This window comes from Bidens hawaiensis, unplaced genomic scaffold, assembly GCF_021521415.1.
Source record: "Bidens hawaiensis isolate Kalapana, Puna unplaced genomic scaffold, B.hawaiensis_p1.1 tig00000820_1, whole genome shotgun sequence".
In the NCBI taxonomy this organism is placed as follows: domain Eukaryota; kingdom Viridiplantae; phylum Streptophyta; class Magnoliopsida; order Asterales; family Asteraceae; genus Bidens; species Bidens hawaiensis.
The window spans coordinates 2,827,377-2,899,093 of NW_027491048.1; the positions used below are offsets into that span (position 1 = coordinate 2,827,377).

The 71,717-nt window shown below is 38.7% G+C and overlaps 5 protein-coding genes and 3 pseudogenes across 5 annotated transcripts; 5 read left to right on the plus strand and 3 right to left on the minus strand.

The window, feature by feature from the left end:
- Window positions 1-1,125: 1,125 nt before the first annotated feature.
- On the minus strand, window positions 1,126-2,014 carry LOC143540061 (protein TIFY 9-like). Its single transcript, XM_077033222.1, has 3 exons — window positions 1,906-2,014; window positions 1,498-1,827; window positions 1,126-1,416 (listed from the first exon to the last, which is right to left on the minus strand). The coding sequence occupies exons 1-3, from the start codon at window positions 1,973-1,975 to the stop codon at window positions 1,340-1,342; spliced, it is 477 nt and encodes a 158-aa protein (XP_076889337.1). The 5' UTR covers window positions 1,976-2,014; the 3' UTR covers window positions 1,126-1,339.
- A 6,789-nt stretch (window positions 2,015-8,803) lies between these two features.
- On the minus strand, window positions 8,804-10,705 carry LOC143540073 (uncharacterized; annotated as a pseudogene).
- A 6,350-nt stretch (window positions 10,706-17,055) lies between these two features.
- Window positions 17,056-19,514, plus strand: LOC143540084 (GSH-induced LITAF domain protein-like). The gene is made up of 3 exons (XM_077033237.1): window positions 17,056-17,360; window positions 18,963-19,089; window positions 19,174-19,514. Exons 1-3 carry the CDS (start codon window positions 17,083-17,085, stop codon window positions 19,255-19,257), a joined length of 489 nt encoding a protein of 162 aa, XP_076889352.1. The 5' UTR covers window positions 17,056-17,082; the 3' UTR covers window positions 19,258-19,514.
- A 1,189-nt stretch (window positions 19,515-20,703) lies between these two features.
- Window positions 20,704-23,808, plus strand: LOC143540091 (tubulin-folding cofactor A-like). Its single transcript, XM_077033245.1, has 4 exons — window positions 20,704-20,791; window positions 22,369-22,547; window positions 22,713-22,799; window positions 23,524-23,808. The coding sequence occupies exons 2-4, from the start codon at window positions 22,395-22,397 to the stop codon at window positions 23,623-23,625; spliced, it is 342 nt and encodes a 113-aa protein (XP_076889360.1). The 5' UTR covers window positions 20,704-20,791; window positions 22,369-22,394; the 3' UTR covers window positions 23,626-23,808.
- A 16,077-nt stretch (window positions 23,809-39,885) lies between these two features.
- On the plus strand, window positions 39,886-42,477 carry LOC143540099 (ubiquitin-conjugating enzyme E2 27-like). Its single transcript, XM_077033250.1, has 4 exons — window positions 39,886-40,116; window positions 41,927-41,975; window positions 42,065-42,224; window positions 42,310-42,477. Exons 1-4 carry the CDS (start codon window positions 39,939-39,941, stop codon window positions 42,418-42,420), a joined length of 498 nt encoding a protein of 165 aa, XP_076889365.1. The 5' UTR covers window positions 39,886-39,938; the 3' UTR covers window positions 42,421-42,477.
- Window positions 42,478-44,505: 2,028 nt separating this feature from the next.
- On the plus strand, window positions 44,506-47,188 carry LOC143540109 (subtilisin-like protease pseudogene; annotated as a pseudogene).
- Window positions 47,189-51,685: 4,497 nt separating this feature from the next.
- On the plus strand, window positions 51,686-54,060 carry LOC143542595 (subtilisin-like protease pseudogene; annotated as a pseudogene).
- Window positions 54,061-54,556: 496 nt separating this feature from the next.
- LOC143542605 (photosynthetic NDH subunit of lumenal location 5, chloroplastic-like) lies at window positions 54,557-57,888 on the minus strand. The gene is made up of 7 exons (XM_077035163.1): window positions 57,719-57,888; window positions 57,444-57,629; window positions 56,104-56,254; window positions 55,918-56,006; window positions 55,589-55,643; window positions 55,063-55,148; window positions 54,557-54,972 (listed from the first exon to the last, which is right to left on the minus strand). The coding sequence occupies exons 1-7, from the start codon at window positions 57,740-57,742 to the stop codon at window positions 54,820-54,822; spliced, it is 744 nt and encodes a 247-aa protein (XP_076891278.1). The 5' UTR covers window positions 57,743-57,888; the 3' UTR covers window positions 54,557-54,819.
- Window positions 57,889-71,717: the final 13,829 nt, after the last annotated feature.

Here is a 71,717-nt window from a genome sequence, read left to right on the forward strand (position 1 = left end):
ATTTTAGAAATACGTAACAAAAATACACTTCATTTGTAAATGGAAAAAAAACATTGCTAAGTATCGTTCTTTCCCATGTGTCTTCGTTTTCGTATTTTAAAACGATCTATTAGATCTTTGACCGAAACATTCGCAAAGAAATCTTTTTTCAGTTGACATGACCGTTAATCAAATATGTTTATTTAGTTACATTTTTTTTATTAGAATGATAGGAAGAGATCAGTTTCCGTATGAATGATTTCATGTATACAGTTTGATCTTTGAATGCGGAATCAAATTTTGGTAGTTTTCTTTTTATAAATCGTTAGTAATCCATAATGTTCAACTTATAACAATATATTTCAGGAAGTTTTAATAATGAAATTCAAGAACAACTAAATCTTCAATAAAGTACAGTTAAGTTATCAAGAACAACTACATATCTAAACTCACTAAAGTTTCACAACTAATCTCAAGCTTCTTCATGGACATGCTTAATGGCTCGAACCTAAAGAATGCACCAATATCACGTTACTCGACTATAACCATTGCACAACTCATACTTGACGAGCATGCATGTTTATTGGGTTTCATGGATCGACTCGATGATCCATCCAGAATGTTAGTTTCGTTTATAGCATTAGATGGCATGCTTTGTGCAATTATTGTACAGTTTAGATAACTTGAGGTGGTATTAACTATTAAATAAAAATTAATTAAGTTTATAAATACACTTATAAGTTTGACTATACATCTATATTAAAACTACAAAGAGAGATCATATTTATGCAAAATACTATATGGTCAGAGTTTGTATAATTATTCATCCTAAAAATAAATATTAACACCAAAAAAAATGTTTACAGCTAAGCATACACTAAAAATAAATATAAATTAGTCAAATTAGGTCACCTTTTGAATAATAAACAAAACAATTTGGTCATAGGTCGACCAACTATAATATAAAACAAAAAATAATTTCTGTATCATGCCTAACTCCACCAATAACAAAACAAAATCAAAAGTAAAATAAAAACATGTCTTTAGATCAAAGCATTGACTACATTAGTATCTTCTTCTAGTTCCACTTTTATGTCTCAACTTTTCTTCAATGTGAAGATGTGCTTCCTTGTGCCTGCCAAAATATATAAATTATTATTAATTTTAATAAAATATTTTAAATACTTTTTCCCAAATATAGTAAAAAAAAATGTTTCTTAAAGGGTTAAAAAGTTAAAACCATATTTTCTATATTTTAACTGTTTATTACAAAAGCGCGTTTTTAACAAAACAGTAAATAACTACAAGAACCGCAATAAATACTTGTACGTGTTTAAAACAATATGAATGAAATTTGGATTTAGTTATCGAATACTGACCTTTCTTTACGCTTCTCCAAAAACCTCCTCAACGATTTCTTCCTCGACAATGGTAGATCTGAGCAAAACGAACGAATAAACATTAACAATCGGTATAACTATTAAAAATGAAAGTGTTTCCGCATATTGTACCACGTACCATTGCCAAGAACTCGACCGATGCCTTGGTTGTGATTGCTTTCAGACTTCACAAGTAATGTTGATTCACCACTTTTAGAACCCGAGTTCACCCTCTCAGCAAGTTTGATAATACTCTTTGCCTGGTCAGGCGTCACGTCAAAAACAGAAACTGAACCGTTATAGAAAATAGTCATTGGAGCAACAGTTGCAACCGTGTTAACTGCTGGTGTTTGAAGTTGGAGAGAAGACGAAAACGAGTTATCCGAAACGAAACTCGTGTTAGCTGACGCTGAAGCGATCGCAGTTTTCAGAAGCTCCGGGTTTATCTTCGATATCACCCCTTGAATATCTACATAAAGGTTACATAAATATTATTATCACATACAAAACAACGTAACAAATTAACAAATTGATCAAATAAACGAACCTCGACGATCCGAAAGCTTTCGGTCTTGGAGACGAAAGAAATCGATTTCGACAGTGGATGATTCCGACATGATTATTCGAATAATATGATATATGAAGATCTTGATTTGATATAGAGAGAATATGAAAATAATATTGTTGTTATGATGTTTGTGACTTGTGAGGATATTTGATGTGTTAATAGGTTATTAATAAAGTATATTATTATGCACGCGTTAAATGTGGGTGTTGTTGCCGTGAGTGTTTGTTTCAAGCTGCCTACTTTACACACTTTCAAACACGCATTCTTTTAATTATTTTGTAATAATAATAATAATAATAAATTAAAAAAAAAAGGAAAAGTTAAAGAAAGAGTAGAACACGTGTTTGATTCGGTCTGAATAATGGGATTGGTTTGCAAGTAATTCAAAATAAGATATATGCACATGGTGATATAATTTAAGGATATTATTAAATGTTAGGTGTAGGGACAAACAGCCAATATTGTTTTATTTTATTTTATTTTAAAAAATTATTTATCTGTCGCTATACATGAACTGGATCTGGATCAAAGTACGTTTTTTTTTGTCAAGTTAGGAATATGTAAATGTTACGTAAGTGGAGTTTTATATCAGTCTCATTAGGCTTTGTGTAGTGGAGGGGCTACAATTGAGGGCGAATTGTGACATATGACATCCAATCAGCAAAGGGGACGAATTTGTTTTTGGAGTGTAATGGTGTAGGGGCTACAAGTTGGACCCACGGTATCTTTTTTTATTATTTTCTTTTTATAAGTAAACTAATCAAATAAAAACCAATTTTTTCAAATAATTAAATAAAAATGCATTAAAATTAAAAAGAAATACAAAAAAAATACATAACTAAAAATATAAAAAAACATATAGCTCGGTTGGCGTACATGTTTAGGTTCGGGTCGAGAAATTGAAACGGATAGCTTGGTTGAGGTTCATTGGGTTTCATTGTAAGTTCACGTTCGGTTGGTTTTGGGTTGTTTCTAAGATTCATTTTGCATATACATATATATATACACACAACATATATACATATACATATACAACATATATACATATATATATATATATCACACACAACATATATACATATACATATATATATACATAAAACATATATACATATACATATATACACACACACAACATATATATATCACACAACATATATACATATACATATACATATATATACACACACAACATATATACATATACATATACATATATATACATACACAACATATAATATAACATTATTATTTCCCTCTCTCGCCGGCGATAAATAAACCCCGCCCCCGCCCCAAATCGCCCACATATCGCTTGGGGGGGGCGGTGTTTGCGCCCTTCCTCGCCCAATTTCGCCCCAAACCCACGCCCATTACACATAGCCTTAGGGTAACGTATAGAGGATGACATCATGTTATGTTCAAGGAATTTAAAAAGAAGTAGAATCTAAATCATCTTCTTGTTTTTATAGAATCTGTTTTTTGTTATCGTAGTATTAGAATTGTGAGCTCGATGCAAACACAACAGATTCGCAATGATCATTTGTTCTCAGTGTCTCAGCATTTAACGTATTCCATGTGTGACGTAATCAATAATAGGATAAGACATGAAATACTCTTTCATAGAACGACGTATTTTTTTCTAGTGATAATTCGAAGTATTAATTCGATGATTTTTAGACCAAATGATCCAATATAGGTATTGAGCCATCAGATGATTAGAATAGTGAGGAGAAATGTCATAATATTACATAAATGGTTATGCTGGTTGGAGTGTAACAAATGCAGTTACATTAGTATGAAAGTGTCTCGGAAGCTCAATCTGGTAGCAAACTTAGTAGCTGTAGAAGTTCTAAGTTCATATTGGATTACAAGTTACTAGTGTATATTAAAGATGTTGCAAATATCTAATATAGCTTAATTACTACTGAACTTCAAAGTTACTATTGAACGTCAATAACCAAATTGCTACCAAGTAGTAGCATTTTGCTACTTAAGTCCAGTAACTTTCAAATATCATTTTCATACAATTTTTAGGCATCCATACAAATGAAAAGTGTTCTAAATGAAGCATCTTTAAAAATGCAAACTTTTGGCCAACCTTCGTGGCAACCACGGGCAAGGGTGTTGCTCCTCTGACCTCTCAAGGGGTTATCACATTTCCTGTCAGGGCACTGCTCTTGACCTACTATCGGGTGATGCTCAGGGGAACCACTTTTAAATACACCGAACCCATAATAATATTGAACAAACATGTATTCCACTCCTCCCAACTTGATTCAAAATTAACTATGGTTTCTCATTTGATCTTCAAGTAAATTGTATTTATCAAACTACTCCAATGACAGTAAAATCACCAATACTAAGATGACCAATTGGCCATGTGTTAAGTGTCTAGTGTTAGGTTGTTGGAGCATGAGGTAATTAAGTAGACGTGGTAACAATAAAACTGCCATGATTAGGAAACTATCAAGTATCCATTAGCAAAGTTCAAAGTTGTCTCATGTGATGGAATACAAACTCCATTTGATTTTACACCCTTGCCACTATAACTTGTGGTTAGACACTTAGACCCTATGTGCCATATTATTATAAACAACATACTAATTCTAGGTACACAAACTACATATGGTGTGCTAGTGATTAGTCACAAGTTGCAAGTAAACATAGGTACACAAAGTACATATGGTGTGAAAGTGTTTGCCTGTTAAAAGTACAATTAATATATAAGTGTGTTATTTGGCTCTAAAATAATTAAAAAATAGCTCGTGGCACTTAAATCACCCTCACACATCCACAACTTGTCGTCTGCTCCGACACCACATATTATGAGATAACGACCGACACCAAATTAAAAAGAAATAAAAAACATAAAATATTGAATGAAAGTCAAATGAAAATCTCCATCGTTTATTCGTTTGCCACTTGTTGCCCATCGGTCACTGTTGCCGACTTCCGCCGCTATACAGGGAGCAGCTCGTTTACAAAGAGAAAAACATGATTTATTTTATTAATTAACTAGCTTTTGAACCCGTGAATTACACGGGATTTGTAAAATAATAAAGATAAAAAGATCCATTATCTCAAAGAATGAACAAAATTATAGATAAAAAGAAGATAAAATATATAGTGCAAACAATAAGAAGTATAAAATCTCAAATTTACAAATTCGATTTTTTTATATACAACATTTGCAACAATTGTTTTTACCAATTACCCGTGGATAACTATGATAATGAGATGAGAGATTAAAAAATTAGAAGAGAAATTATAACCTATTTCTCAAAATTGTGTTGTCCCATGACCCATGGGTATGTTAAAAAATAAGATGAGAAATTAGAGAATTAGGAATTAAATTATAGCCCATAACCCATTAGGCAAAATTATTTTGACTCATGACCAATGGATAGTTAGGATGAATGAGATGAAAGATTAGAGAATTAGAAATGAAATTATAACCCATTTGCCAATATGGTTTGCTCCATAACCCATGGATAGGTAGGATGAATGAGAAGAGAGATTAGACCAAGAATGAATGTAGAGTTGTCACATCATCCTCATTATTTTCTTTTATTAGTATAGTTAGATTAATCATTAACAATTAGATGTTATAAACTTACAAAAATGAGTTAATTTCATTCGTTACCTACACAATTTTTTTAAATGCGAATATAACTCTGAATAAATAATCGACCCGACATGTAACACCGTGTTCTGTAAGACCTTGTGAATTTGAAGGGGCACACCTGCCACCTAAGTCTTTAATCATGCTCCAAACAACAATACATGTGCCACTCCCCGTCATCTGTCGTCAATATGCTTGAAACGATGAGGTCCATCTCCATTTCAGCTAATCACATTTTTTTAATAACTAAACAAAGTGTACGCCTTTGTTAAAGGATTATAATTAGTTAAAGACTTAAAAGTTAGTGTCTGCATGATAATAAAGTAATGTTTTAACTAACCAAATCACAAAACATAGTCTAACACACTAACAACATATTAATCGTAAATTCTTATGGGTTTTTTACTTATTAGTTGTATAATTCATTCATCATTCTCCTATTATACTTTCTGTTCTTACTTGTTCTATTAACAATTTAAAATTGTACCCGCGTATCATGTAGTTTGTTTAATTGATAGCTTGAACCGATGGTTTAACATAATTAAAATAAATTGCATACATTAATATGCATTATATTTACATAAACTCTATAAGATAATAAAAAGTAGTGTGAACGTGAGAAAGAAAACTATATGAAATTTCATTGAAATGTAAATCTTTGGATTTCTTTTAGGGACTATATAAAAACAATCAACGCCGTATTTTCTAGAATTGTTTAGTCTAATATTATAAACGACTCGTGGTATATATTCTATTTCACCTCATAAATTATAACTTTATAAAAGGCTCATTTTGAAAAAAGAATTTTAAGATCCTCTGACATGGAAGAATTAACTAGGTTGGTAAATGATTCAAACGCCAGATGTGATGAATTGTTTGTGAATCGTTCAGCGGAAAATTAGTTTATGTTCATTTATTTAATAAACGAACAAGCGTGAACATAAACTTTGTGTTTATTTAATAATTAAACAAACGAACATGAATATATGTTTCGTACATTCATTTTTGTTCGGTCTTTGTTTAATGTTTTCATGTGTTCATTTATGTTAGTTTATGTTTATTTGTGTTTGTTTATTTACGTTTGTTCATATATATTTCATTTATAAATGCTTATAATTATTCATATATGCTTGTGAACAGTTTCTTTTAGATTTTAAACAAACGAACATAAACGAACCATAACATGCTCATTTTTTAAACAAACAAACATGAACACAAATATTTGTTTGATTTTGTGTTCGTTTAAAGTTAAATGAATGGAAACAAACATGCCCTTATTCGGTTCTTTCAGTTTGTTTACATGCCTATTGTAACACCCTTGACAAACACAACATCGTCCCACTCTTAGGCTATCCCACATCGGCCGTGGACAAGAGAGATCATTGGTTTATAAGTAAATGTCATGCCTCTTCAATCACCAACGCGTTTTGGGCAACCAAAAACAAATCCGTGAGCTCTTCGTGGACAGAGCGGACAATATTGGTGATTTGTTTTCGGTTGCCCAAAACGCGTTGGTGATTGAAGAGGCATGACATTTACTTATGAACCAAGGATCTCTTGTCCACGGCCGATGTGGGATAGCCTAAGAGTAAGACAATGTTGTGTTTGTCAAGGGTGTTACACCTATAAGTAATGTATGTATTAATCATCCAAATGTTCAAAAATTATCATTTAGTCACCCAAACAAAAAACTTTAAGACCACCATGATATCATTTCGAGTGTTCTGTTCCATATGAAGATCATAATTATATAACAAACAACTTTTATCACGTAAAAGTTTTTAAAATCACAACTAAAAGAGCATTAAGAGTTGCATTTCCATCTTTGTCCCCTTCAAAATTTAGACACTTTATTTTGTATCATGATCAGAATATTCATCTTTATCTCTTTCTCTATCTCAAAAATCTAGAGTTTTATAAACATTATCCAAATATAGAGATTACCATTCATTATTTTTATACATGTTGGCTAGCATTAAAAAAAGGTAATAAAATAAGTGTTTGCGAGTGAAGAGGAGGTGGCTAATGCATTTGAAGGGGCATGTTAACAAAATATAAAGATAAATTTAGAGAATAATGATATATTGTTAAATTATAGAGATTAAGATGAAGATGAAGAAATAAAGATGAAGAATTAAAGAATTAATGTGAATGCTAAAATAAGAGATACTTGTCTTTTTAAGTTGTACGAGTCTAACTGGCATTATTGTAGTTGTACTTTTATTATCTGGAACCTTGTCGACTTCGTCGACACACGAGCACACACACATACACAAATCCTAGAGAGGTGTTCCTCCCTTCTATTTTGTAATTCATAACATTGGTTAATAGTAGTTTAGATGTTAATATGGACTTAATTACTAATTTAATCCATTAAGTTTATTAGGTTCTTGGCAGCCCAGTATGTGGAACTTCCTTCAAGCCCACGTATAAAAAAAAACAAGTTGACTAAGTTGGGCCACTGTTAAAATGAAGCCTTGACAAGGACTCATGAATCATGATAGTTCCTTTTGTGTTTATTTAGCTATGATAATATTGTAAAGACAAGACTTGTTAAAAGATGCATGTAATTCTTGCATTTGAAAGTACCCCGAAGACGAAACATGTCCGATCTGCCGTAAGGCCTGCCTGGATAAATTCGGAGAGCATGCGATTCATTGCAAGGAGATGCCTGGGTTCAAATACCGACATGATTGGGTGCGGGACGTTCTTTGGGACATCTTAAGGCGAGCTGGGATATCAGCTAAAAAGGAAGCCCCCGTAAACTTCCTTACAGACCCCACGGAAGGGAGATCCACTCTACGACCGGCAGATTTGCTCGTCTTTGGTTGGGCCGGGGGAAAACACGCTTGTGTTGACCTCACAGGGGTATCTCCCTTAGCTGGTTTGAGGGATAATGGGTTTGTAGCTGGGCAAGCAATAAAAAGGGCTGAAACGAAGAAGGTGGAGAAACATGCTAAAGCCTGCGAAGAGAACCAACATGTTTTTGTCCCTCTGGCTTTTGATACATTTGGCTCCTTGGCACCGGAAGCTATCCGTTTTCTAACCAGGGTCCAACAGGTTGTGCATAGCAATGTGTCGACTCCAAAGGGGCAGGGGTATGTCTTTAGCAGGTTAGGGTTTGCAATTCAGAAAGGGGTGGCGGCGCAGCTTGTTGCCCGCCTACCTGCTATATTGATGTAATATCTATGTTTCATCAGTAGAAATAAATAAAATTTGAAACTTAAAATTACATATAAATAACACAATATTTACATTTCTTAATCAACCACCACCAGTTTCTTATACTCCTCACCAGAAATGGCACTCTCCATGACACCCTCAGGGCTCATACTCCCTCCATCTTCCATAAACAATGTCATCAAATTCTTCGAAAACCCGCTAACCAGCGCCACCCCCATTCTCCTTCCCAGCCACCGGCGTCGCCAACGAGTCCCTCAAATTCCAAAACACAATCTCCGGAACCGCCCCTCCATACCCTTTCTCCACAAACTTCCTCTTGATCACCTTATAATCAGTCTCCCACGGGCGCACCTACGCTTGGTCAAACTCCATGTCGCTAAACACAAACACCCTCTTGATCATTTTATCTTCACTCAACCTTACTTTTGACGCCACTTCAAGTATCAAATCAAACACCCTTTGGAAATTAGTGTTCATCCCCCACTCCATTCGTCTCACGAATTCGATCTTTGATCTCAAATCATCCCCTTCCACCGAATGCATCTCCGGGTTTTCACTAAAAGTAATAACCTTCCCCTTCCATGGCTCCTCGCTTAATTCCGAAACAAGTACTCCAAGAGCCACACAAACATCCATTGGAGTCCCATACATACTACCCGATACATCACAAATCGCCAAGCAATTGTTAAAATTCCCTTTCTTCGACATATCGTCCACCATTCGCTTCCATTGAAGCTCGGCCACTTGACCGCCATCTTCGTCCTCCAAACTCTTTACAATCTCATGCGGAAGAAGCGCACCCGCAGCCACTTTCGCTTCCCCGCGTCTCACATTCTCCAAATACTCTTCAAACCTTAACTTATAATGCTTCAAAAACTTCTCCTTGTAAAGCTTCATAGCCACCGAAGCCACTCTACCGTAAGGTATCAAATTCCATTGATTTCGCCCAATGTAAACCTCGGGTAGCTCCAGGGCCTTCCTTAGCGGCACCAGCACTTCCTTCCTTAAACGATCCCTAACCCGGTACGCGTAATAAGCTTCTTCGACACCCTCGTATTCGTTATACTCTTCACGAGGGAACACTTTCTTCGCTATGCTTTCGCATAGTAAAGTCGCTCTGTCAAATGATAAATCCAAAGATGGACACCATTTAGCAGCCAGGCTGATTCGCCTCGAGTCCCCGTAACTTAATAACTTGATATCCGTCCGCAGGCACTCAGCGAAAAGACTCGACACACGATCGTGTAAGAATTTGTAATCCGGGTCACGGTTGTATCTTTCTAAGGCTTTTGTAGCTATAATAATCCTCTTCTCTTTTCTTTTGTTACTAGCATTTAGCTTCTCCATCTCCACTCTCTTTAACTCGGCCGAAAGCCTTTGCTCTCTAGGCACACTCTTACGACTGCGCCTATACATGGTCTTACGACTTTGTGGAGACCTGTGTTTTTGGTAAACAGTTTTATTAAGACGGTGAGACGACTTTTTCAAATGCTCGTCTTTTGCTATTTTACGAACATTGGGTCCTTGAAGGAGACGGTATAGTAACTCGGGCAAGTCCTTAAAGTAGCCGAATTCGGCAAAGAAGGAAAGGTTAGAAGCTAAGGTTTTGGGGTGGTTTTTATGGAGCCATAATGCGGATGTATAAAACCCATCTTTATCTGATTTACCCGTGCCTCGGACACCTCTTAGGTTGCATATTAGTTTTAAGGTTGTCAAGGGGTCGTGTTGCCACGCTTGTTGTAAGCGTTGCGTGACGGTTTCGGGCGGTGAGTCCGGGACAATGTGGAAGAAGAAATCAAGGCAAGGGTTGCCGGTGGATAGAAAAGTGGGTGACATGTTTTCTGTGTAGCCCATTTGGGTGGAGTTGAAGTGGGAGATCATGGCGTTCATGAATGGGTGGGTGGTGGTGAGACGGTGGTGTTGTGGTGGATCTCCGGTGGACCAAGGAGGGAGGTGGATGTGGGAGCCATATTATTATATATATCTTTGCTTTATGATATGATAATATATATGATATATGATATTGTATTGTAAGGTGTTTTGGTTTTTGTTTAATTTTTATGGTTGTGGTGTTTGTGTTTATATAGGAGTCTTGATACTTGGGCATCACGTGTACGACTTGGGTATCACGCATGTCGAACCATACGGAATATGACTTGGGCAATACGAATAAATGAATAAGAATAATATTTAGTTCTATTTTTAAGCTTTGTTATTAAAGGGTATGCGTGGGCAGCACGATTAAGATAAATATATACAATGACTGATATATTATTATTATTAGTATTAAGTACTATTATTTTTGTTGTAAACAATATATGGGGCATGGCTCGATTGTCAAACATAAGTTTATTAATTGTTTTATTTAGATTGTTTGTATCGTGTTTTATACTATAAAAACCTAAATTTTCAATATTATGAAAATGCTTAAAAGTTATATATAGCATAAGCTAGCAAAACAAATATGAAACTTAATTAGTTATTTTGTAAGTATAACATGACGTGAGAGAATTGCAAATAAGAAAAATGACAATCTATTATTAAAATAACATCGAAAGTTGTTATTAATTTATGTCTATCATCAAATACCCTTTCGCTATAAATCATTATGTACGTAATGGCAGTGGCGGAGGTATGGCTTGGCCACTGGATTCGTCCGAACCCGGTCTTTTTTCGGTTTTATATATAGCCTTGGTATCGAATTAACGAGCGAACCCACTCTTTTTCGGCGAGCGAACCCGGTAACAAAGGCGAAATACGTTGAAAAAAAAGGTATCTTTGCTATGAATTAGATATGCAGGTGCCGTGAAAATGAAGAAGAAAGAATAAAATATTGAAATATGCATGCTTAACCTTCCAGATGCCTTATTTATGGTTAATTGTGTTTTGGGTCATTTCTATGCCCAACCTAACACTTTTAACCCTTTTCACACATCCCCTTTGATCAATTATTTTGTCTATGGTGAGTGCAAGACAATTTATACTTTCTTTACTCTTTTACATTTAATTTAATTTAATTTAGTGAGCAGACTATGCTTCAAAAATCTTTAGTATCTTTTATTTGAATTTTCTTAATTTTTCAGATGGTAACCAAAATTATTATATAATAATGAATTCTAAAAAGTAATTGTGATTCCTAGTTTATAAGTTTGTTTAAAAGTTTGGGTTGTGTGACATCTGCCCCGATCCGACCCGACCCAGGTACCCGTTTCTCTGACCCGATCTCTCTTTTATTATTTAATATTTATACTTATATTTTACTTTTAATAATAATATATATTTTCCTTCCCGCCTCTTTCCCTCTCTCTTTCCGCCTTCTTTTCCCTCTTGTCGCCGTCCCGCCCTTGCGCCTTGTTTCCCTCTCCTCTTTGCTTGTCCTTTGGTTCTTCCCGCCTAAGGATGTCTGCAGCTCCACGCGCCAGACTCCTTACATGGAAGCCTGCGTGAAGACATCTTGTTCCTGCGATGCGTGAAGAGAACTCTTCTCGCAGCGCGCTAAGAATGCATGTTCTTCCCGCAATGCGCTAAGAATGTATGTTCTTCCCGCGATGCGCTTAGAATTCTAGTTCTTCACGCAGCACGCTAAGGATTTGTGATTCTTCCCGCAGTGCGCTAAGGATTGTTGTGCCAGCCTTCGCGCTCGCGCACTCAGCCTTCCCGCGCTTAACCCTTGTATCTTCTGTTTAAATCTAGCCGTTTGCTTTTGTGTTGTCTTATCTTCTGTGCTGTTGACCTAACCTATCTAATGTCTGAATAGTTACTTTCGGCGCAGCATGCGTACCAACCCCCATTGGTTGGTAGAAAAAGTGACTGACATTATCTTTTGAGATCTGCTTTTGCCATGCTTGACCAGTACCTTTATCTGAACCGCCCATGCCTGTTACTGTTTCCCTGACAGCTTTATCTTGCCCCTGCAGCTGCCATATCTTTTGATATCTTTTGCTTTTGGATTCTTATGCTTTTTGATATCTTTTGCTTTTTTTTTAGATCTTTTCCCCTTTTCTAGGGATTATGTCTCCTAGGGTTTTTCTATAAATAATAGTAGTATTTTCTTAACACTTCACACACTACACTTATTATCTCTTCCTCCCTTTTTGCTCTCTGCCGTTGTCCTCCTGCCGCCCCCCTCTCTGCCCCCGTCTTCCTCCTTGTTCTTCCTGCTTTTCCGGTAATATATATTATATATAATAGTTTACTTATTAATCAAGACTTAAAACCAATCGTTAAAACAATAATCTTATTTATAGGTTAACTTGTGCTTGTTTAAAGTTGGTTCTTGCTTTATCTATCACCGCATCGTTTATCATGTGAGTTATCTCGTATCTAATCCCTTTTTATTTTAAATGCTTTGGGATGTTCATGTGTTCATACAAAACTTGAGTCTTAAATTTGTTTATGAACTTTAGTCGCGCAGTATCCCATGTGTTGAGGACGTTTACTTGGCTGTTTATTTGTATGTGTGTATCATTAACCGCTTTGTTCGGCCTATTCCGCAGTTCCGTTGGTACCATTAGTTGAACACGGGAGACCTATCGTTTACGGTTTTCTTTGTTTACACTTGCACAGATGTTTTCTCGTTTTTATGCTCAATTGGGAGCATGGATTGAACTATGATCTATGAACTATCTTAGGCTTGATCACAATCTGATTACACCCTTGTTAAACTCTAGACATACACGTGTTGCGCGCAGATTTACTGTGATTATCTATGATTATCTATTAAACTTGATTTCTCACCAGCACGCAAGTGTTTGACGTTTATTTTAACACATGTTCAGGTTTGCAGTAGCTGTTTTGGAGCTTGTGGACACATAGGAAGTTTTCTTTATTTTGGACCTAGATTAAAATGTATCAAGACAAGTTATTGCTGTTTTATTATGATTTATAATATATTGATTATGTTGGTTTATTTATATCTTATGTATACGTTGCGCATGCGTGAATGAATGTATTTATTAAATATTGACACCCAATAGTGTCACGAGTAATGAAACAATATGTGGCGCCCCGATGTATAATCCGCCTTTGGTCGGGGTGTTACAGGTTGAACCTCTTATTATGTTAATTAAACATTAGTCAATTAAGTTTGTAATATTACTTCTATTTGATAGGGTCTCTTCTAAATAAAAAGTTCAAATCTAACATATATCCTTTAACCCAACTTAAATGTTTAATTTCTGTCATTTTTTCTATCCATTTTTCTTTAATTTTAATTTTAAAATAACCAAATCAAATTTAGTAAAAAAACAAGTTTAGTTTTTATTTGATGAGTGACGATTATATATATGATACTTGCATTTGTTATATTAAAAATAATTACTTTTTGAAAGTCGCGATTAAAAATGTTAACAGTCGTTTTCAAAGAATGTAATATACTTTTTTTTATTTAAAATGATTTGTACTTTGTTGAACGCTGACAATGTCCTTTTGTTATGATAGTGAAATTGTATTCTATATATCTGACCCACCTGGGTCCGAAAATTTTGATGGTGAAAAGAAAAATTCAAACACCGAAAAATCCCGAACCCATAGGAAAAATTTTCTGGCTCCGCCACTGCGTGATGGAATAATTTCACTTAAGTAAACAAGCTTTAAAGGTTCTTGAATAGGGCTACCCGCTTGATTAGCTACAAATTAAAAATGGTTGGCCCGGTTTCAAGATGTGGGTAGTTTTTGTCCTCAAGCCAGTTGTCACTCCCAAACAATGGTCTTGTGCAACTTTCAATTAATTAATTAATTTTATTTTAACAAAGAATATAATATATATATCTCATTAAACTCAAAACGATTTACCTTTCAAAAAAAATTAAACTCAAAACAATCACAAAAGTTCTATCTTTTAACCGTGTTCATTTCTATTAGTATTAACCCATAAAATACTCTTTGCATGAGAACTCGATGGATCCAATAATAAAACCATGAAAAACCTTTCTCTCAAGATGTATTCATTTACGTAATTTTCTTTCTAACAATATGGAAAAAGACGCCTACTTTTCTTTAATTTATTGTTAGTTTACGTATTTTCTTCGAACACTATCTCAACTCATTATAAAAAAGCTTGTATGAAATTAATAAATTTCATCTAAACATTTATGTACTGGTCATAGCCATAAAAGAAGAGAATAGTACTCTACTTAACCATAATACTAACCAATACAAAGGATGATAATACCGAATTAGGAATTCCATTTGTCATCACTGAAAATAAATTAAGGTGAGCTAGATGCATCTACAAGTTATGTTTATTGACATCTCAACCACTCTTAACATATTTTTATATATAAGAAAAAAATCTAAATTCAAATGAGGTGACTACAACTTTCTTTCTATTTTTCTAAAAAATAATTTATATAGTTTACATAAACAAGTACAAGAAATGAACAAACCGCTATCTCCACCGGGGTATTCCTTGTTTCAAAGGCCACCTTTATTAGGATTCTATTCATTTTCACTTTCAGACATGATCTTATTGAATGTCTTAGATCGTATAATGTTAAATTCCAAATAAAAGAATTTCATGTTTTTTTGAACGGCCAACAAACATAAAATACTTAAGTACTCCATATGGGGTGACCCAATGGCATATTAGACACCGCCAGCCGATCGTACGGAACTCTTAAGCACCTCCAAGTTATCTCCAGTTTCAGAGAAAACGACCCACTGGGGATAGCCGTACGGAGCTCTTAAGAACCTCCAAGTTATCTCTAGTTCCAGAGAAAACGATCCACTGATGATAAAAGCCGGTCCCTCTCATGATCGAACTAAAGATTATAAAGATCTCAATCTTACTTTATTGATCCCGTCATGTCCCATGTTAATTATATATGACAAAATGGCAAAACTCGTCCTTTATGTTTGCATGGTTTTTCAATTTACGTTCTTTGGCAAACTTAATGACATAAATCATCCTTTACGTTTAAAAAATCTATCAGGGTATATCATTTGGGCCTAACCCAGTTAAATTTTCTCGTTAAAACCAATCATGTGCAAAGCACATGAGGGTAAATTCGTCTTTTACTCATTGAGGGACTATTTGTGTTTATCACTTAAACTTTGAGATAAAAATAAAAATATTTACATATACATAAAGATATATTTTGTCCTCTCTCTCTCTCTAACCTACACTCTCTCCCTCTGCAACCACCGTCACCGACTCCGACCACCACCATCCCGACTCAGGCCACCACAATCCCCTCTCACTAAACCATCTCCGGACACCATATATCTGTAACCACCCACTTGCCATAACTATCAACACCATCGTTCACCACCACACCTTCACCATCACCGTCCTCACCTGCCACCCACTCCACCACTGTCAACCACATCCACCGCTGTCAACATCACCCTCCACCACCACTGCATCCACCATATAAACAATCTCTCTCTCTCTCTTCCCCTTTCTCCGTCCACTCTGATTCTGTCTCCCTCTTGTTTGATTCCCGTCAGCCCAATCACCACCGCCGGTGACGATTTTCTTGCCAGCGACGAGGATAACCATCGTCCATAACCCAAAATCGACCGATTCCACAGAACCATAACCCATCAGAACCCTAGATCTCGAAATCTGATAGAACTCAGATATAGTTTGATTTCGTGGATGAAACTTCAATTAAGCCTGTACAAACACTCGTAATCTTACCTAAACTAAGATGATGGGCTAAAATTTGTTGGATATGTAGAGGAGAGAAGACCGTGTCTTGGCGGTGGCGGCCGTGATGGTGGTGGCGACGATCAGTGAGAAGTCTAAGTTGCGGTGGTGACAAACGTCTATGAAAAGTCAAAGTTATGGTGGGGACTATGTTTGGTGGTTGTTATGAAACACCACCGTCACCATGAAATTGTGGTGGTGATTGATGGCGGCCGGAATTGAGCAACAACTGGAGAGTTGGGAGAATGAGGGAGAGAGAAAAAAATAGAGATTTTATTTGTTTTTATATATTATTTTTTCATTTATTTAATAAATGTGTAAAGTTACAAAAATACCCTTACGTGTCTTGCACAAGGCCAGATTTAACGGAAAATGTTAACTGGGTTAGCGAGAAAGGACATGATGTGATAGACTTTTTAAACATAAAGAATGATTTATGTCATTAAGTTTGCCAAAATACGTCAATTGAAAAACCGTGTAAACATAAATGACGTTTTTGACATTTTGTCATTATATATATTATTATTATTATTATTATTATTATTATTGAAATTTCTTTGGAAGCTTCACAAGAAGACTTGACTTGTGAAACCCGTCATTCACGACTTTCTTCATCGCCGACATTTCATATATAAATAATATAATCCAATCCGTACACCCAAATTCCATTTCAATAAACCCTAATCAATCAATCGGAGTGATGTCATCAACGACGGAGAAGAAGCCCGATGAACCCGTGATGGGGATTCCGTACAACCCCAACTACCACCACCAGCAACAGCAGCCGTCTATGTACGCGCCACAACAACCACAGCCGCAATACTACGTTGGACATAACCCTTATCGGTCCGGTCAGATCCCACCTAACGCCGTCTTTGGCGATCCCAAAGGTGTACCTATTCAACAGACTATTTACCGAGATACCCCTGCTCCCGTTAACTGTGCGTTTTGCGGCAGCTCAGGTCTCACCACCGTCAGGTATTATTATTATTATTATTATTGTTCAATTGATTTGTGTTTATATAGAAATTTTGTGAATTTTATTGTCTTGTTGTTGAACTGTTGTTGGATTGGTGTAATTGATTTGCAATCGGCCGAGAATTAGGTTATCTGATTGGGGTTTTTCTTTTGTATTCGGTTCCGGTATGATACTGAACACCCTACCGAACGAAAGTTCGTGTCCGTGTCCATCCATTTAGGAATTGAGTTTGTCCGTGTCCGTTTGTGTCTGTTCGTTAGTATTGTAAACAGACATTAAGGGACACTAATGGAGGGCACTAATGAGCGTTAATGGACAAACAAACATAAACATATCAAAATATTTTAACATAAACGCTAATGAACATAACACCACACGATATTCAAAAATTCTTAACATTTAACATATCAACCAAACACATAATCATATCAAAATAATGTTTTGGTTTTCAAAATCCACAAATTTCTAGTGTTTCCCGAGAAACAAGCTTCATATTCTTTATTCTTCAAGGAATTTCAACATACACAACACTATTAAACGGACGTAATCAGACGGATGTTACCGGATGTTCACGAACACTATTGAACGAATGCTGCCTTTGTTCGTGTTCATCCGTTAAGCTTAGCGAACAATTTTTTTTGTTTGTGTCCAGTTCGTTTATTAAACGAACGAAAATAAACGAACTTCCCACCGAATGAACCGGACGTCAGCCAGATGTTTGGTTCGCTTATAGCCTTATTTTGGGTACATACTTTCACATTTATAGCCATGATATAGGTTTAGAGTACATACATCTTGGATTACACTAGTCACAAAAGTAGATACACGAATCTGATTCACACAACATTTATTGTAATGCATTTTTGTATTATTATGAGATGCAGAGGCTGATACCTGAAAAGAAGTAGATATGCAGCTAAAATTCCGCGTATATCATGGCTATGTGCGAGTGCGTCAAATATTTCTGAGATAACACGCTGACAAAGATGGCTACTTTCGTGATTTATTTATAATTTTATGGATTTAGGGAAACTTAATTATTTTGAGATAAAACACTCATAAAAATAGTTACTTTCGTGATTTTCTCCTGATAATATGGATTTAGGGAAACTTAAAATATGGGAATTTTTTCAAAGAGAGGCGGCCATTTCTTTATTAAGTTTTGGTGCAGAAACCTTCTGTTTTCATTGTATTTAGTTATAGTCCAAGTAAAAACAGTTAGTAATCAACTTATGGTGGTTTTGAAGATAAAGTTAACTAACATTTTGCTACGTGAAAATGTTGAATCTTTTTGGTATCTCTTAAACATGTAGTATTTTTACTTGTTTACTTCAGATTTGATGTTCTTTTTCATGTCCTGTTGCTTGAAGTTAAAATATTGACTTGGTTTCATTAACAAGTTTCTTTTTCTTTTCTCAAGAACCGCTTTTGTAGGGTGTTCTAACATTTTAACTGTTTTTAAACATGATACAAGATCTCTTCTTTTACGGTTCAATGGGTAGTAATTTGTAATCTTGAATATATATTGAGAACCCGATGTTACTAAACATAATTCACTAGTCCAAAATTTGATTGATCCTATATTGAATCATGTCTTATAGATCAAAACCAAGTCTCGCTGCTGCTGTTGGTTGCATGATGCCATTTATGCTTGGAGTATGCTTTCTTTGTCCTTCAATGGATTGCCTTTGGCACAAGTATCACTATTGCCCCCACTGTAACGAGAAGGTATACACACTTTTATACTCTTTTTAGCTAAAAAATTCTGTATATCTGTTCAAAGAACGAATTATAATAAATGTTTTAATGCAGCTTGCTGATTTTGAGAAAAATGATGCGTGTTTGGTGATGGATCCACCAAGATGGTCTGAACCGAGTTTTGCATTGCCTGCATAATCATGGAATGACATTGATGCTGAACTTTTTATTGTATTACAAGTTTGAGTGAAGGTCGAGTGTTTGAACATAAAGACGTGATGTTGATAGATGTTGTATGTTACAGCATGTGGATTTTGGCGTTCTGCACGAATGAACATGCTTAGCATTATTAGAACTTGCATACTGTATAGCTTTCTTGTGGTCGTGTATATTTGTATGAAGCGAATACTCGCCATGTTTTGATTTTTGATCTATTCGTTATGATATCTGAAGGCAGTCAGTAGCTTACTCTTAATAAAAGAAATAACTTGTAACAAAAATGCTTGATAAACTCGTTATTTAAGTAATCACAATTATGCAAATTAAAATGTCCCATTGTTTTTTCTCTTAATACGTCCAGACAACTTGATTTTTGTTGGTTAGAATTGACCGAATTGAAGTACCGTTTGTCGTTTGGATACCCGTTTTATGGTAACATTTACATCAATCTTGTAACAACTTTCTTTTCAAAAGACTCAAAGCATCATTTCAAAATTCAGAAACAATTTAACACATTAACGGGCCTGGTGAGAAAAAAAGGTGAAAAGTGGGACTAATAACAAAAAAGAATTGTGAGGTGTGTTAGGGGGTCCAAACTGCTCACCCGCTCGATCAGAAATTGCTCGGAAAATGTTCGCTTGTTTTTTCGTTTGATTGTAAACGAGCCAAGCAATGAGTAAATGCCTGCTTGATTTGGTTCGGTTCGGCTCGGATATTTTTAATTTATTTTATATATAATTACATAGGAACAAATATATAAATATATAGACAAAACACATAAATATAAGTATACAATATTTTATCCCTTCTAAAGTTTACCTATTCCGTAAAATTTATAGTTTCATTTGTTCGTTTCTAGTTTTCAGAATGCTATAAGTTTGTTTATATATTCATTATATCTCACTTCAAACATTTTTATTATAAAAGTTTCCAAACTTATTACACGTTTGTCTAAAAACTACTAATTTGTTTACAAAATATATTATTTACAATTTTCAAGCTTGTTTCGTATTGAAATTTTTCGATCATTGTTTTATTTCTTTTTATCCTCAATTCGTTTTTGGCTCGTTTCAATTCTCACTTGGTTTGAAATTAATTTGTTTGGTTCGTTTCGGTTGTAAACGAGCCAAGAAACGAGTAAGCCTTTGCTCAGTTCAGCTTGGCTCGTGAACAACCATAAGTGTGATTATCATAATCTGCAAATTTCCTAATAATAATCGCTTCAAAGCCATTTTAAAAAGCCAGGATTTGAGTCTTTTTGAATACTGATTTTTAACCCTTTCAAAAAGCTAAAATAAAACTGATTTTTGAGATATCCAAGCACGTTTTAACTTTTAAAAAAACCAATAAACATATTTTAAAATCAAATCTCAAACATTTTAATTCATTTATTTTCACAACAATTAAAAACTAGTAGGTACTTATGCATTTTAGCCCTTATTTATTTGTATACCGAGAGCACTACCAGCCATCTGTGATTTGCAGCCAAACATCACTCAATTCATCTTTGCAGGTACATATCCTCCAGTCTCCGATCCTTTCTTTTACGCCTATAACAAACATTCTATGATTATGCTGCGTATTGCTGTATTATTATTATTATTATTATTATTATTATTATTATTATTATTATTATGCCCCGTATCCGTCAAAATTAGGTTTTCTGATATCTATTGATCTCGTGTACCATTCTAATTGATCTGACCTTCATTATTTATAAGCTATTCTCAAATGTCTGACAGTTTATTATTGAAAATAATAATAAATGGTTAGTAGTTTCACATGATATGAACTTATAGTTGAAGAATTGCTTGTTGATGTATACTGTGTGTTATATAGATTACATTACAGTAACTCACACCTGTGATTAGTTTTCTTTCAAATTAATAGGCGGTACGAGTGTCGTAGCTACCTTGGAAAACATCTGAATGAGCCGAAATCATGGAGAATTGTTTTTTTTTGTTTTGATTTTTGATACTTCGGAATCGAGAAGAAATTGCTATTTGTCTTAGAAGAATAGACAAATGTTAAGTTGTATACGAGCGTTAGATGTTGACACTACAAAACTAAATGATTTGAGACACATGACGCGCTTATCAGATGAGTTTAACCAATTTTAAGTAGAGAAACGCGAGAACTGCTGAAGACGTAATGTAATTCAAATTGTTAAAATGAGAGTTGTTTGAAGTATTTGTTGTGGGTGTTATGACTTATAAGAGAACCGTTAAGTCTAGAAAGAAGGCCGAGTCATGAGAAATTATGGGTTAAGTGGAGTTTCAAGTCTTCAGGGGTGTTCCACAATCTACATAGTAGCTTGTTAGTCTTGTCTTTTCTTTTGTTTTCATATCCACAAGCAATTCTTATATAAGCGGTAGCTCATTATCAATGCGAGGTATATTTAGTAAACCAAAATTGACTCGTTTGTGTGTGTCGTGATCCTCATCAGAGCCCCAAATCACAATGTTGGAGATATGAGGATCAGAAGACACACACAAATGACTATTTTTTGGTTTACTAGATACGTTTCTTATTGATGATGGCCTGCATGTATAAGAATTACACATGAATAGGAAACCAAAACAAAAATCAAGGCGGACAAACTATCACGTAAATAATGGAACGCCCCTAAAGACTTGCAGCTCTACTTGACCCATAATTCACCATGTCATGACCTGACCTTCTTTCTTGACGCAGCGGTTTTCTCGTAACAACCCCGATTAATACTCCAAACAACTCGTATTTTGATTTTGAATTGCATCTTCAACACCCTCCCTTAATTTAATGGTGGCAACTCTCAATCTTGTTTGTGGGAAATTAACTTATTCTTTTTTTATTTATTTAATGATTGACACCTTGTATGCGTAAGAGAATTGAACATATATCAAAGGATCTTTGTTGTCGTCGACTTTTATTGGTTCCATCATCACCTTTCTGCAGCGGTCACTTGTTTTGTTTCTTGTGTAACATAAACACTTGCGCTTACTGATATAGTAGGAGAGAGGAACCGCCTTATGTATCACAGTTAAAGCATAGGTACGGGTGTTTATGCATTTCTCAACTTAAAGTGAATTGTATTTACAATTTTTTCAGGTAGGCAACATTTGCTAGTAGGAAATATGGCAACAATTAGAAACCTGAATATCAAGACAGCATCATGCAAGCGCATTGTGAAGGGGCTGCACTCATATGAGAAAGAGGTTGAGAGGGAAGCAGCAAAGACAGCTGACATGAAGGAGAAGGGTGCTGATCCTTATGATCTTAAGCAACAGGTAAACTTCATATGCACCTCGCTCATTAACTCAGTGAGCTTCTAAAATGTGTTTAAAAGATGCTGTATTTAAAGCATCTGGTGTTTTGATTGCGTAAAAGTGTCAGAAAGATGATTAGCTGCAGTTGTGATTTAATTAAAGAACCTTTTTTGTTTGTTTGAATAGGAAAATGTGCTGGCTGAATCAAGGATGATGATTCCTGATTGTCGCAAACGCCTCGAGTCCTCACTCGCTGACCTAAAAGGAATATTGGTATGTAGTTTGTTTTTTTATTTTATTTTATATTAGTATGATATAACTATATAAGAGTTTTCCTTTGGACTAATTTAGGTTTGTATTCTGTTAACTATATATCACTAACCAAAACAAGATTTATCGAATGCTGAAGAAAGTAATGTAGTTTGGCTCCCGCCTAAATAATTTTTGTTAAACAGATAAAGAGAACTCCATCAGTATCCAGTAAAGGTCAACTTAAAAATTTTAAAAGGGGAAGACTATTTATTTGCACACATTCTACATAAGAGACTCTGTAGGCAATGCTAGTTATAGTAATCATATATAATTAAGTTTTAGAGGTGATAAGATACTAAGATAGGTTGTCAAAACACTTCTGTCAAAAGTTTTGGGTCGGGTCCGATCGGGTCAGAAAACACTTTTGGTCAGTACTTTTAAGTAAACAATTTATATGTTAAGTATGAATGATAAAGCTATATTTTTACAATAATAATCTATTGTTTTGAAACAAGGTGACTTAGGAGGTTATATGCACTGGAAATACACCCTGGTGACTTTCAACCGACCGCCTTTTAAGTTACTTTTTCTATTTTTGATTCATTATGGCAAAACTTAACCCAAGTCAACCCGTTTGTATTTAAGCGGGTTAAATTTGCCATTATCTTATGTTAGTGTTTATGAATTTAAAAATGGTGTCGAGAAAAATATGGGATGAATGTGAGATTTGCTATGTTGATATCAGGCTGAGCTGGAAGAAGCAAACCAAAAGGAAGGACCGGAAGTCACTGAAGCTGAAAGCACTGTTGCTGACATTGAAAAGTTATTTGAAACAACCGAATCTTAGTATGTGCCCAAAATATAGCATGTCGTTTATGCTTTACAAATCCTACGGCTATGCTCGGATCATTATTCTGTATTTGTTTTGCTGACCAGTATTTACTTTTTGATCCCGGCATCTTTATTTGTCTGCGGTTGGGCGCGTGGAGAAATTTGTAATGTTTAAAAGTTGTGATATTAACTTTTTGCTGTTTGCATAATAAATTTGCCTGTTAGATGTGGTGGAAAACGTCTATCATACAAATAAGCGATTATTGATGCCTCTAATAACACAGATATGTTGCTGGTTTTCAGACATAACCAGGTTGCAATTGGATAATCTTATGGTTGTGAAAACCGGCTGGTTCAATCCGGAACAGGTCAAAACCCATGTAATTTATATTTTTGTCAGAGAAAAACAATATATAAGTATGCATAATATATTAATGCGACAGCTCCCCGGGGCCTTTTGGGGGCGTTATGGCCTTTAAAAAACTCTTCCAGCGATGTGTACAAAATGGTTGATGAAGAGGAAGGCGGGGCCAAAGAGAAAACCAGACAATAGAGATGAAGGTGAGGGCGTTTTGGGGTTTTTCCACTACGTATGGTCTTAAAGGAACCTTTTTTTCAAAATTTATTGTTACAATTGATAATAGCATTATTTACAGACACACACTTCTTTAATTAGCATGTTCTGTAGCCGTTAGCATATTCTCACAAGCCCATACAAAACCACTATTCTTTTCCATCTTTGATTTCTCTATCACTACCATCTTTTACATTTATTTTTTATATGTTATTATTTGACATTATAAATCATGTTTAAATATTACTTAATTAAAAATTGAAAATAGTAATGTTAATATTGCGTTTATATTTATACAAACTAGGTTAGTTACCCGTGTGCTACACGGGTTGAAATAAATAAATTTATTTAAATAATAACATAATATCAAATACAAATATTCAACATATGTAAAAAGATATTATACAGTAAAGTAAATTACACATTACACAATATGAAAATAAAAAGTTAGAAATTTTAATAATCTCTAAATATTTTTTTGTACACAATATTTATAATTTTGTTTATAACTTTACTTCCTATATCAAAACTTAGTAGTTTCACATTGTTTGTGTTTTTAACTCTTAATATGCAACGCATAACTGGTCACGAATTAAAATAATTTGTTTAAAAAACAAACCAACCATCTATAGTGACTGACGTTAACTTTTGTTAATCTTAAATGCAAAACAAAAAATAATTGAAAATTTCATTCTTTAAAATTAATCATTTTATCTAAAGGTGTAGAAAATTTCTTTTTAAGAATAAAAGTGTTAATTCCAGTATTACTTCCGGATATGATTTTCACTTCTATAACACGGTTATCATATTGTATTTTATTTTCACATGTATTTTTGCCTCAACATCGTCTTTCAGGACTAACCTATGACTTGACAATCTTAGAAGAAACTAATAGTTTATTGTAATGTATCATTCAATGCATGATAGATACCATATGAATTATGGTAATATTTTTCATCCCCCGAAAATATGGATAACAAACATTTGCTAATTTCTTGCACGACCTCATTTTTTTGATGCAAGTATATCTCGTTCACTAAAGAAATTTATATATTTGAAATCTTTAATAATAGAAGGATATACAAAGACAATTTGTCATCTGATTAACAGTGTGTTAATGTCTAACATTTTCATTTCTAAGATAAGAAGTTGATTTATCATTCTGAAAAAAACCAAAACATGTAGTCTAGTTGAAGAAACACTAAGTGAACCCTGGACAGATTATAGATAATCTGGGGGTTAAGTAATGTTTCCCACGGGATGAGGTTCAGCAGAGAAGGTTGTTCTTCTGGAAACCTGCAAAACAGACACCGTAAGCTCGTCACTGAGAAGGGGGGGGGGGGTTCCTCCTTGTGACCACCCTCCGGTGTGAGAATCAGACTAGATTGCTCTGAATATAAGTGTATATTAAGAGATTGCTAGATAAGATTGAGATATCAGATGATGTCCTTACCATTCCAAGGTGTTGGAGTATTTATAGCCGAAGGTAGGTTTCCAAGCAGGTACAGCCGGCTGAATAGTATTCCTGTTCTACCAACAGTGGACTACGCACAGGCCATGCTGGTTGGTGGATAGGTTACGGCCAACAGTAATAAGGTCGGCTGTATACTGTTCCACCAACTGTAGGCTGCACACGTCCCCTCATAAGGGTTGGTGAGTAGGCAGCGGCTAATAGTGACAAACAGTACTAGAGGGTGCTCCTTCTCGTATTGTTGTCGGTGAGCTGTCACCCTGTGATTAGTTCATGGGCTGCTCTGGTCAATTTGTCTGTTCCGCCCATACCTTAGTAGGTATAGTACGAAAGACCTTCCAGAAGCATACGGACTGGCTCATTTAGGCGGGAGTATTCCCGCCTTGCTCATTCCTTCATGTGACTACTGAACGAATGCCTTGTGCGTGTAGCCTTGCTGTTAGTGCGGGTAGCCTTCCCTGATGGCTTGTATCCGCAGCTGCGGGAACAGGCGGGGTACTTCACCATTGGGAGGCTTTCCCTGCGGGTACAGCTGGCGTACTGCGCGTAAGGTTCTTTGAGCATGGTGGGTCCTGCTGGAGCAGTTGGTCATTGCGCAGACGTCCCTGTTCAAGGTGAGTCTTGCGGGTCCAACTGGACTCTGCTGGGACCTACCTCTTCAAGTCCCCCCAGTCCAATGTTCTTCTCATGAATTATCAATAAGTGAGGTGAACTTTTGGACTTAGCAAGGGGTTTTGAGGGGTTTAGTTTTTCGGTTTTCCATGGTGATTCATCCCGCGGTTTTCCTGATGTCACGCAGAAATTCCCGACTTTTCTGCTTGATCTTTGGGTGTGAAGCGGGTAGATTTGTAATCTCCTCGCACGTCAGGAGCGTTGAGTCCCACTTGTGTGGATTATCCATGGGGTCTTGGTAGTTTTCAACATAGTGATCAATTATGCTAAAACCACCAATTCCATCTTGGAGTTTCAAACAATATAGTTCTCGACGTTCCCGTCGTGTTGGGATGTTATTCCCGTTTCCGCAAGCATGGCCCAGAAGATCCTTCTTGGTTTGAATTCCCTGCAGAGTGCTAAGTACGTGAAGGGTTTTGCCTTGACACTGTACCCGCACTCGTCTTACGGTTACTTAACTTCCAAGGTATTCCTGGCGTCAATTCCCTGCGGGTGCTAGGTATGTGAAGGGTTTTGCCTTAACACTGTACCCGCATCCGCCTGACGGTTACTTGGTTGCCAAGTTATTCAAGGCTTCAATTCCCTGCGGGTGCTAGGTATGTGAAGGGTTTTGCCTTAACACTGTACCCGCATCCGTCTGACGGTTACTTGGTTGCCAAGGTAAGGGGTATTTTCCCGCTTACTTTTGAATCTTTTTGAATTTTGAATTTTGAAATTCGAAGAGTTGGTGAAAGGATAAGAACAGTCCAAACCTCTGAAACGTCGTGCGACGGTTTTTTCTGACTGTGTCAGGACGTGCAGGAAGTTATGGTGACGTGACAGTACATGGTCATTCCAGTCGCTTTTTCAGGCGCGTGGGCGCGATTTTTCGGGCGCGTGGCCGCGAAATTAATGGTATGCGTCCTGTCAACAGCTGTTGCCAGCTTGCTTTTTGCCACGTGTCATAGTTTCATTGCACCTTCTTTTTCTCTCTCCTCCGCATTAATTTCACCGCATTAATTGCGATTAGTATATAAAGGGGGAGAGGGTTCTTTGTAATCCACACTTTCAATCTTCTCTTCATCTTTTAAGCGATTTCCGGCGAATACTCATCCTTTTTAGGCAAGCATTCTCCCGAAATCGTTTTCTTCTTTTCTTCACAAGATGTAGTCTCGAGATGTTGAATCTACAGCCGATGATAAGAGTACTGCTGGTGAGTGCCAGTGTGCTCTGCCTGGCGATCTGTACCGGTATGTCGTCAGGAAGTTCATGCTCGAGTCTCTCGAGCCTGAGTTTCCTGAACCCCATCATACCGTGTACGATGCCCCCAGAGGCAAAATCGGGGTTTATGCAGCATTCTTTGTTTATGGGAATCTTAGGTTTCCATTGACAAAGTTTGTTTACCGTGTCCTTGAGAGGCACGGTGTTCATTTGACCGAGTTGCACCCCATGGCGATCGCCAAGATTCGCCACTTTGAGTGGGTGTGCCGGATTTTGGGCGTTGAGCCCTACGTTGACCGCCTGATGACCTTCTACACATGGAGGTGCATCCAGGGGTGGTACACCCTGACAACCCGAATCAAGGGTTTAAAGATCTGCGCGACCGAGCGCAGTCTTCGCTCGTGGAAGCGGGAGTTCTTCTTCATATTCGCCCGCGCCATCCCCATTGCCATGAAATTCAAAAACGGGCAGGCACTTCCCAGCCTTCACGCCTCCAGCTACCAGGAGGCGGAATGGTTTGCCAAGATATCTCGGGTCCAATCTCCGGTTTACCGGTTTGCGGAGTCCGGGATGGTGATGCTGGGGATGAGCCGGGTGTGGAAGGAGGCTGATGCGCGCAAGATTCCGATCGTCCTCGAATACGGTTCGAACTCTGTTCCTTACGGTATGCCTTTTTCCCTTTTGTTGATTTTGAATTTCTTCTAACTTTTTTTCCTGTTTATTTCAGAGGGGAACGACCTGCAGTCGCTCCTAAACCCGCGGGAGGCTGACGGTCCCGCACGGATGGGTACTCGCACTCTAGATGAGAACGAGTTGCCCATCCTCGAACAAACGGCGGATCGGTTCGTGGAGGTCTATCCGCTAGGCCATGAAATCCTTAGCGCCCGTCGGCCAGGTAAGGCGCTCTTCGACCCTCGACCCCTCAATGTTGAAACCTCTGCTGGAATTCCTCTAATCGTATGTTCTGATGAGGAATCCGCAGATGGTCCTCCGTTGGTGCGGAAGAAGAAGGCTGCCGGCGGGAAGGGGAAGGAGAAGGCCTCCACTGCCGATCCAGCGCCTCGGTCTGATTCGGAGACCGAGAGCGAAGAGGTGGCGGGGAATCCCGGTGGTGATAAGACCACTGCTCCGGAGGCTGTGACTGTCACCTCCGGAGAGCCCAAGAAGACGACGGTAACCGGCGCAAAGAGGCCGGCTCCATCGGGTTCGTCCCCGCCACTCCGTACCTTCAGGCTCAAGAAAACCCGTAAGTACAATTTTCTTTTGCTTTTCTCCATAGCTTAATATCGTTAACACTTGTCTTCTTTACTCAGGCGTGGATGTTGACGCATTCCAGGGTGGAGCTCAGAGTGGTACCTCCACGCCAATGACGGTAGGTCCGGTCAGCCTACCCGAGGCGACGACCCAGGCTGCTGCGCCTGCGCCCACTGGTTCAGTTGCTCACTCCTTTGAGCCGACTGTTCCAGTCGAGATGACGTCACCGCCGGCCGTGAGTGCGATTTTTACAGCATCTTTCACTGAGCCGGCGGTTACTATCGCTGCGGATTCCGCGGCAGCGACCGCGTCGGCTGCTACGATGCCCCCGCCATCGGCAACGACTGCCGATCCATCAGGTACGCATGGGGGTTCTCGCATCTCTCTGCCACCTTCCCATCTGCCTGACCTCTTGGATGGATTTCCGTTGGGTTCAGGTGATGGGTTTGGCGGCTATCGGCCTGTAATTGACCCTACAGGTGCGTAGGGTTCTTTTGGCCCTTTTTTTTTTTTTTTTTTTTTTTTCCTAACTGCTTTTTGTTTTTTGCAGTGTCGGATTCCAATGAAGTGTATGTTCCACGATGGAACATTCGCCGAGGAACAACCCTTCGCACCCCTGTGGAGTGCGTGGAATGGGCTCGTCACGCTGCTCCTAATGGTGCGTTGGGGGAAGCCATGGCTAGCTACCAGGAGGGTAGGCTAACCAATGAGCTTCGGGTTCTCCTTGCTCGGATGCAGCCGCGCGTCGAGCTACTTTGTCGTGAAAACGACAAGTTAAAAGCAGCTCGCCTTAAAGAAGTTGCTCAGGAGCGGGCCATCCGGGAGGAGAACCAAAGGCTTTCCGCTATAGCTGCGGAAAAGGAGAAGGCCTTCAAGGCCCTTGAGGTTGAAGTTCAGGCACGACTCGAGGCCCGTTCCAAGGCTGCCCAAGCTGTTAATGAACAGCTTCGGCTGGCTAAGGAAACTGCGAGGAACGCAACCGAGAGGGTCACCAAGGCTGAAGCTGTTGCTGAGCCTCTGCGCGTGGAGAATGAAGAACTTAAAGCCAAATTAGAGGCTCTCCAGCAGGCTCATGATGCCTTGGCGATGGAGGATGCTAAGAAGCTTCAAGAAATCTTGGACCAGAGGGGGGTGCTTGACCATACCGAGCGTAAGCTAAAGGGCGTCGAAGAGGCTGCGGCTAAAGAAGTGTTGCTTGCCAACCTCAACAAGAATGAAGCCGAACGCGCCCGTAACGAAGCTCAAGCTGCCCTCCAAGAGGCTCTGGTTGCCAAGGAATGGCTTCTTCGAGAAGCGTTGTCTCAGGTAAGTTTTCATGTCTTTACGCTTTTCTTTGTAAATAGGTTCTGACACTTGTATTTTTTCTTTGTAGGTTGTGCATCGTGTCTTCTCAGAGACATCTTACGACGATGCTATGAGCGCAGCCCTCAACGCTTCTCACGAGGATGGGGAAAAGGCCGGCTTCCTGCTTGGTCTAGGGTTCGTTGAGAAAGGCATCCCGCCTTCCAACTTCCCTTTATTCAATGTAGATACTGAAGCCATATATGACCAAGCAGTAAATCAATACGCCGCCTTCCCGCATCCGGTGGTGGAGAAGGTGAATGAAGTTGCTGCTGCTGATGATGGGCTAGCTATCCTTAAGGCTTTCCTTGAACAGCCACGCTCTTCTGACGGTGCTGGTCCAAGTGGAAGTGGCCCTGAAGCCTGATCCTGAAGATCCCTTCCCGCTGCTAGGATAGATTTAGTTTGTATAGATTTACTTTCTTGTAGGCGGGTAGTTACCCGGCCATTCTTGTAACGAATATTTATGAAATGTAAATCTTTGTGCAGCTAAGACCGCTCATTTCATTGGATTCCTTGCTTTATAAACGTTATATGACTTGTTTAAATTAGCAATTTTCCAAGTGTTTAGAATAAGTTAACCTTTGAACGTGGTAGATGAGTGTGAAGTTTTGCTTCCTCTTCCGTGATTGTGCGGGTAGGACCGTCACTTGCACGTAGTAGGATGGCTGAACTTTACCATCTGACCTGCGTGTAGGTTTTCCTCATCTTTGAGGATAAGTTAACCTTTGAACGTGGTAGATAATAGGTGAAGTTTTGCTTCCTCTTTCGTGATTGTGCGGGTATGACCGTCACTTGCACTTAGTAGGATGGCTAAACTTTACCCGTATCTGACCTGCGTGTAGGTTTTCCTTATCCTTTTTCGGATAAGCTTTGAACGTGGTAGATGATAGGTTGAAGTTTTGCTTCCTTGTTCGTGATTGTGCGGGTAAGACCGTCACTTGCACTTACAAGGATGGCTAAACTCTACTTACATCTGACCTGCGTGTAGGTTTTTCTTATTTTTAACGTTGTGTTTATGCGGGTTTTTCCGCCTTCCACACGTAACGACTTACTTCTTTCCCATTTATGCGGTGAATACCGGCACCAGTGTGGGAAGTTCATAAGTATAAAGGTAAAGTTAACACATTATGAAAGGAGAATCATTTCCATTAGAAGTGGCTCTAGGCCTTTTCTTTACAAGTTTGGAATTGATCTACATATAACATTTGCGTAATTGAGCTCCATTCCATGTTCTTGGGATAGGAGTGCCATCGAGCCTTTCGAGCCGGTATGCGCCCTTTCCCAGGACTTCTTTGATAATGTATGGCCCTTCCCAGACCGGGGCCAGCTTTCCCGGGCGTTCTTGGTTCGAAGCCTCGTTGTTACGCAGTATGTAGTCTCCTTCATTGAAGTTGCAGAGTTTTACCCGCGTGTTGTAGTACTTTTGCATTTGACGTTTGTAATTCTCTTCACGCACTGCGGCTAAGTCTCTGCGTTCCTCGGTCAGCATAAGATCCAACCGTCTTTCCGCATCATTGTCTTCTGGCTGAATCAAGACCCTTGGTGAGGGTAAACCAATTTCGACCGGGACCATGGCTTCCGTGCCATAAGTGAGGCTGAACGGGGTTTCTCCTGTACTGGCCTTCTTCAGCGTTCTGTTTGCCCAAAGGACGTGCGGAAGCTCGTCCACCCAGCCGGATCTGTGTTCCAAGAGTCTTTTCTTGATGCCTTCGACGATGCTCTTGTTTGCTCTTTCCACCTCACCATTACCTTGCGGGTGTGCCACTGAGGTGAAGGTGTGGGTGATTTGGAGTTCTTTCAGCCACTGTTGTAGCTTCTTGTCAGCAAAGTTGGTGCCGTTATCGCTCACCAAATTCTGTGGAAGTCCAAAACGACAAATAATAAATTCCCAAATAAATTTTTTGATATGTTTTGCGGTTGTTTGGGCTAATGGTTTTGCTTCTATCCACTTGGTGAAGTAGTCGATGGCTACCACAAGGAACTGAACGTTTCCTGCTGCTGTAGGAAATGGGCCTGTCACGTCGATGGCCCACTTCTGAAATGGCCATGAAGAAGTGACTGGAACAAGTTCATTCTTCGGGCGGTGCGTGTTGGGTGCGTAAAGCTGGCAAGACCTGCATTTTCTGATGTATGCCAGTGCATCCGTATGCATCCCCGGCCAAAAGTATCCCGCGTTGTTTAGCTTAGCTACAACAGCGCAGGGACCTGTGTGTACTCCACAGATGCCTTCGTGTACTTCCCTTAGGAGGTAGTCAGCATCTTGGTTGTCCACGCATCTTAAGAGTGGACCAAGAAAGTTACGCCTGTAAAGGATGTCATCGATGAGTTGATAATTCAGTGCTTTACAGCGTAGTTTTCTTGCCTGTGTTTTGGATTCTGGGAGTGTTCCTGCCGCAAGGTATTTTATTATTGGTGTCATCCACGTTTCCGTGCCGGTTTGGATGACACAAATTTCCTTGTGCGGGACCGAAGGTGTCTCAAGGAGTTCAATGCGGATATCCTTTCCTAAGTGGGTGAAGGCTAATGATGCAAGCTTGCTTAACGCATCCGCAGATTTGTTTTCACTTCGCTTGACGTGTATGACTTTGCAGTCATTGAAATCGCGCATAAGGGATTTTGCTTGTGCGAGGTACAGGGCCATTGTGTCGTTCACGGCCGTGTACGTTCCGTTGATTTGATTGGCTATCAACATGGAATCCACGTGGGCTTCCAAGTTTTTCACCCCCATCTTACGCGCAATTCTCAACCCAGCCAAGAATGCCTCATATTCGGCTTCGTTATTCGTACTTGGAAAATCCAGTCGAATAGCGTAAGTGTATTCTTGGCCTGTTGGGTTGGTTAGTTTCAGCCCTGCGCCTGAACCCTCGTTACTGGCTGCTCCATCAGTGTAGAGTTGCCAGACATCATTGATGTCTTGTACTGGAGAGGGTTGAACCTCTTCCTGGCACTCTTTTTCCCGCGATGCGGGCACTTCTGTAATAAAGTCGGCCAGAACCTGGCCTTTTATGGCTGGTCTTGGTTTATACTTTATCGCGTATTCTCCCAACTCAATTGCCCATTTGGCTAGGCGTCCCGATAACTCGGGTTTGCCTAGAACGTTTGCAAGTTTGAAATTGGTGAGAATGGTGATTGGGTGACCCTGGAAATATCGTCTTAACCTGCGTGAAGCGTGTATAAGTGCTAAGACTAATTTTTCAAGGGTCGAGTACCGGGTTTCTACGTCTGTTAGGACACGGCTGACGTAATAGATTGGCATCTGGATGCCTTTTCGCTCGACTAACAGGACGGCCCCGGTTGCTCTATCTGTTGCGGAAAGGTATAGGATTAATTCCTCTCCCGCTTTTGGTGCTGTGAGTGTTGGGAGTTCGATCAAGCGTGACCGAATCTCCTGAAAAGCTGCTTCCGCTTCTGGTGTCCAGCGGAAGTGCGTTTTCTTTAAACAGTTTCTCAACGTTGACACGAAGGGAAACGACTTATCCGCATGGTTTGCCAAAAAGCGGTTAAGTGCCACCAGTCGTCCATTCAGTGTCTGAGCCTGTTTGATGGTAGTAGGTGATTCTATTTTGATAATGGCTTCGACCTTTTCAGGGTTCGCTCTGAAGCCGTCTTTAGTGACGATGACCCCCAAGAACTTCCCTTCTTCCATTCCAAAGGCACATTTGCTCGGGTTGAGCTTCATGTTTATCTTCCTGAGCGTGTTGAAAGTCTCTTCGATGTCTTTCAACATCACTTCTGGGTCAGGGCTTTTGATGACCAAGTCATCCATGTAGACTTCCAAGTTCCTCCCAATTTGGGAATGAAACTCTTTGTCCATCAGGCGTTGGTATGTGGACCCGGCATTCTTAAGTCCGAATGGCATCATTTGATAACAAAATGTGCCATTGGGCATCCGAAAAGCGGTTTTGTCCTGATCATCAACGGCCATGTGGATTTGATGGTACCCCTTATACGCGTCCAGGAAGCATTTAAGGCGGAATGGTGCCAACGAATCCACCTTAAGATCAATTTCGGGTAACGGATAACAATCTTTGGGGCATGCTTTGTTCAAATCCTTGAAATCTATGCACATGCGCCATTGTTTGTCATTCTTCGGTACCATAACGGGATTTGCAACCCAAGTTTGATATTTACTAACGCGTACGATGCCTGCGTCAAGGAGTTCCTTGACTTGGGTTCTACACGCGTTAGTTTGTTCTGGCCCCATTACTCTGCGCTTTTGTACGATCGGCGTGACAGCCGGATCGCATTTGAGCTTATGCTCTGCCTTACTCCGGGGTACACCAGTCATGTCAGCTGGTGTCCACGCGAATATGTCAGCGTTCCTTTGTAATAAGCGTTTAAGTAAGGTGCGTGTGGGATCAACAATTGTCGGGCCAATGGTGACGGCCTGGTCTGGGTACTTGCCATTGAAGGCCCATTTTTCTGGTTCGGTGATGGTCGGTTTAGCCATCTTTGGTTTGGGTTTAGATGAGACAGATGCGATGCATACCTGGGGAATGCCGGTGATTATCGCTACACCCTCAGCTGTTGGCCATCCCATCATGCCGTGGACTGAGGATACCACGGCGTTGAATCTTGCCATCCCGTCTCTCCCGAAGAGAATGTCGTATGTGTGGTGTGGCTTCCTCATCACGACGAAGTCCACCTCTTCTGTGCGGGAGTGTTTCCCATCCGTAAGAGTGACGGGGAAAGATAGGATACCCAGGGGGGTGTTTGTACTGCCATCAAACCCTTCCATTGAAGCGCAGATCGTTTCCAGGCGTTCTTTGTCTTCGTCATCTAGCTTGTCGAAGAACTGCCTGTACATCACCGTTGACGAGGCGCCGTTGTCAGCAAGAGTGCGGGAGGTGATGTAGTGCCCCAGCTGGCTTTTAATGACGATAGGACCTTCTTTGCTGGGTCCTCCTGGCACTCGTGGGAAGCGCACCTCAGCTTCCTTCCACGCACATGGTTCTGGCATTCGCCTTTTTCTTCCTCTGATGTTACCATGAACCATGTTGATGCTGATGTCAACGGGCTTTCGTCCGTTGCCTCGGTACCGGTTGTCGTTCCGTCCTCCCTTCTTGATTGATGCCACCAGGTGTGCCAGTCTTCCATCCTTGACGAATGCTTCAACAATGTCCTTCAAGGATGTACACTCTTCCGTGTCATGACCTTTTGTCCCGTGGAAGTCACAGGATTTGCTCTGATCCGCATTAGGTCGCTGCCGGATCATTGGAGCTTTTGGCCACGGTAGCTTTTCAGTGGCAAATATCTCCGTGACGCTTTTGGTGAGTGGCGTCCACCGGTGCTTTTGGCTTGGAGGGTGCGTGTGATTTCTTCTGCCAACAAGAGGTTGAGAGCTGGATGAGGTGTCAAAGTTTACCCTTGACTGCCAGATACCTAGCTTCCTCTTTTTGTTCTGCCGGGCGATCCGGACATTGTTCTCTCTTGTCCTCTGCGTGTAGAGGTGTGTACTCTGGGGAAGATCCCTTCCCAGTTGCTTTTCTGTCTCGGCAAAGTGCTTTGCCGCCGTCATGATGGCATCCCATGTTGATGGCATGCCATCTTTACCCGTCAATGTGCGGATAAGCTCTGGGTATTCGGCGCCTTGGATGAAAGCGGCGCGAACCAGATCTTCACTTATGTTGCCGAGACTTAGCTTTTTGGAGTTGAAGCGGGTGATGAAGTCTAGTAAAGATTCATCCTCCTCTCTAACGCAGTTGAGGATCGTCCATTGTTCTTCAGTGTATTTCCTCTGTTGGCTGAAGTGTTGGCTGAACTTATTCTGAAAGTCCGCCCAGTCATATATGTGGTGGACCGGTAAACGATCGAACCATGCCCTGGCCGCTCCGACCAGAGTCATCTGGAACATGTAACACCACGTGGGTTCCGTCCAGTTGCTGACGGTAGCCCCCGCAATGAACCTGTTCAAATGGTCATCTGGGTCGGATAGACCATCATAAGTGCCAATGTTGGACATTTGTTTGGCACTTCTCGGGGCGATTGCTTCCGCAATGTCCCTTGCGAATTTTGACTTTCCTGCATTTGTAGCAGTTGGTCTAAAGGTTTTGGAGAAGTCACGCGGGTTTCTCTCCGCATTTGTTGGTTTAAAAGCTTCCCCAAAATTCCTTTTCGGCTGGGAGTTCGTTTCCTTACGCTTCCCTTTCGCCTTATGGCGAGGGTTTGCGTCGGTATCGGACTCCTCCCTCTCGTCGTCTGAGTACTCGCCCTCGCTGTTCATATTGAGGTGTTGGCGAGTACTGCCGAATTCGTCAGCCTGTTGAACTGAACGCAAGCGTTCGTCCAATTCAGCTTGGAACTCTCTTTGACGTGCTTCGGCCCACGCCTTCACTTCATCTAGTGTTTGGCGAGGGACCCTTCGTTTTTCCAACTGGGCATCAGTGAACCCCAGTGGAATGTTTACTGCACTTGCCCCGGCTTGGGTAGTCGGGGTAGTGTTCGTAAGAATTGTATAACCGCCGGTGTTCCCCCCAGTTGTTGGGGTTGTGGTTACCGGGGTTTCTTGGTCGGTTACTGGCCTTGGGACCGGAGTAACGTTAACCATTTCTTCAGAAATTTTGAAAAAACTAAATCAGTTCTAGCTTTTTATGCACGGATGGCGCCAATGAAGAAACACTAAGTGAACCCTGGACAGATTATAGATAATCTGGGGGTTAAGTAATGTTTCCCACGGGATGAGGTTCAGCAGAGAAGGTTGTTCTTCTGGAAACCTGCAAAACAGACACCGTAAGCTCGTCACTGAGAAGGGGGGGTTCCTCCTTGTGACCACCCTCCGGCGTGAGAATCAGACTAGATTGCTCTGAATATAAGTGTATATTAAGAGATTGCTAGATAAGATTGAGATATCAGATGATGTCCTTACCATTCCAAGGTGTTGGAGTATTTATAGCCGAAGGTAGGTTTCCAAGCAGGTACAGCCGGCTGAATAGTATTCCTGTTCTACCAACAGTGGACTACGCACAGGCCATGCTGGTTGGTGGATAGGTTACGGCCAACAGTAATAAGGTCGGCTGTATACTGTTCCACCAACTGTAGGCTGCGCACGTCCCCTCATAAGGGTTGGTGAGTAGGCAGCGGCTAATAGTGACAAACAGTACTAGAGGGTGCTCCTCCTCGTATTGTTGTCGGTGAGCTGTCACCCTGTGATTAGTTCATGGGCTGCTCTGGTCAATTTGTCTGTTCCGCCCATACCTTAGTAGGTATAGTACGAAAGACCTTCCAGAAGCATACGGACTGGCTCATTTAGGCGGGAGTATTCCCGCCTTGCTCATTCCTTCATGTGACTACTGAACGAATGCCTTGTGCGTGTAGCCTTGCTGTTAGTGCGGGTAGCCTTCCCTGATGGCTTGTATCCGCAGCTGCGGGAACAGGCGGGGTACTTCACCATTGGGAGGCTTTCCCTGCGGGTACAGCTGGCGTACTGCGCGTAAGGTTCTTTGAGCATGGTGGGTCCTGCTGGAGCAGTTGGTCATTGCGCAGACGTCCCTGTTCAAGGTGAGTCTTGCGGGTCCAACTGGACTCTACTGGGACCTACCTCTTCACTAGTGTTTATATATTTATGTGGAATTTTAAGATGATATACTTAACATAAATGATGGGTTGATTCAATAGTCATTTCAAAAAAGAAGTTGTAAATGTCTCTTTTTAACTCACCCGTGGACCGAAACTCATTCTAATCATAAAATGTTTTAACCCGAACCATACTTGATAATTTAACCAGTTATAAATTAACATAAACACATACATCAATAGTGAATTTGTCTTTTAAGGATTTGAAAGAAAAAAACATGTAATTTAGTAAATATCATATATATTTGATAAGTTAAATTTTATTGAAATTTAAATTTTAAATTAATCTTTTCTCTTCATCCAATAATACCATTTTTTATAAAACCTCAATATTAATTAACAAATATAATATATTTAAAACCTTCATTTTTGGAATCATTATTCAAAATCAACGTTAAAATTAGTTAATTATAAAAACCAAATATTAATTACTAATACAATATAATTATATAAAACAAAATAATATATTAATGTTGGCATTAAGTTTTCAAATTAGGAAACAATTATTAAAAAGAGAAAATTAAAGATTAAAAAGAAAAAAAAATGAAATAAAAATTATTAATAAGAAAGAGAAATGTATTTAATATGAAAGAGGGGAGGGAAAATTTTGTAAGGATCACCGTGGTGATGACATGTGACACTTAGAAAGCTTTGTTTATTATATAGTATAGATTAAGTACTTGGAAAATGGTTTAAAGATAAGTGATATAATATAGAATATACATTTCCATGCTTTTAAGATGAACATGATGAGATAAGAAAAATGTGATTTGTCGCTGATAATGGGGGAGAGATTGTTGTGGGATAACAAAGATGGATATTCTCCACCCTTATAGCAAAAATTCTATTGATTTCCCATTATAATGACACCAACACAATTATAACTAGTAAAATTGTACATTATAAATGATAAACTAACATAGTTTTCGCTATAAGTGTAAAACAACAAAGTTACGAATCACAATATCGGGAAAGAATATAGCAATACTATACTCAAATTATAGATAAAAAGTGTTCGATTTTATAAAGTAATTTATAAAAAAAATAAAAATAATGTCGTATGAAAATATTTACGTTTTAAAAATATGAGAGAATTAACTCTTGAAATCTCCTTATGTTATTGATTTTATCTTAAGTGTCACACCCTAGCATCATTGCCCCCTTTCACCGGAAATTCCGTATGAGTGAAGGTCTATCCCAAATTAGACAACCCCTTCAACAGGATGCCTCTGTCAGATGATGCCTTTTTGTGCGCTTTCATAACAGATGCTCTAAGTGGTTCATATTGGATCTAATCAATTATTTTTATAACTTTATCCATTTAATCACTTGTTTTGCATTTTATAATTTCTATTTTCTACCAAAAAAATGATCTTATATATTTTAATTTATTTAATATAACTGTTGGCATAATCGGTATCTACCAAATTTTGAACAAGTTGATTTAGTATGAGAGATTCTTGAGTTCTCAAGAAAAAACAAAAGCAATTCAGAGGAATGTCAAGCCATTCTAGCTATATCGGCGATTAATTGTTGGATAAAACGAAATTTTACAAATGATATGATCTTCAACAAGAAGCCTTTTTCCAATGATCAAAGTGAAAAATGACATTAAGGTCATGCTATTCTTATGTGTGAAACATCTAAGCAAATGGGCAACCTTGAGTAGGGAAAAAAATGATGTAAATTTAACTTTATTAATTTTCCTTTGTAATACGCATGTTCTTGTAGGCTTAGTTTGGCTGTTATTATGTTTTTACTTTATACTTTTGAACCCGCTTCTTCTAGGTGTTCTTTCTTTTATTTTTATGAATTTGACCTATTTTTAAAAAGTTTTTTTTTTATTTTGTGTTCTGTAGTGAAGACCCAAGTTCGATTTCCACTTGTATTATTTTTGGGGTGGATATCGATAAATAAAGAATTTGAGATAGACCTTGCAATATTGTCAATTTGAATCCTGAGCCCACCCGGGTTTTCGTTCCAGCACGTGTTACGTCAAAAAGCTCTACTCTTGTTGTGGCACAACGACCGTCAAGTGAAAGCCGATAGTATAGTTTTATTTGGAACTCCATAAATATATAACTCATATTAAATATGAGTTAACGTCATACAAATACGCCTACGTCATACGTGTCATTTCTCAAATACAAATACAAATACCATATTCATTTATAGGGTTTTACAAAACCCACAGCAGCCATACCATACGCCGCATACAGTATCAAAAGCTGTTAGGGTTTTCATGGGTGACGCAACGCGGATCCAGAGAGAATTAACGCATTTCAACAAAGATCGAAGCATCATCGGCATGACTTTAACGCCTGACGAGAAAGACATCCGCCGCCTCACCGCCACCATCCCAGGCCCTCTTTCCACTCCCTACGAAGGCGGATTATTCGGTGTTGATATCACTTTGCCAGGTACTACATATTATTATTATTATTATTATTATGCTGTTTATTGTTATGTGATTGCCTAATTGAGGTTCGGAGCTAGTCCGTACCTCACCGATTAATCGCTATTTGGCCGAGATCGGTCAAAATTGAAGATTTTATATATAAAATTTCGTATATATGTGTATAGGAGCGGGATCCGGTGCCAATAAAATTAACCAAACATGCAAATAACTGGTGTAATTACAAATTACAGTTTTGAACTAGAGTAATTATGTTATAGAAAATAAAATAGTGTAATAATTACTCTAGTTCAAAAGTTATAGTCATAAGGTTAAGCGTAGTGGGACGGCAAGCTGGCAATTTTTTTTAAGGTGGGGGGGGGGGTGTGGTACATATCGCTGTTCAACTTGGAAAAGTAATATTATTATATTATTTCAGGGCAATATTGGGCTACAAACCACTACATCCTAAAATGAAAATTGCCCCTACTAACGTGGCGCGCCACGTGTTGAATACTACCCCCCTCAAAATAGCACCTTCACTACACATGGTCTAATTATTACTCTAGTGTTAACATAATTACTCTAGTTATTTTTATTTGTACACTTCTCACGATAAAAGTCATTTGTATTTGATCCATACACTATGTATGTATATTGGAAAATTATTTTTAAATTTCAATCTGATTAATCCAGACCCCACCGGGAAATTAGCGCCTAGTGATTTCTGCAACACTGCCTGAAACTGTTGATCGAACTTATATGATGATAACTTTATCTGATTACTTGGTCGTATAGCTCTACCTTATTAGTTGAGCATGTGTGAAATTGTATATGAAATTTAAGGATAGTTTATAAGTGAACTTACATTCGGTGTCAACATTAATTTGTATCCGATCCTACAGATTTGTGTGATTTTATACGGATTATGTTGTTTGTCGATGCGTGATTGTGTAATTGAGGCTGAGTGTTTATTTGTTGCTTCATTTTATGACTTGTAACTGTTGATTGAAGTTGTTTATATAGGAACTGGATTTTAAAACCTTGATCGGACGTTTTAGTTTTAGTTTCACAGGCTATGATCAAAACTTCATCTGATCACTTGATTATATGTGTTAAATTGGACTAGCTTATTAGTTGAGCATATGTGATATGCGAGGACTCAACCACAGATTAGCATAAACAGATTATCGGGCATTGAACTCTTGATTATCATTATGTGATTATGTATAGGGAATGTAAGGATAATTTATAGGTGAACTTGCTGTCCGGAAGACAGCAAATGTGGAGCTTGGAGGTCTGACTGTGCTAACTTCTTAGTAGATAATGGAAATTGTGGTTTAAGTAGTTGGATTTAAGTACTTAATACACAACAAGTTGTGTTTTCTGGTGAAATTTAGTAAGATAAGGTACAACTGGTAAGATGAGAAGGTAAAATGAGAATAAAATCTCAGTCACACACATAATATGTTCTCGGCATTGGAGTCCCGAATTTGGTCAAAGGAAGATGTTTATATGTTACATCCTGTGATAATGGCCGACTTTGCTTGAAGAGTGTTTTGAATGTTAATGTGGCAAGTTTTGTCATTTTATTTGACAATTATGTTATCATTGTTATGAAGAGTTTAAGGAGACCATGGGTATGTTTGGCAAAAGTTTGTTTAGAGTCAACTCAGTCAGGTTAAGTAATGCTGTAGAAAGACATATAAAGTATCAATCTAAACTGTTCTTTTAAGAGGTCCAAGATGTATCAATGTTACTGTCTAATTGTCTATGTTCATATTAGGTTTTGAGATAACATTAGTTAAAAAACGCTCAATTTTGATGTTTTGCAGATGGATATCCCTTTGTGCCTCCTAAAATGAAGTTTACTACAAAAGTTTGGTAAGCATTTTATAACCCTATTTGGGAATAAACTGAAAAAAAGAAGTTTAATATTACATTCTAATATGTAAACCTTGTTTAAATTCAAGGCATCCAAATATCAGTAGCCAAACTGGAGCTATATGTCTTGATATCCTAAAGAACAACTGGAGTCCAGCTCTAAACCTGAAAACCGCTCTGATTTCCTTACAAGCTCTGTTATCAACCCCGGAACCAAACGATCCCCAAGATGCTGTTGTTGCCAAACAGGTTTCACATTTACCATATCAAACTTTTTTTTGTTAACCTTTTTTTACTTTCGACCCGCCTGTAATTACATTTTCATTTCGTGCAGTATCTTAGCGATTACGCTACATATGTTGCTACAGCTCGGCGTTGGACAGAGGACTTTGCTAAGGCTTCATCCAGTGGGTACGATGGGAAGGTATTAAATATTGATGCATAAATAGGTAACATACTTATGTTAAAAACTTGTAAACAATAACAATATAGATATTAGATAGCAGCTTATGAATTTGACTGCAGGTGCAGAAGTGGGTTGAAATGGGGTTCCCTGAAGGGTTAGTAAAGAAGACACTAGAAGCTTTTGGTGGTGATGAAAAAATGGCACTTGAAAGGCTGTGTCCCAAATAGAAGTATTTATTATTTATTATTATTATTATTATTGTTGTTGTTGTTTGTTGTTGTTGTTGTTATTATTATTATTATTTATGTATAGTCAGTTCTCTCTCTTATCTTATAAGAGGGACAGATGATCTCTAGGTATGGATGAATTAAAACTTTTAACGCGGAACGGATTCATTGTCATGATGTAATCGCGTATATTTGGAAATGTTTGTCGATTCTTATTTTGACAAGTTTTATTATAGTTTTCATATTGATTTTTTATTTTTTCAAATTACCGGACTGAAAGTTTAAACAGCCACGAAACCGGATGAAGGCTCTTTTTTTTCCATGGCAATCTATTAGTACTTAGTGGCCACTTTCAATTTCGGTAAGGACTATAAATGAACTGAACGAATACAAACAGAACATCTCTTTGTGTACCTTTTGTTGACTTTAATCTAACAATTAATGGGACAAAAACTATTAAATGAATGGAGGTTTCTTGGTGGTGTACTGGTGTTTATTTGTAGAACAATTGATGGGACAAAATCAATTAAATGGGGGTTTCTCGTTGGTGTTTATTTGTTAAAAAGCGAATGTGTTTGTGTTCTGTTTTGCTTGGCGCTTAATAATGTAAATGAATGGTTCGCGAATGATCATAGCTGAGCTAAAATAAATTAAAAGTAAAGGTTAACGTGTGGGGTCTTAAAAGTTGCTGGATCAGCCTAAAATGCCTAAAATGTTTATTGACAAATGTAAATGTACCGGTCAGTTCGATTTTGCCGGCCGGTTCCAAACAAACCATAAACCAAATTGGTTCACTCATAACACATACGAACCGGCTAGCCGATTTGTCACGGTTTGAGCGGTTCAGACAGTCACAAATAATTGTTACACATATATAACTATACAAAGTCTGTTTTAATTGTTTCCAAGGTTTGTACCCTGTTAGGCCATTTCGCTCTCGGCTAAGCTAACTTGTAGATTTAGAAAACCTTTGGTAGATATGCAAAACTTGAGTATGCTCCTTTGCTAAACCAATTAGGAGAATTATAACTACAATGCATGTTAATTAATTGTAAAAGCAATAAGGTATGTAGTAGAGAATTATTGTAGTTAATGATAAATTAATCAATATTCCTAGCCTATAACACTATGCATGGAAACTTGCCTTAAAATGAAGGAAAGCCTATAGAAATGGATCAACTAATGTCGAATATGTATTTAGGCGTTGTACAAACGAATATCCTATTTCTTGGTGATCGAGTGAGAATAATATTCAACCTTGTGTGTATATCGATCAATTCTCGAGATGTTTGTATGTTGAATACAAGAACAGTGGGATTGATGTACAATGCCAGGTAATTATGTCATTTTTTTGTATTGATCACACATTTACCCTCGTTTCAGTAGCTAAGGTCTTATTCTAACACTTAAGCATCAACGACCCGTTTTAACTATTGTTGACCATCAATGACCCCAATTGAGCCATATTGACCATGAATGACTCTAACTGGCCATCAACGACTCAAATTAACTGTCAACAACTCTAACTGACCTTCATAGGCCCTAAATGAACATCATTGGCCCCGACTAATGGTCTTGATAGCTCTTAATGGACCATGATGGATGGACTTTATTAGGTCAAATGACGTCTTTAAAGGTGGTCGATAATAGATTATACAAATCGCATCGGACAATATTGGATCATATTCTTGCCTAAAAAAAAATAGAAAAATATTTTTTTTGGTTTTTTTAAGTAAGAAGGGTAAGTGCCTAGTTTGTCATCATGTACTTAGTTATCCAAAACTTGAAGCAAGAAAGTTGTCACAATGCAATAAATAGCAATGCACCACCAAAATATTCTTGCAGTTAAGAAGAGTTCAACAAACTAATTTTAACCTTCTCCTACTTATAAAAATCATGCACAGTCAGGCCATGATTAATCGATGCCACAAAACACTCGAGGCCGGCCCACAAAGTGATCTCATGTGCGTTTACAGAATGGCCACTGCTGTTTTTGGTCGATATGGAAAACCTGAGCATATTCTTAGCTAAACCAGAAAAGAAAATTATAGAAACTAACAAGAAATGTATTAGTACAAAATTGCAGTTAATGATAAATTAATCAATATTCTTAGTCTACAGCACTATGCATGAATATTTGTCTTAGAATGTAGATAACTTGTAGAAATGGATCAACCAATGTAAACATGCATACACTGTACAAACTAATTTCCTATTTCTAGGCGATTGAGGTTAATATTCAATCTTATGTGCGTATCGTATCAGTAGCGAGTGTCTTATTCGACCACTTGATCACCCTATCAGTTATATATAAATACACATATCCTGAGCTCACAATCTTCCATCATATATCGAAAATGTCGCCAAGAATTGGTTTAGTGTTACTTCTCACTTGCACCACCATCTTCAATGTATTTCCAACCAAAGCCAATAACCTCAAAACCTACATTATTCACTTAGCTTTACCTCAAGACCGAACCTTTTCTCAGCCACACGAGATTGAAGAATGGTACAACTAAATTTTGTCGAAAATACCCTCCCGCTCAAACGAGAAGCCAAAGATGGTTTACGCTTATCGTCATGTGATTACGGGATTTGCTGCTAGATTGTCCATAGATCAAGCAAAGGCAATCAAGAATTTTACTGGAGTTGTATCTGTGAATCCTGAAGTTGTGTATCAGTTACTAACGACCCGTTCATCACAGTTTCTTGGCTTACGCCAAGATTCCGGTTTGTGGAAAGACTCAAACAAAGGGAAGGGAATAATCATTGGTCTTATAGACACCGGGATTACTCCCGGACACCCTTCATTTAACGACAACGGCATCCCCGCTCCACCATCATCATGGAAGGGTAGATGTGAGGTGCCGGGATGTAATAATAAACTGATCGGAATACGAAACTTTCTTAGCAAAAGTCCTCTGATAGATGACATAGGCCTTGGGACACACACTGCAAGTATTGCAGCAGGGAATTCAGTAGACAATGCAAATGTATATGGCATGCCCAAAGGCACCGCGACCGGGATGGCACCACAAGCACATGTAGCCATGTATAAAGTATGTTCCCACAAGGAAGTATGTCCGTTGAGCGCAATCTTAGCAGGCATGGATGCAGCCATTGAAGATGGTGTTAACATGATGTCAATTTCACTAGGTTACAACCGTAAACATAAATTACCCCATGATGCTCTCGCAATAGCCTCATTCAGTGCCATACAGAAAGGTATATTCGTGAGTTTCTGAGCAGGTAACGATGGGCCTGGGGAACAATCATTAGCAAATGAGGCCCCATGGTACCTTACTACGGCTAGTACCATTGATAGAAGAATAAGGACTAGTGTTCTTCTGGGAAACAATAAGGTATTCGATGGCGAGTCGTTATACCAACCAAAGGATTTTGATCATAAGCTTCGGCCTCTATTTTACCCCGCTGATGAACTTGCACGAGGGTGCAAGAAAGGATCATTGGACCACATTGATGTTAAAGGGAAGGTAGTACTGTGTGACGTGAGTAAAAATGAATTTTTTTGGGCTGGCATTAGAGAAAAAGGCCAGGTAGTGAAGGATGCCGGAGGAGTTGCCATGGTTATTGCTAATAATATAACCTGGGGAGAGAGTATAATTGCACAGGCTCATGTTCTACCCGCATCCTATATCGGTTATGAGGAAGGGGTCGAGATTAAAAAGTATTTAAATTCGACTTCGTCCCCGGTTGCGACTATCGTGTTCCGTGGGACCGTGTGTGGGACGAAAACCGATCCAGAGGTGTCCCGTTTCAGTTCAAGGGGGCCTAGCTTTGCAACTCCTGGAATCCTGAAGCCCGACATTATTGGACCAGGTGTTGACATTCTTGCAGCTTGGAACGAGTCGGTCGACCACCAGACGGGAACCAAAGCAACATTCAACGTCATAGGTGGCACGTCAATGGCTTGTCCTCATCTTGCAGGCATAGCAGCACTTCTCAAAGCGGCCCACCCAGAATGGTCTCCTGCTGCTATCAAGTCTGCAATCATGACGACAGCGAGTCAAGTGGGACGAAACGGACATGCTATTGTTGACGAAAGAGGGCTCCCAGCAGACGTGTTTGCCATCGGGTCAGGTCACGTGAACCCACAGAAAGCCCACGAGCCAGGGCTTGTTTTCGATATCCAACCTGACGACTACATTCCGTATCTATGTGGATTAGGCTATACACCTGAACGAATTCAAGTCATCTTTAAAAAGTCAGTTAACTGTTCAATAAGCATACCCGAGGCCCAGCTGAATTATCCTTCTTTTGCGGTGTCTTTGAAAAGAGGTGACAACAAGACATACACAAGGACGGTTACTAATGTTGGTATGGCAAACTCGAGTTACACCATTAGGGATATTTCTGTCCCGCGCGGTGTAAGTATTGATGTGGTTGGCAGCCATCCTCAACAGCTCAGCTTCACAGGGGCTAACCAAAAGTTAACATACAAAGTAACGATTACTCGAGACATTAAGGATGAGGTGAAAGGTCCATATGGCCAAGGACATATGACATGGGTATCCGGTAAATATACCGTTAGGACCCCATTTTCTTTCAAATTTGAATAAAGAGGTCTTCCGATTGTAGCATTTTTATACATGTGATAGGATACGTGATACAATGAAGATCAAAGAATGCTTTAACATTTCTAATTTATTATCTAAACGTATATGTTTGTTCAATTGTTGACGTTTAATTTATATGTTTTAAAACAAGCTGTAGGACAGAGAACTTAATCTGTGATTATAAGAAATTCATTTATACAATGTTTTAAAAAAATTGTTACATTTACAGAGCTCATGAAGACATGAAGGTGGGAAAACATAAATTTAATCGGTCAATCAAATAAATCGTCCTTTAAATGTTCCAATAGTTTGATTGTTTCAAAATTTGGTCAAATAGCCATTTAGATAAATTGTTTGGTAAAATAGACATTTATGCCAAGAGTCCAAACTCCGAAGACACCTTAAAACTGAAATAAGCCACTCTTTATTTCAATAAAGAAAACCTGTTTATAAAGCAGTACCAATAGAGTAAACGGGTGCATTCCAAACCAAATCAAATCTCCGTTGTCAAATGATTTGAGTCTCAATGCCCCCCCCCCCCTTCATTTCCTCACTACTCTGCTAAAATAAAACTACAATAAATCGTACACTCACAAACGGCCCGCCTTAGTTGGAATGGAAGCTCACTACAATGACTGATAACAACTCTCTTTGCCGGGCGGTCACCTCTGTGTCGTGTGACTCAATCAGCTTCACTACATCCATGCCCTCGAGAACTTGGTCAAACACAACATGCCTCTGATCCAACCATGGTGTCTGCTCACCACACCACAAAAGAAGGATAATTCGTTCAATAAATGACGTTCGTTCAATAAATGGGCTAATGCTCAGGTATATGGGCTGCAAACACTTATTGGCATGACGTTCGTTCAATAAATGAACGAACATTAACAAGGAATTTTGTTTGATTAACTAAATGAACAAACATGAACATAGGCCATGTTCGTTCGATAATGTGTCCATTTACATCTATTTATGTTCGTTGATGTTTGTTCTCTAAAAATTTTTAATGACTTTAAGCAAAATTATTACTTACAAAACAAAAATATATATGAGTAAACTTAACATATGTATATGAATGTTAAAAATTAACAGTTGAACAAGCCTGGTTCGGTTCGGTTCGTTTACAGTAATGCAGTTCCAGTTGAAACACTAGATATACCTATAACATTACCGACTACTGAATGTATAATAAATCAACCGCAAACAGGATTATTATGTGTATAGTCTTACAAATGCAACCATAGACCTGAGCATTAGCCCTAACGGAGAATCCACTAGCTGAAAATTAGGGTTTGTTGACAGAAAGAGCAAGCTGAATCAATTAAAGCAACAGAACTGAAATTAATAGCACAAATTGGTTAAATTAATAATATACACGTAACATGATTATATATATGTTGTAAATGTTGCGTACCTCCGCGATGAATTCGATCATGTAATATTGATTTCAACCTTCACAAATAATCAATGTCCCACTATATTATTTTTTATATCATAAACACCAGTTCAAAATTGTAACGACTAGTTATTTGTATGTTTACAATTTTAATTTTATTTATACTAGACGTCACCCTATACTACTGGATCCAAACATCATTTTTTTCATTCCCTCTCAATGATTCATTCTATCCCCCCCCCTCAATTCTACATATCAAACGCAACCTTAGAATTAAATCGAGTTGGTACTCCCGCATCACCCAACTCGTTTAACTTATAACGTTATTTTCTTAATCAACAAGTAAATCCAACATACTAAAAATTAGAGGTGAGCAAGAAACAGTTCGGAATCGCCAGAACCATGGAACCATATTCGAATCGGTGCCTCAGAACCGCTAACATGTGCTACCTTACGGTTCTCAGTATTTGCATTAAACGGTTCATGTTCGGTTCCAGGTAAAGCTGACAGTTCTAGGCGTGGAACCAAAGAACCGGAACATTACAAGATTTTTAAAATAATTTTACCAATCCTCTTTTTATAGGGTAACTGATTAGCCGGAATCCATTCAATTATTCTTTGATTCAAATTTCTTTCTTTGCATTCAATACTTAGCAACAAAGATAAATTTTGATTCAAGCTTTCAAGGTAGTATAATATAAAATGATTTAATTTTCTTTAATCTATCGCCACTAATGATTTATCTAACTTCAACAATCAAGTTTTAGTAAAAACTAAACCGGATGTTCATGTTGTAATCTAAATTAATTTTATCGTGAAAGAAGACATGCAATTATATAAACTTGTTTTGCAATTTGCTAAGTAGGGGTGGCAATATGGGTCAATTTGGGTTGTTTTAAAATTCAAATGGGTTGATTTGGGTCATAGGTTTTAATTAAATGGGTCAAAATGAGTCACTTGAAATTTCACATTCTTATTTTCAGGTCAAAATGGGTTGACAAATTTAACTATATGGGTCGATATGGTTTAGTGTCTTAAGGAAAAGTGACATGTTCGGGTTGAAACGGGTTTTAGATTGGAACGGTATCGGTTTAGGTTTCGGCTCGGATCAGGTTTCGTGCCGACACGAGTTTTATCACTGGACGGGTTGGGTTTCGATTTCTTGCGAGTTTTCGCACTGGACGGGTCGATTTTGGTTTTTGATTCGTTTTCGCCGACATTTCGGTTTCGGTTAATTTGTCGAGTTTTTTTTTTTTGACGAATGAGGATAACGGCGAAAATATTTTAGTTTTTTTACTTTTTTCGTTATTCATTTATAATTTGTGTTATGATCTTTTTATTGTTTTTTTTGAATTTTTTTTTGAGGGATTTTGATCTTAATAAAAAAAGTTCAAAAAAATTAATAAAAAAATCATAACTCAAGAAATAAAACAAAAACGAAAAATGTAAAAAAACTAAAACATTTCGTCCGTTGTTCTCGTTAAAAAAAATCGACAAATTAACCGAAATTGAAAAGTCGACGAAAACGAAACAAAAACATGCTGAAACAAGCTGTTAAGTGCTGAAACAAACTGAAAAATCGCTTAAACAAGCTGTTAAGTGCTGAAACGAACTGAAAAATCGCTTAAACGAGCTGTTAGGTGCTGAAACGGACTGAAAAATCGCTTAACGAGCTGTTACGTGCTGAAACGAACTGAAAAACCACTTAAACGAGCTGTTATGTGCTGAAACGAACTGAAAAACCACTTAAACGAGCTGTTACGTGCTGAAACGAACTGAAAAATCAATTAAACGAGCTGTTACGTGCTGAAACGAACTGAAAAATCGCTTAAACGAGCTGAAACGATCTGAAATATCGCATAAACGAGCTGTTACGCGCTGAAACGAACTGAAAAATCGCTTAAACGAGCTGTTACGCGCTGAAACGAACTGAAAAATCGCTTAAACGAGCTGTTACGCGCTGAAACGAACTGAAAAATCCCTTAAACGAGCTGTTACGTGCTGAAAGGAACTGAAAAATCACTTAAACGAGCTTTTGCTGTTAAAACGAGCTGTAACGTGCTGGAAACACGCTGATTCGTTGGTCCTAAAAAAACTGACACGAAACCCGTTTTGACCCGTTCCAACCTTGACCCGTTCTAACCCGAACCTGTTGACCCTAACCCGTTCCGACCCGAACCAAACCAACCCTTTTTTCAAGTGACCCGTTTCGACCCTAACCCGTTCCGACCCATGACCCGTTTCGACCCAACCCAACCCATTTGCCACCTCTATTGCTAGGTTTGCACAACCCATTTTATAAATAAATGACCAAACAGGTTCTAACATAGAACCGACTTTACCGGTTCTGGAACTGAATCGGTTTACTATAATAGGTTTGGGGACTGGTTCTATTTTTCAGTTATTTCCTGTTTACTTAGTTATCCAAAACTTGAAGCAAGAAAGTTGTCACAATGCAATAAATAGCAATGCACCACCAAAATATTCATGCAGTTCAGAAGAGTTCAACAAACTAATTTAACCTTACTCCACATTATACAAATAATGTGTATTTGTTTTCTCATAAACTAACAAAACCATTTTGTTAGTTTTTAGCCCATTTTGTTTTCTCATAAACTAACAAAACCTTCACTAATGGAAATATCCATATGCGTCCGCTGCCACAAAACAAGCGGACAAAACACTCGAGGCCGGCCCACAAAGTGATCTCATGCGTGTTTACAGAATGGACACTGCTGTTTTTAGTCGATATGAAAAACTTGAGTATATTCTTATCTAAATCAGAAAGAAGAATTAGAGCAACTAACAAGAAATGTATTAGTCTAGAATTGCAGTTAATTATAAATTAACCAATATTCCTAGCCTTTAGCACTATGCATGGAAATTTGTCTTATAGTGAAGAAAACTTGTAGAAATGGATCAACCAATGCAAACATATATGCTATATAGTAACTGTACAAATTAACATCCTATTTCTAGGTGATTGAGTGAGCATACTGCATATATAATCTAAGGTGTGTAACTGTGTATCATATGATCAGTAGCCATGTCTTAATCGACCACCTGATCACCCCCTCAATGATATATTAATCCCGCATCAGGAGTAGCTCTTGAGATACACATATGATCAGCTAAAAATCTTCATCCATATATTAAAAATGTCGACAACAATTGGTTTCGTGTTTCTTTTCACCTGTACCACCATTTTCAATTCATTTCCTACCAAAGCCGATGACCTCAAAACCTACATCATTCACTTAGCTTTACCTCAAGACGGAGCCTTTTCTCAGCCACACGAGATTGAAGAATGGTACAACTCGTTTTTGTCCAAAATACCCTCCCGCTCAAACGAGAAGCCAGAGATGGTTTTCATGTACCGCCATGTGATTACGGGATTTGCTGCTAGATTGTCCTTAGATCAAGCAAAGGCAATCAACAATTCTACTGGAGTTGTATCTGTGAAGCCTGAAGCCGTGTATCAGCTACTAACAACACGCTCATCTCAGTTTCTTGGCTTACGCCAAGATTTCGGTTTGTGGAAAGACTCAAACAAAGGGAAGGGAATAATCATTGGTGTTGTAGACACCGGGATTACTCCTGGGCACCCTTCGTTTAACGACAATGGCGTTCCCGCCCCACCGTCAACATGGAAGGGTAAATGTGAGGTGTTGGGATGTAATAATAAACTGATCGGGATGCGGAACTTTTATAAGGGAAGCTCTCCTATAGATGACATGGGCCATGGGGGGCACACTGCAAGTATTGCAGCAGGGTATTCAGTAGACAATGCAAATGTATTTGACATGTCGAAAGGCACTGCGACCGGGATGGCACCACTAGCCCATGTAGCCATGTATAATGCATGTTCCCACAAGATGAACGGCTGTGAGATGAGTGCGATCTTAGCAGGCATGGATGCAGCCATTGAAGACGGTGTTGACGTGATGTCACTTTCACTTGGTAACAACACTAAACATGAATTACCCGATGATCCTCTCGCAATAGCCTCCTTCAGTGCCATACAGAAAGGTATCTTCGTGAGTATCTCAGCAGGTAACGATGGGCCTTGGGAACAATCATTAGCAAATGAGGCCCCGTGGTACCTTACAGTAGGGGCTAGTACCATTGATAGAAGAATAAGGACCAGTGTTCTTCTGGGAAACAGTAAGGTACTTGATGGCGAGTCGTTATACCAACCGAAGGATTTTGATCATAAGCTTCGGCCTCTTGTTTACCCCGCTGATGAACCTGCACGACGGTGCAAGAAAGGATCATTGGACCGTATTGATGTTAAAGGGAAAGTAGTACTCTGTGACGTGGGTAAAAATGAATATAATGAAAATATTGAAAAGGGCCAGGTAGTGAAGGATGCCGGAGGAGTTGCCATAGTTCTTGCTAATAATATTACGTGGGGTGAGAGTATAGCGGCAGAGGCTCATGTTCTACCCGCGTCCTATGTCGGTTACAAGGAAGGGGTCGAGATTAAAAAGTATTTAAATTCGACTTCGTCCCCAGTTGCAACTATCCTATTCCGTGGGACAGTGCACGGGACGAAAACTGATCCAGAGATACCCTATTTCACTTCAAGGGGGCCTAGCTTTGCAAGTCCCGGAATCCTAAAGCCTGACGTTGTTGGACCAGGTGCTGACATTCTAGCAGCTTGGCACGAGTCGGTCGACAACAAGACAGGTACCAAAGCAACATTTAATGTCGATTGGGGGACATCAATGGCTTGTCCTCATCTTGCAGGCATAGCAGCGCTGCTCAAAGCGGCCCACCCAGAATGGTCTCCTGCTGCTATCAAGTCTGCAATCATGACGACAGCGAGTCAAGTGGGACGAAACGGACATGCTATTGTTGACGAAAGAGGGCTCCTTGCAGACGTGTTTGCCATCGGGTCAGGTCACGTGAACCCACAGAAAGCCCACGAGCCAGGGCTTGTTTTCGATATCCAACCTGACGACTACATTCCGTATCTATGTGGATTAGGCTATACGCCTGAACGAATTCAAGTCATCGTTAAAAAGTCAGTTAACTGTTCAATAAGCATACCCGAGGCCCATCTGAATTATCCTTCTTTTGCAGTGTCTTTGAAAAGAGGTGACAGCAAGACATACACAAGGACAGTTACTAATGTTGGTATGGCAAACTCAAGTTACACCATCAGGGATATTTCTGTCCCGCATGGTATAAGTATTGATGTGGTTGGCAGCCATCCTCAACAGCTCAGCTTCACAGAGGCTAACCAAAAGGTAACCTACAAAGTAACGTTTACTCGAGACATTAAGGATGAGGTGAAAGGTACATATGGCCAAGGACATATGACTTGGGTATCTGGTAAATACACCGTAAGGACACCATTTTCCTTCAAGTTTGAATAAAGAGGTCTTCCGATTGTAGCCTTTTTATACATATAAGTAAATATGATGTGATACGATATGGGATACAATAAGGATTAAAGAAAGCTATAACTTTTCCATAACATTACGATTTTTCGATACTGACGTTTAATTTATATGTTTTTAAACAAGTTCCTAGGTTTTCAACATAGGTAATAGATTAGTTCACTTAATCAGATAATATTGTTGATAAATCATATAAATCATGAAGCCATTCGAACCGAACCAAGTCAGCATGCTTGGCCAGTTTGAGACTCAAAAGATTCAGTTTTGACAGTTCGCTTCGGTTTGGAACCTGAAACCGCCTATGTAAAACGAAACAGCCGTCTAAACTATTTTATTTTTTTGTTTTCCAATCATGAAACTCTTTTTTTTTTTAATTTGAATTATACATATCCCACAGCTGCACTCAACCTGGGATTAGAAGAAATTCATTTAACAAGTTTTTTTAAAAAAATGTCATTAAAAGAGCTCAGACATGAAGCTGGTAAAACATTAAATTAATCGGCGCAGACAGATAAGTCGTCCTTTAAATGTTCCAACAGTTTGATTGTTTCAAAGTTTGGTCAAATAGCCATTTATAAAAACTGTTTCGTAAAATAGACATTTATGCCTCAATCCAAAGACACCTTAAAACAGAAACAAGCCACTCATTATTTCAATAAAGAAAATCTGTTTATGAAACAGTACCAATAGACAGTGAGTGGGTGCTTTCCACACCAAATCTCTGTTGTCAAATGAACCGAGCCTCATTGCCCGGCCACCTCTTCATGTCCTAACTATGCTCAAAAAGGCTACAATAACTCATACACTCACAAACGGCTGGCCTTAGTTGGCTAGACCAATGGAAGCTCGCCACAATCACTTATAACAACTCTCTTTGTCGGGCGGTCACCTCTGTCTGTGTCTTGTGACTCAATCAGTTTGACTACATCCATGCCCTCGAGAACTTGGCCAAACACAACATGCCTCTGATCCAACCATGGTGTCTGCTCACCACACCACAATTATCACTAATTAGATAAACGCTTTAAAATAGTGATCATGTTATCAGATAATCTCAAGTAGATAGTGGTTACCTTGACTGTACATATGAAGAATTGACTTCCGTTAGTATTGGGTCCTGCATTAGCCATGCTAACAATTCCGGGTCCAGTATGAATTACTGCAACGTTTGAGCATATATCAGGATGTGAGTATGTGACAAATATTAGAAAGAGCTCGGAACAAGACAACTGAATCAAACCCTACCAACTACCATAAAACCGATAAATCGCTTAGATTACCTCATATCAATATTTTTTAAAATTTGGTGTACCTTAAATTAATAAAAAACAAACATTGATTATTTTCTCTATCTTAAAAAAGATCGTTATCTGAAAATTTTTACCCAAGTTGCTTACTTTTTTATACATATGCAGTTACAGTTACTATATCTTAAGAGATATAAATAAAAGCTGGATGGACAAAAAATGCCATCGTCCAGTACAAGTTTCACCTACATGGCTTTCCCAAACTATGTTTAGTTTATTTGCTTTCTAAAAAGATAGTGTCAATGGACTTGATTTGATTACAGAAATCCTAGTAAAGTATAGACTAACTCACGATTAAAGTTTTCGTCCTTAAATGTCCTGCCATATATGCTCTTGCCACCAGTGCCCTGCATAATAAAGATCATGGCTAAATACACTGGGACAATGTGCAAGTATATACCATGTTTAAATATGTGTAGACGATATATAAATTAAGATATATTAAAAACAATTGCATCCGATAATAACCCAAAATCTCATTTGCTGAAATCTTTGGGGGCAAAAACCAGTTGGTATCTTGATTTTACAAAAATAAATAAATAAATAAAAATAAAAAAGAAGACAACTAACTAAGATATGAATATATGTATTGAAGTATAAAACAGGGTCAGCAAGTCATACATTTCCCTTGTCAAAGTCCCCTCCTTGAATCATGAAATCCTTAATGACACGATGAAATGCAGAACCCTTGTAACCAAAACCTTTCTCTCCTGAAAAAAGTAAACGCATAATCCATAAGTTCACTTCAAATGTCTATCGTCTATAGTCTAACTAAAAATAACAACAAACAAATTATATGAAAAAAACCTGTACACAGAGCCCGGAAATTTTCAGCAGTTTGAGGCACATCATCACTAAAGAGCCCAATCACAATTCTTCCTACAGATTTCCCTACAGGGTTTCCAATACTTATTTCAAAGAAGACTTTGCTGGTTACTTTAGCCTGTGTAGCTACTTCCTGTATTTAAATAAAAAAACATGATTATAAGCTAATATTAATAATTTGACATACACAAAGACAGTGATGTAAGAATCACAATTGGTCACCAATTAATCACTATTCAACTCATTGAACCAACAAATCAGTTTTCGGTCAAAGTCGGTCCAAATCGACCAAATTTTAGTCAGAATCAAGTATTTGAAAAAACTATACTTGCTAATCCAATCCGATTAATAAGTTTGAAAAATTATGCATATAAAATTTTGTGTGTGTATATGTATACAAAATCTTATATACAACTTTGAAATTTTACATATAAAATTCCAATCCGATCAATCCCTGTCAATCACTAGTCGGTATACCACCGTCCAACTACCGCTTAGCAAGTTCTACAACACTGCACACAGACACAACTAGGGCCGTCCAAGCCGCTCGTCGCTCGCTCGGAATTTGCTCAAAAAATGCTCGCTCGTTTTTTCGCTCGATTGTAAACGAGCCGCTCCTGCTCGGTTCAGTTCGGCTCGAATATTTATACTTTATTTTATATATTTTATATATAATTATATATGAACAAATATATAAATATATAGACAATACACATAAATATAAGTATACAATTTTTTAAACCCTATAAAATTGTCCCAATTCCGTCAATTTTATAGTTTTATTTGTTCGCTTCAAGTTTATATAATACATGATGTTTGTTTACAGATTTATTATACCTCAGTTTAAATTTACTTCTCATAAAAATTTACAACCTATTACACGTTTATCTAAAAACTACTAATATATTTGCAAAATATATTATTTACAACCTTCAAACTTGTTTCCTATTGAAAATATTAATGTGAAAAAGAAATAAATAATGCTCGAAAATCGCTCGATGTTCGATCGAAAAATGTTCAATTCAATTTTGGCTCGTTTCAGTTTTCACTCGGTTCGAATTTCAGCCGTTTGGTTTGATTCGGTTGTAAACGTGCCCTAGACACAACGTATATTGCACCAATCAATCTTTTTTTCTCAATGTTTACAAAATTCTAATATGCAAATCACAATCTATAGCCTTAAATATACCGATAACGTTACAAACAACTTAATGTATAATAATAATAATAATAATAATAATTAATAAATCAACCACAAACTAAATCATTACAAGTCTAATTTAGTAATTTTACAAATGCATATAAACTGACAGTATGAATACCTGAGCACTAGCCCTAACGGATAAGCCACGTGGCTTAAGCTGAAAGCTAGGGTTTGATGATGACGTCAGCCGCAGCGAGCTTGATAGAAAGCTCGATGACGTGGATTTAGCGAAGTTATTAGTGGTCAAACACGAAGGTTTGACCGGTGATGAAGTACGTGGAGCTGAGAGTGAAGCAGCATTTGACTGAAAGACGAAAATGAATCAAATTAAAGCAATAAAATTGGTTGAATTAATAATAATTAATAATATACACATAATATGAAGAAGCTTACTAGAGATGTAAATGAGAGAGCCATGGTTTATTATTATTATTATTGGTGGTTTTGTGGATAATTGTGAGGGTTTTGAGTAGGCGGATGGATATTGACGGAGATGACTAGTGGATGGTTTTTTGGTATATTCGCCAATCAATTTACAGAATAAGAAATGGAGTTTTAGGATGTTTACTAGAGAGACCCTTGGGTTTTGAAAATATTTACCTCAATGGCTCGGGCTCAACTGAGTTTTCTCACGAGTCAATCTCGAGTAACTCAGCTCTTTTGTACCCATAGCTGTGGGGTACAGTAGACTTGTACAGAAAACTTGGTGATGCCCATTTTTTAAAAAAAACATGTAGGTTCATACTCGGTTCTGCTTCCTCAATCATCAAGTAGTACTTGGTTTCTACTCAGACCAGTTCTGGACACGACCTGGTTGTACCCTGTTCCTACATGAGTATTTTGTTATTTTCCTTTTTTTGAGTACTGGTTGTTGGGTAACGACTATATGGCCGTTAGGGTCGATTTTATAGTTGTTATGTCGATAACATCAATAGCTCAAGGAAACTATGAAAGACTTGGTTGCTTGGTTAAAGTTACGAAAGAGTAAGTTAAATATATGGGCGAATCTATTTACACCGACATTTTTGTTATTTACACTAACTTTATGTGACTGTAGTAACTAGTTTGTATATTATTTTTGTAGGGGTGTACATGAAATTGTAAAACCGAAGAATCAGAGAAAAACCGAACTGATATAACACCACCGAAACAAAAAAGCCGAGCCGACGGTTTTGTTTTATGTTTTTGTAAAATCCGAACTTTCGGTTCATTTTCGGTTTTGCGGGTAAGTAAAAGTGAACCAAACTTACATATTTTCATTTTTTTAATTCTGAATTCTAATCTCATGTGTAGTCAAAACGACTCACCCTCAGGCATTTTACGCCATGTGGCATCCCCGTCATCAATGGAGAGTTTTGCAAAAAGTGGCATAGTGGGCAAAACGTCATATCTCCTACAATAATTACATATATTCCCCTCTCTCCCTTCCTCACACACAACTTTATCAAAACTCGTGCCTTGCTAGCGTTTTGTAGAAAACGTCCGTCCTAAAACGCCATGCCAAAACGCTGTGAGGGTGGTGGGGGCCGGCGTTTTGGCCTCAAAAATCATCATAACGCCATCCATTACGGATGGCCTAAGTAGTTTATAATAATTTAATATATAGTTTAACCCAAATATATAATAATCAACTATTTTTGGTCAGATGTCTTCTTGATTCATAGTATTCTTAAGTTTATGTGGTTCGATTCTAGTTTCTTGACAAATTTACATGTGTCGAATACTTGAATTGCTAACCCGACTCCTGAAATGAGACGCTAATAATAGCATAGTGATAGTTATTTTAACAAGATGACATGCATTGTGCATTTATACACAAATACTGTGTGTTTATAGAATCAAGGACGAACACTTAAATTTTTTGTAGATGAGGTGTTAACTGTTACACAAGAAGCTATTTTTAATGTGTGATCGAAAAGTCATGTAAAATATATATGACAAAAAGGACAACAATTTTGTACAACCGCAAATTTGGAATCATAACATAATTTCCTGATTTGATTTCTAGAGTGGCCCATTTCAGCTTTTTTTCAAGGCAATAATGCACAGGCTCAGATGTTTCAATCACAATGCCCCTTAATTTGGAACTTAAAAAACAGTTTGAATATATTTGGGCCCTACGAGATCTTCAAATTTGTAACTAGTACGATAAATCTAGCAAATGTATAAAGGATTGTCACCTCTAAATCAGTCATTATAAAATGTGCATAGTTCATCAGAATGACACATATGAATCGCTTAGCAAGTCTCTTAACCATTAAGTTTAAAAATGATATGAACGCAAATTTTATGTGTTTGTCCCTTCATTTGTGTTCATAACCTCCAGTCGGCCACTCACGCATCACCTTCTCACCACCTCTTCGTTCGCCAACCATTCAGGCCAAGCCAAGTCAGACCTCTTACTAGCTTAAAGTCTCTTACCCAACCATGCATACCTCATATTCATATTGGTTCTAACACTTATCGACACAAAGGTTCCCAAAGAGCCGCTATATATATATATATATATATATATATATATATATATATATATATGAGAAAGTGAATATGGGGCTGTTAGGCATCTAAGCTTAGATGCAAAACCCATCAAAACTACGTCATTTTGATTAGACGTATTAAAAAATATTGATTGTACCATTATTCTTTCCTATTTTCTCTGCATTAGTTTTAAATGTTTATCCAATTTCCTTAAATGTCTCCATTTACCTTGGTGTAGTCTCAACACACTGCTTACAAAATTCTCTCCATTATAAATTGATCAAAAGTCTTCCTTTGTTTAATATGGACAATAAGAATCAAAATCACACTACGTGTATTTACAATTTTGAAATTTACATGTTACTAAGCAGAAAATTTAATATAACATATTGTAGATCTTCATTTAGAAATGAATAGAAACTTTGAATTCACAATTTCAATATGCAGAATGTCGTCTAATGTTTATTATTTGTATTCACATAAAAGAGGTGAAAAATGATTCTCACCCAGATAATCAAAGAATTGTTTTTGTTAAATTAAGGAAAATTGTTAGTTCTATGGAGTGTAGACGAGGCCACGAGAGAACATTTTGGGTTTTAGATTATTGCTTTCATTCGTTTACTTTTTTGAAGGTTTTTATGGTGATTGAAGATGATTTGGAGCAGACAAATAGATAATTATGGCATTCAAAATGGAGTATTAACAATAAATAATAAGAATAAAATTAATTTTAAGATACATTTAATCAAAACGACGTAGTTTTGATGGGTTTTGCATCTAAGCTAGATGCCTAACAGCCTCATATTCACTTTCCCCATATATATAAAAGTTGCAGAGTTTTAAGAAAAGACTCTTAAAACACAGATCCGGCTGGGTGGACGAGCTTCCGCACGTCCTTTGGGCAAACAGAACGCTGAAGAAGGCCAGTACGGAGGAAACCCCGTTCAGCCTCACTTATGGCACTGAAGCCATGGTCCCGGTCGAAATTGGTCTACCCTCGCCAAGGGTCTTGATTCAGCCAGAAGACAATGATGCGGAGAGACGGTTGGATCTTATGCTAACCGAGGAACGCAGAGACTTAGCCGCAGTGCGTGAAGAGAACTACAAACGACAAATGCAAAAGTACTACAACACGCGGGTAAAACTCTGCAACTTCAAAATAGGAGACTACATACTGCGTAACAACGAGGCTTCAAACCAAGAGCGCCCGGGAAAGCTGGCCCCGGTTTGGGAAGGGCCATACATTATCAAAGAAGTCCTGGGAAAGGGCGCATACCGGCTCGAAAGGCTCGATGGCACTCCCATCCCAAGAACATGGAATGGAGCTCAATTACGCAAATGTTATATGTAGATCAATTCCAAAACTTGTAAAGGCCTAGAGCCACTTCTAATGGAAATGATTCTCCTTTCATAATGTGTTTGCCTTCATCCTTATGAACTTCCCACTGGTGCCGGTATTTACCGCATAAACGGGGAGAAGTAAGTCGTTACGTGTGGAAGGCGGCAAAACCCGCATAAACACAACGTTAAAAATAAGGGAAACCTACACGCAGGTATGATGTAAGTAAAGTTTAGCCATCCTTGTAAGTGCAAGTGACGGTCTTACCCGCACAATCACAAACAAGGAAGCAAAACTTCAACCTATCATCTACCACGTTCAAAGGTTATCCTAAAAAAAAAAAAAAAAAAAAAAAAAAGATAAGGAAAACCTACACGCAGGTCAGATAAGGGTAAAGTTTTGCCATCCTACTAAGTGCAAGTGACGGTACTACCCGCACAATCACGGAAGAGGAAGCAAAACTTCACACCTATTATCAACCACGTTCAAAGGTTAACTTATCCTCGAAAGATGAGGAAAACCTACACGCAGGTCAGATGAAGGTTAAAGTTTAACCATCCTACTAAGTGCAAGTGACGGTTCTACCCGCACAATCACGAAAGAGGAAGCAAAACTTTAACCCATTAACCACGTTCAACAGGTTAACTTATTCTAAACACTTGGAAAATTGCTAATTTAAACTAAGTATGCAAGTCATAAGTTTATAAAGCAAGGAACCCAAATAAAGAAATAACAATCTTATACGCAAAAAGATTTATATTTCACAAATAAATTATTACAAGAATGGCCGGGTAACTACCCGCCTACGAAAAGAAAAATAAATACATCCGTACAAGACTATCCTAGCAATGGGAAGGGATCTTCGGGATCAAGCTTCAGGGCCGCTTCCACTTGGACCCGCTCCATCAGAGGAACGAGGCGGTTCAAGGAAAGCTTTAAGGATAGCTAACCCATCATCAGCAGCAGCTACTTGGTTCACCTTCTCCACCACCGGATGCGGGAAGGCGGCATATTGATTTACTGCTTGGTCATATATGGCTTCGGTATCTACGTTGTACAAAGGGAAGTTGGATGGCGGGACGCCTTTCTCAACAAACCCTAGACCAAGCAGGAAACCGACCCGTTCCCCATCCTCGTGAGAAGCGTTGAGGGCTGCGCTCATTGCATCATCGTAAGATGTCTCTGAGAAGACCCGATGCACAACCTACATAAGAAAATATACAAGTGTCAACACCCTAATTACAAAGATAAGCGTGAAGACATGAAGATAAGACTTACCTGAGACAACGCTTCTCGAAGAAGCCATTCCTTGGCAACCAGAGCTTCTTTAAGGGCGGCTTGAGCTTGGGTGCAGGCGCGTTCGGCTTCGCTTTTGTTAAGTTTGGCAAGTAGCACTTCCTTTGCGGCAGCCTCTTCGACGCCCTTAAGCTTCCGCTCGGTGTGATCAAGCACGCCCCTCTGGTCCAGGATCTCTTGAAGTTTCTTGGCATCCTCCATCGCCAAGGCATCATGAGCACGTTGGAGAGCCTCCAATTTGGCCTTGAGTTCCTCGTTCTCCACGCGTAAAGGCTCAGCAACGGCTTCAGCCTTGGTAGCCCTCTCGGTTGCGTTCCTCGCAGTCTCCTTAGCCAGCCGAAGCTGTTCGTTAACAGCTTGGGCAGCCTTGGAGCGGGCCTCGAGTCGCGCTTGAACCTCAACCTCGAGGGCCTTGAAGGCCTTCTCCTTCTCCGCAGCAGCTGCGGCCAACTTTTGGTTCTCCTCCCGAAGAGCCCGCGCTTGAGATACTTCCTTGGCGCGAGCTGCTTTTAACTTGTCGTTTTCACGACAAAGCAGCTCGACGCGCGGCTGCATCCGGGCTTGGAGAACCCGAAGCTCATTGGTTAGCCTACCCTCCTGGTAGCTAGCCATGGCTTCCCCCAATGCACCATGGGGAGCAGCGTGGCGAGCCCATTCCACGCACTCCACAGGGGTACGAAGGGTTGTTCCTCGGCGTATGTTCCATCGCGGAACATACACTTCATTGGAATCCGAAACTGCAGAAAACAAAAAGCAGTTAGGAAAAGATGATAAAATATATAAGTGAAAAAGGGCCAAAGGAACCCTACGCACCTGTAGGGTCAATTACAGGCCGATAGCCGCCGAACCCATCACCTGAACCCAATGGAAATCCATCCAAGAGGTCAGGCAGATGGGAAGGTGGCGGAAAGATGCGAGAAGCCCCACGCGTACCTGAGGGACCGGCCATCGTTGCCGGAGGCGTAGTAGCAGCAGCCGTGGTTGCCGCCGCGGTCGCTGCCGCAGAATCTGCGGCAAAAGTAATCGCCGGCTCTGTGAAGGATGCTGTAAAAATTGCACTCACAGCCGGCGGTGACGTCATCTCGGCTGGAACAGTCGGCTCAGAATGAGCAACTGAACCAGCGGAAGCAGGCGCAGGCGCCTGGGTCGACGCCTCAGGTAGGCTGACCAAGCCTACCGTCATTGGCGGAGAGGTAGTACTCGGCCCCTCACCCTGGAATGCGCCAACATCCACACCTGCGTATAGAAGAAAAGTGTTAAAAGACTTGGAAGATTAAATTACGAAGATAAAAGCCAAGAGTTGTACTTACGGGTTTTCTTGAGCTTGAACGTACGGACGGGCGGGGACGAACCCGATGGAGCCGGTCTCTTGATGCCGGTCACCGTCGTCGTCATTGGTTCTCCGGAGGTAACAGTCGTAGCCTCCGGAACAGTGGTCTTCTCACCACCGGGGTTCCCCGCCACCTCTTCACTATCCGACTCAGTGTCAGATAGGAGCACTGGATCGGCTGTGGAGGCCGCCTTCTCCTTCCCTTTCCCGCCGGCAGCCCTCTTCTTCCGCACTAACGGAGGACCATCTGCGGATTCCTCAGAAGAAGACAGGTCAGGAATTCCAGCAGGGGGTACAGCACTGAGGGGGGGAGGAGAGAATAACGCCTTACCTGGCCGCCGGTGGCTCAGGATCTCGTGGCCCAGCGGATAGACCTCCACAAACCGATCCGCTGTTTGCTCCAGGATGGGCAACTCATTCTCGTCAAGAGCACGAGTACCCACCCGCACGGGATCGTTAGCTTCCCGCGGGTACAGGAGCGACTCCAAATTGTTCCCCGCTGAAAGAAAAGAAATAGTTAGAAGACAAACTCATATAAGCAAGAAAGACAAGACATACCATAAGGAGTAGAGTTCAAACCGTATTCGAGAAGGATGGGAACCTGAGACGCCTCCTTCCATACCCGGCTCATCCCCAACATCACCATCCCGGACTCCGCAAACCGGTAAACCGGAGATTGGACCCGGGATATCTTTGCAAACCATTCCGCCTCCTGGTAGTTTGTGGCGTGGTGGCTCGGAATGGCTTGGCCATTTTTAAACTTCATGGCAATGGGGACGGCGCGAGCAGAAATGTAGAAGAACTCCCGCTTCCACGATCGGAGACTGCGCTCGGTCGCACAAATCTTCAAACCCTTGATTCGGGTTGTCAGGGTGTACCACCCCTGGATGCACCTCCAAGTATAGAAGGTCGTCAGGCGGTCCACGTAGGGCTCAACACCCAATATCCGGCACACCCACTCGAAGTGGCGAATCTTCGCTATCGCCATTGGGTGCAGCTCGGTCAGATGAACACCGTGCCTTTCGAGGACACGGTAAACAAACTTTGTCAATGGGAACCTAAGGTTCCCATAAACAAAGAATGCAGCATATACCCCGATCTTGCCACTGGGGGCATCGTACACGGTCTGATGGGGTTCAGGAAACTCAGGCTCGAGAGGATCGAGCATGAACTTCCTAACAACATACCGGTACTGATCGCCGGGCAGAGCACACTGGCACTCGCCAGCAGTACTCCTGTCATCGGTGGTAGACTCGAGATCATGTGAAGACATCTTGCAGAAAGAAAGCGATTTCGGGAAAATGCTTGCCTGAAAAGGGGAGTATTTGCCGGAAATCGCTAAGAAGAAGAAGAGAAGGGTGAAGGTGTGAAATAAAAAAGGACCCTCTCCCCCTTTATATACTAATCGCAATTAATGCGGTGAATTTAATGCGGAGGAGAGAGAAATCGAGGGTGCAATGAAACTATGACGCGTGGCAAAAAGCAAGCTGGCAACAACTGTAAAAAGGACGCGTGCCAGTAATTTCGCGGCCACGCGCCCGGAAAATCGCGCCCACGCGCCTGAAAAAGCGTCTGGAATGACCATGTACTGTCACGTCACCATAACTTCCTGCACGTCCTGACACAGTCAGAAGAAACCGTCGCACGACGTTTCAGATGTTTTGACTGTTCTTATCCTCACCAACCTTTCGAATTTCAAAATTCAAAATTCAAAAAGATTCAAAAGTAAGCGGGAAAATACCCCTTACCTAGGCAACAAAGTAACTATAAGGCGGGTGCGGGTACAGTGTTAAGGCAAAACCCTTCACATACCTAACACCCGCAGGGAATTGACGCCAGGGGTACCTTGAAAGTAAAGTAACCGTAAGACAAGCGTGGGTACAGTGTTAAGGCAAAACCCTTCACATACCTAGCGCTCCGCAGGGAATTGAAACCAAGAAGGATCTTCTGGGCAATGCTTGCGGAAACGGAAATAACATCCCCGCATAGCGGGAACGTCGAGAACTACATTGTTTGAGGCTCCAGGATGGAATTGGTGGTTTAAACATAATTGATCACTATGTTCAAAACCACTAAAACCTCAAGGAGAATCCACACAAGTGAGACTCAACGCTCCTGACTTGCGAGAAGGTTACATACCTACCCGCATCATACCCAAAGATCAAGCAAAAAAATCGGGAATTTTTGCAAGTGACATTAGGAAACCCGCGGGAAGAATCCCCACGGAGAACCTAAAAACTAAAAACCCTTTTCAAAACCCCTTGCTTAAAGTCCAAAAGTTCACCTCACTTTATTAAACATTCATGAGAAGAACATTGGACTGGGGGGACTCGAAGAGGTAGGTCCCAGCAGAGACCAGTTGGTCCCGCAATACTCACCTTGAATAGGGACGTCTGCGCAAAGGCCTTCTGCTCCCGCAGGACCCACCATGCTCATATAATCTTACGCGCAGTACGCAAGCTGTACACGCATGGAAAGCCTCCCAATGGTGAAGTACCCCGCCTGTTCCCGCAGTTGCGGATACAAGCCATCAGGGAAGGCTACCCGCAGACAGCAGGGCTACACGCACAAGGCAATAGCTACTTCAGTAGTCACATGAAGGAATGTGCAAGGCGGGAACAATCCCGCCAAAATGAGCCAGTCCGTATGATTCTGAAAGATCTTTTGTACTATACCTACCAAGGTATGGATAGGACAAACGATCTGACCAGAACAACCCATGAGCCAATCACAGGGTGACAGCTCACCGACAACAGTATGAGGAGGAGCACCCTCTAGTACTGTTTGTCACTATTAGCCGCTGCCTACTCACCAACTCTTACTGACGGGCGTACGTAGCCTACAGTTGGTAGAATAGTGTTACTGTTGGCCGTAACCTATTCACCAACCAGCATGGCATGCGTATAATCCACAGTAGGTGGGACGTGCATAATCTACAGTTGGTGGAATAGTGCAGCCGACTTTGTTACTGTTGGCCGTAACTTATCCACCAACCAGTATGGCCTGTGCATAATCCACTGTTGGTAGAACAGGAATACTATTCAGCCGGCTGTACCTGCTTGGAAACCTACCTTCGGCTATAAATACTCCAACATCTTGGAATGGTAAGATCATCTGCTATCCAGTTATCTAGCAATCTCTTAATATACACTTATATTCAGAGCAATCTAGTCTGATTCTCACGCCGGAGGGTGGTCACAAGGAGGAACCCCCCCTTCGCAGTGACGAGCTTACGGTGTTTGTTTTGCAGGTCTCCTGAAGAACAGCCTTCTCAGCTAGACCTCATCCGTGAGAAACATTACTTAAACCCCAGATTATCTATAATCTATCCAGGGTTCACTTAGTGTTTCTTCACATGCATTGTGCATTTATACACAAATACTGTGTGTTTATAGAATCAAGGACGAACACTTAAATTTTTTGTAGATGAGGTGTTAACTGTTACACAAGAAGCTATTTTTAATGTGTGATCGAAAAGTCATGTAAAATATATATGACAAAAAGGACAACAATTTTGTACAACCGCAAATTTGGAATCATAACATAATTTCCTGATTTGATTTCTAGAGTGGCCCATTTCAGCTTTTTTTCAAGGCAATAATGCACAGGCTCAGATGTTTCAATCACAATGCCCCTTAATTTGGAACTTAAAAAACAGTTTGAATATATTTGGGCCCTACGAGATCTTCAAATTTGTAACTAGTACGATAAATCTAGCAAATGTATAAAGGATTGTCACCTCTAAATCAGTCATTATAAAATGTGCATAGTTCATCAGAATGACACATATGAATCGCTTAGCAAGTCTCTTAACCATTAAGTTTAAAAATGATATGAACGCAAATTTTATGTGTTTGTCCCTTCATTTGTGTTCATAACCTCCAGTCGGCCACTCACGCATCACCTTCTCACCACCTCTTCGTTCGCCAACCATTCAGGCCAAGCCAAGTTAGACCTCTTACTAGCTTAAAGTCTCTTACCCAACCATGCATACCTCATATTCATATTGGTTCTAACACTTATCGACACAAAGGTTCCCAAAGAGCCGCTATATATATATATATGAGAAAGTGAATATGGGGCTGTTAGGCATCTAAGCTTAGATGCAAAACCCATCAAAACTACGTCATTTTGATTAGACGTATTAAAAAATATTGATTTTACCATTATTCTTTCCTATTTTCTCTGCATTAGTTTTAAATGTTTATCCAATTTCCTTAAATGTCTCCATTTACCTTGGTGTAGTCTCAACACACTGCTTACAAAATTCTCTCCATTATAAATTGATCAAAAGTCTTCCTTTGTTTAATATGGACAATAAGAATCAAAATCACACTACGTGTATTTACAATTTTGAAATTTACATGTTACTAAGCAGAAAATTTAATATAACATATTGTAGATCTTCATTTAGAAATGAATAGAAACTTTGAATTCACAATTTCAATATGCAGAATGTCGTCTAATGTTTATTATTTGTATTCACATAAAAGAGGTGAAAAATGATTCTCACCCAGATAATCAAAGAATTGTTTTTGTTAAATTAAGGAAAATTGTTAGTTCTATGGAGTGTAGACGAGGCCACGAGGGAACATTTTGGGTTTTAGATTATTGCTTTCATTCGTTTACTTTTTTGAAGGTTTTTATGGTGATTGAAGATGATTTGGAGCAGACAAATAGATAATTATGGCATTCAAAATGGAGTATTAACAATAAATAATAAGAATAAAATTAATTTTAAGATACATTTAATCAAAACGACGTAGTTTTGATGGGTTTTGCATCTAAGCTAGATGCCTAACAGCCTCATATTCACTTTCCCCATATATATATAGAGAGAGAGAGAGAGAGAGAATACAATAATTGCTTAAGGTACATTAGGTACCAGAATACTTATATTTATGAAATCGATCCACGAAATCTCATTACAAGATCTCGAAATCGTCAATACATATCCAATTAATCATTGGTTCACCGAAATAAACAGTTTTAGATCGTTTATCAATCAATTTTTAACTTTTTTTCACGAAAACCGTTTTTGAGCGTTTTAGGTTTTTGACTGAGCGTTTTAGTATTTCGCCTTTGAGCGTTTTTGTTTTTTTGCCTTTGAGCGTGTAGCGTACCTATTCAATTGAAGAGTTGAGCTTTTATCGTATAGTTCGAGTGTAGTTTTAAATTTAATTTCAAGCATATATGATTTTAGTGCGAGCTTATATCATATAACAAATCGAACTTCGGTTTATAAAAGTTCTACTAATTAACTATTTACCAAAGTCTCAGTATGTACTTATTGATGGTTAATATGATATTAAATTAAGTAAGCTTGCTTTATGAAAACAATACTAAGGAATATATTATTTTAGACTAAAATAAAAGGTGTAGTGTGCACGAACAGGTAAATTTAACTCGAGTTTAGACAGGTTATTAAGACTACTCCCATTTGTGATCTATGATTGCAATCTTAATAATTAAGAAAAAAAAAAGAAAAAATGGCATGAAAAGGGCAAACCGATCGGTCCAGCAATTGGGATTGCAATCCCATATTTTTCTTAATAATGGCCACGTGTCACAATATGAATGGATGTGCTTTATTTTATTTTTTCTTTTTAATTCATAACAATTATTTATATATATATTTTGGTTTTTGTTTTATAACTTATTATATTTGACTTTTTAAAAAAATCTAAAAACACAGTCTTACTTAGTTTTTTTAGCATTTCGGTATAAATTTCGTTAAAAATGGAGTCTGTTTAAAAATTCATATTTTTATATAAAATTTTAGTTTTAACCATTATTGAATTATCTTATAAAATGTGTTTGATTAATATATATATTTAAAGTTTTTTATATTAATAAAAAAATATAGTTACTTAATTATATTTATATAGTTAATCAAAACTAATTATAAATTAAATTTATTTAATAAAAAAAGGATAAGATTGGGTTGTTAATGGGGGTAAAAGATTGGAGTGGGTTATAAAAATTTTATAAATTGAAGAGAAAGAAATTAATTTTATGATGTGAGATTGAGATTGTGAGATTGTTGATAAGGATAGTCTAACAGTCTTGATCATTAATTAATAACAAAAATATTGCCCGTACAATCATGGTTTTCAATTGTATTAAGAAACTCACGTGAAACTAAAAACATTCTTAAATTTGTTTTTTAAATCACATACAACCAAAACAAAATTCGATATACAACAAGAAAAAGCCAATCAAAATAAAAACAAAAGGCTATTTTTTTTTCTAATAAGCACACAAGACTATTCGTTATAATATTATTATTATACACATTAATTTAAGCTAGAAGACGATAGCATCATTATTGATCTTCCAAAGATACATTAATGAGAACACATACCCTTGTAGCAATCATCCATTTGTAACAAAACCTTTACAAAATCATCAACATCACACGGAAGCTCGAGTGGGCCCTCGTGTTCATACCCGTATTCACATTCGGCTTCTACAAGAAACACTTTGAAGAACGGATGATTTGCATGCTCGGCTTTAATCACAAACCTTTGCCTTTGAGGTCCAACATAGACCGAGAAACAACCCTTAGGAGCAATATTACACGGCTTTCCTTTGTTTGCATCTACTCGAGGCCATGATACACTTCGTTGGACAAGAGCTCGTTTCTTAGCTCCTATGCCACGAAGCGATTTGCAACGTTCCCATGCTTTATAAATAAGCCCTTTCTTTTCTTTGTCTTTAACCACATCCATTTTTGTTATCATATAAAAGTCAAGCTCAAAAAAACAACTCTAACACGGGTATCAAACACAGATATATAACAAATATACAAGAGATCAGCTAAAAGAGATAACGAGACATGTGTTAACCTCTATCGTAAGACAGATATAGCATAATCTCCATTATAAGGTCTCGTGTTACTAGTCCTTCTCCTTCTTATCGTTCCAACTTTCGTGAATATTCATCAAGGAATTCGTCGTTGACTCGAGTGGAAAAGAATATTGGAGAAAGTCTAGAGCATAGTGAGAGAGGTGAGCTAAATCAACCAACGATTGTTGATAAAAAGGGAGGAAAGAAAAAGATGTTCCAAGAGATGGATTGTGGATGTACCTCTCAATATATGACACTTTATTTCATGGCTTTTAAATATAAATATCTATTAAATATCTAAAATGTTGTTCAGTTGTAATGTTTGACTAATTATTATTAATCAGTTGTATCTTTTAAAATGCTATTGAGAAACCGATGTAAATCATGTTTAAAAAAATCGTTTCTATACATTACAAGACCATGTATACTTCTTAGCAATTTAAGCATGACTTGCGTAGTAGAATTTCAAGGGTCGGGAATAAAAATTAGAATGGTGAGAAAGATTTCTAGCCACACAAAAAAAATTCTTAAAAAATAAATAAAAAGTTATAACTCAAAATAAAAAAAAAACGAAAAAAGTAATGCTTTCTAGCCTCCCTGTTTTAACTTTTGATTTTTTTTAAATCAGCTCAATGACTTAGAGCTCCAAATTTATTTTTCTAAATATAATGATTAATTCAATCATTTTAACTAATGCTTCTAAGACTTTTTATTTTTCTCAAAATAAAGATTAGCTCAATAATCTGAATGTATGCAATACTTCTTAATTGTAGCAAAATTGTAGTTTAGAATATTATATCTAACATTTTATTGTTATGATTTATGACGCTTATTCTTTTTCAAAATTTGGATGATATATGACAATTATAATTGTAAGTGTCGATAATAAATATGTCTAATATATATGGTATCATCCACGAGAACTTTTTCAATATATTTCAATCAAGTTACTTTAAAGTCGTGTTTCAATACATTTATATTTTGTTTAGTTTTTAAAGAAATAAAGAGCAATGAAACTATTTTGGTTTTATATTTAACTTATTCATCTAATTAAATGTGAAGCGGATATAATAAAAGAAATGAAAAGTACGAACCCACTC

Excerpts from the sequence above, each read along its gene's own strand:
- LOC143540061 (XM_077033222.1), bottom strand. The coding sequence starts at position 1,975 with ATGTCGGAATCATCCACTGTCGAAATCGATTTCTTTCGTCTCCAAGAC. Across the intron at positions 1,828-1,905 it reads AAAGCTTTCGGATCGTCGAG|ATATTCAAGGGGTGATATCG; the intron begins GTTCGTTTATTT and ends ACCTTTATGTAG. Across the intron at positions 1,417-1,497 it reads CGGTCGAGTTCTTGGCAATG|ATCTACCATTGTCGAGGAAG; the intron begins GTACGTGGTACA and ends CGTTTTGCTCAG.
- LOC143540084 (XM_077033237.1), top strand. The coding sequence starts at position 17,083 with ATGTCATCAACGACGGAGAAGAAGCCCGATGAACCCGTGATGGGGATT. Across the intron at positions 17,361-18,962 it reads TCAGGTCTCACCACCGTCAG|ATCAAAACCAAGTCTCGCTG; the intron begins GTATTATTATTA and ends CATGTCTTATAG. Across the intron at positions 19,090-19,173 it reads GCCCCCACTGTAACGAGAAG|CTTGCTGATTTTGAGAAAAA; the intron begins GTATACACACTT and ends GTTTTAATGCAG.
- LOC143540091 (XM_077033245.1), top strand. The coding sequence starts at position 22,395 with ATGGCAACAATTAGAAACCTGAATATCAAGACAGCATCATGCAAGCGC. Across the intron at positions 22,548-22,712 it reads CTTATGATCTTAAGCAACAG|GAAAATGTGCTGGCTGAATC; the intron begins GTAAACTTCATA and ends TTGTTTGAATAG. Across the intron at positions 22,800-23,523 it reads CTGACCTAAAAGGAATATTG|GCTGAGCTGGAAGAAGCAAA; the intron begins GTATGTAGTTTG and ends TGTTGATATCAG.
- LOC143540099 (XM_077033250.1), top strand. The coding sequence starts at position 39,939 with ATGGGTGACGCAACGCGGATCCAGAGAGAATTAACGCATTTCAACAAA. Across the intron at positions 40,117-41,926 it reads TGTTGATATCACTTTGCCAG|ATGGATATCCCTTTGTGCCT; the intron begins GTACTACATATT and ends GATGTTTTGCAG. Across the intron at positions 42,225-42,309 it reads ATGCTGTTGTTGCCAAACAG|TATCTTAGCGATTACGCTAC; the intron begins GTTTCACATTTA and ends CATTTCGTGCAG.
- LOC143542605 (XM_077035163.1), bottom strand. The coding sequence starts at position 57,742 with ATGGCTCTCTCATTTACATCTCTA. Across the intron at positions 55,644-55,917 it reads GGGACTTTGACAAGGGAAAT|GGCACTGGTGGCAAGAGCAT; the intron begins GTATGACTTGCT and ends TTTATTATGCAG. Across the intron at positions 55,149-55,588 it reads TAAGGACGAAAACTTTAATC|TAATTCATACTGGACCCGGA; the intron begins GTGAGTTAGTCT and ends CAAACGTTGCAG.